Below are 72,089 nucleotides of genomic sequence, written 5' to 3'. Positions count from 1 at the left end.
TTTCCAGTGATGTAATTTGAGCCTACTCCACCTGGGAGGAGCTCTCTTTCTGGTTATTATTATCTACCAACTCAGTATATGAATTCTCCCTGTCAGTACCTTCAGGATAATATTAATTTAGGAAATCTGTTCCTGAAATTCTAGCATTTTATTAAACAACAGCTATTATATATCTTCTGAACACACAACACTGAAAGTTTTAAGTGATTGTGGATTTCTAGAGAATGGTAACCTTGCATTCATCAGCATCTTAAACCATGTTCCATGTGTGGTATAAAAAACAAATGTCACATTTTTGTCTTTTCAAACGAGGGGAACAATTTGGTACAACCTGAGCAGAAGATCATGGGTTTATCCTCTCAGTAAAGTACAATGCAAAGGTGCTTGCTAATTATATGGTGAAATTGAAGTCTGTCAAAAAACTCGAGTCTATCCTAGGCCCATAAACTTTTTCATTCAGTCAGCTTGAAGTCACACCTCTTTACATCAGTTTTACCAATTCATAGTGATTTATATTTATGAGTAACTATGCATAATACATCAGTTCAGAAAATTCTGCTGATGGTAAAATAGCAAGAATTTAGCCCCTTATAGGCATCTAGTTTTTATTTGATGACTGTAATGCGCTACAATCACCTTGAACCACTACCTACAACAACACCATGGCTAAATTTAGTTATTTGATCTAATGGTTATTTATCTATCCCTATAACATGAGTAATATATTTTTGGAATCTTTCTGAGGCAGATTTCCTTTAAGATATATAGCTGGTGGTGCTGTTTTGTGAAAGGGAGAGTCCAACATGAGAAAGCAACAATAGAATCAGGTGTAATATATTTGGGAATTTATCTAATTATATGTTTTCTCAAGTCAACAGAGGATGAAGGAGTAAGTCATTGCTGTTAAGATGCAAGTGTGGCATATCAGTTACCCACTTTACAGGCAACTTTGTCAGGGAAGCAGAAGACAGGTTCACATGTTCTCTCTTCCATTCCTCCACCTCTATCCTCCTTGCTCTGTGCTAGTTACAACTAACAGAATGGGTATTTTCCCTATATCTGGCATGGCATTACAAATACATGACCCCATCCATAAACATGCAGATAAAAAGGAAAGAGTGCATTTTCATGAAAAGCCTCTCCATGTAAACCGCTTCCTTTTCTTTGACTTGCCACTGAGCGCCTCCAGCACTGATTAATCTGATTACTCACAGCAGTTTGACATTACATTTTCAGTGGAACACTTCTCTCATCATTGAGAGCAAGACTTGCCCCTGTGTAACAAGGAGACAACCTGAATGGCACAACCTTGTTCTTGTGAGGATGGACTGAGCCCCATTCTGATTACCTGCTTGAATTTTTGGAGCTGGCAACCAGAACTTAAAGGAAAAAGAGGCAAAAATAGACACCTTTCTACTAAAAAAAAAAAAATCACAATTTTTCTATACTCATATCAACATCAGATCAAAGCATCTTCCAGTATGATTAGAGTAAAAAATGCATACCCATCACATGTTGTTCCATTTTCCTTTCAAGGTAGACAATAGTATTCAAATTACACTTCATTGGTTTTTTATTTACTTCCCAGGGAAGCTATTTCAGCCATTTCTGTGAAGGAAACCTGGGGAAAATACACTGTGTTGCTGCGCTGGAATATTAAGGTGATGGGTTTTTTGGTTGACATTTGCCCCACACTTCTGAAGGAGACATCTCAACTTTGGAAAAGGAGTGCAGCTAACAATAGTCAACCAGTTGCTTCCCTAGCTGACATCTCTTCTTCCTCCAAACCTCTGTATGCAATTAGATCCCTTCTCCTTAGATACTGGACTAGTTTGAATTTTGCCTTCTAGCCACTGGCACATTTTATTATGGCTGATGTACATCTGCCATGCAGCAGGACTGTGACCTATGCTCAAGCTGAACCTCTCAGCCTGACAATAAGTCAGGCTGAGACTGATGCCCATTTACTATTAGCTGCATGTGTCTGAATTAAAACCATTATCTGCTAAGTGCTGCTTTCCTGAGCAGCTCTTTCACATTTGTTACAACTGTGTTTATCACCACACTGTATTTCTGCAGAGAACTTCTGGATCTTTATCTCTCCTCAGCTGACATCTAGCATTGCTAGAGATGACTTGAAACTATAGTATGGATGGAAAAAGCTTAATAGAAGCAAAGCCTCACAGTGAAGTGACATATTTCAATAAAACAGTATCTGTAGCAGTTTTCCATAATTACAAAATTGCTTTATCATGCCAATTTTATTTTTACTTGCAGGCTATCTTTTGTAAGTATATTATTTTGTAAGTATATAAGGATATATTAACACTTTATATGTGTGTTGAACTTAATTCAAATACTGAAACATACAGCTCCTTATCTGGCAAATTACCAAGTATAATGGGTAATGCTTCCAAAATTTTCTCAGAGATTCAAGTTTTTAATAATATCATGTTGACAAGAATAACCTAAAATAGATCCTTTCCCAATTTTAGATGTAGTGTGAGAACTGAAGAAAAAATTCTCATCTATGTGTCAATGTTAGTAAACCTTCCTCTCAGCTAATACTTCAAACTTTCTTGCGTTGAAGTCCAATTAGAGTTCTGATTGCCTTCAAAAAGTCTGGACCCCCCCAAAAATAAGATATATATCCAGCCTAGATCTCCTCAGTTCCTAATGGGAATACATTAATTTGCCCAGTATGATTTCTGTCTGTACCTTTCTTTATGAACTGTTAAATAAATTCTGAACATTATTAACAACTAAACAGGTTCTTGGGGGGTTGAAAGCTTGGTTTATCATCTTCCTTTCAAATGTTGTGTATTAGATACACAACATAAATAGAGAAACAAATAATAGAAAAGAAAAACCTTTTTTATTAAGCAATATGGGGGAAGGCCTACTTGTTATTTGCACACCTGAAAATTCCCCTTTCACATGGCTTCCCATTATAATGTGATGATGGACATAAGAACTTGTATTTTAAAAAATCAGGATTATTAGATGTGACTTTTTTTTTTGTATAGAAATCCTGATTCATCTTCTGCCTTTCACTTCCTCAGATTGTCTCTTCTGAGTAATGGATATTTTTCAGAGCCTTTATTATCATGGCTGCAGGGGAATCACCATTATATTTGTTTGCAATATGAGATAAATAATAAATTCTGGGTTTCAGACATATTATTCCAAAACAAAATTGTAATTTCCTCCCTTTTTTTCAGTCAGTGTCTTTCAACAGCATGCAAGTGAGGTGATCTGCTCTGTTATGATGAAGCACTGTCCTTACCTGCCCCTGCTCCTCTGTCCTCATCCTCTGTATTTGAGAGGCATTTCAGCCTCTGTAACTTCCAGAATCACCTTAAATCACCCAAATTTTTCATTCTGTTTCTAAGAAACACGCAGGCCATCAGTTAATCTATTATTTAAACATTTAAAACTACAAGATTTTTAACAGTGGAACAGCTTCACCTGAGGGCAAAGTTTCAAGCTTAAGGTATTTTCCTTTCAGATAGTGACATGTCTTTCTTACAAAGGCACAGGAAAAAAAAAATTAAAAAAGAAAAAGGAAAGAAGAAAAATAAAGATCTTGTTTGGCTAGAGTCCCAGAAAAAAGATTTGGCGATACATGACTCATTCCCATTGCAACAGAAGCTCTGAATGCTGTAAGTGCTGAAAGTACAAATACTTGAATTATACACAACCTGAAGAACCACTCAAAATGGAAGCAGGGAAATTTTGGCTTCCTGGGAAAGCTTATGGAGATAAAAATTGGTGCGTCATTGATTATGACAATTATGATCTTGAAAAGCTACATCAGCAAAAGAGGAGCTGTGGTAAGTCTTTAGAGTGTATGACTGATCCTGCAACACCAGACTGAATGGGCTGTAGCTCCACCTGAAATACAGTAATGTGATCAGTGCACCAGGTGCCATCAGAAACTGCTGAGGGGTAGTGGATTTTACTTTTGAGATATTTCAAAAATATTTAGTCAAAACAAGTTGACAAATTCTTGCTCTAGAGATACGCTTCCTAGAGAATATGATTTAATCTTTAAACTTCTTTAAATCCCAAAGACCATTTGTTACTTCTAAAGGAAAAGAAGTCTGAAAAACCCCAGTGTTCATCTTTTACAACAACCTTGCTGATCACATAACAGCTGAAACATTGAAGGTGAATTGGTTACTTCTGTTTTTTCCAACTTACTGTTTGCCTCCTTCTGGAAAGCATGGAAATAAGAATGAGGGTGAAGCATTTAAGATGCTTCAGTCCTTTGTAGATTACTTTTTAGCTATTAGTTTGAAAAATACTGCCCTAAAGGCTGAGACAGGTGCCAAAACCCTACAAAGGCTGGCATGAAAACCTGTCCTGTGCATTTTGTAGCTCATTTTCTGCTCTTAGCAGCAGTGGTGGCTGTGAGCAGGTATGGTCACCCTGCAGGAACCTTTCAGGGCTGGATTGACTCATCTCTCTGCTCGGCATGACTGCTGGTGCTCGATATGTTGGAGCAACTCACCTCCAGGTGCTAACAAGAGCCCCCAGCAAATAAAGAAAGAAAAAAATGGTGAGAACGTTTCTGACAAAACTGCTGTCCATATTTGTGCTGTATTATTAGACAATTAATGCTTTTGTGTGGGAAATATTTGCACATGTACATTTCACCACCTAGTAGTGTTACTGGAGAAATTAGGATAACCTTCTGTAGAATCTTGCTGTTGAAGATCATAAATTAATCAGATTTTTGCCTTCAGTGAAAAAAAGAAATTAAAAACCAAAACCTTGCTGTCAAAGAGTCTATAGGCAAAGCCAAAAAGCTTACACTGTTTTGAGCTGAAGAAGAGTTTGGCAACTGTTCAAAATGCAAAATATTTTAAATTCCCACCCAAAATAAAAATCCCATGGTTATCTATGCAATACGTATTTAACTCCTTGACAAGAAGGTGGTGTGCATTTAGCTGAATGCACAGTGACTGTAGCCCCCATTTCAGCCTTTTAATCTTAATTACCTCCATGGGGTCAAACATGCATCCGGCTCCACAGACTGCAGATGATTCCAAATGACTTCAGGTCAAGCTTCATGTCAATAAGCCTGAATATACAAGGCTTCTTTGGAGTAATTTAAAAGAACATATAGAAGGAGTTAGAGAGTGACAAATCTGAATCTTTCAGCAAAGATTAAGCCTTCTTACAGAAAAGGTGAGAAACAGAAGAGTTTGGATAAGCTGCCCTGAATCCCTGTGACATGTGTTACTGAATGCTGTTTGAGGGTGATTTACTGCAGGCTTATTAAAACACTTCAGAGTGTTTGCATTTTTATTGACTACTTTGTTTTAATGTACAGTAATTTCTACCATGTTCTAATCTCTCAACTTCATCATATATTTGCGAGCACTCTCTGCTCAAGTGGCTCCATTATGGAGCTGAAGTTTTGTTGACAGGCCCTTGAAATTCTTTTCATTATCAAATTCCCATCAAACATTCCTTACATTCACAACAGTTAATATAACCGACACATTGAACCTAATTTTCCTTCAACCCAATGTAGAAATAAAAAAAATCTACTTGTGCAAATGGCACAGATCTTTCTGCTTCAGATTGTGACACTACCTCATTTTGCCACAAAAGAAAAAATAAAATGTGATTGTGGCATGCAGCATGTTCAGAGTTTGGCAGGCATGTTTAGTAGTGGGCATCAGAGTACCGCAAAAATCATTTTTAAACTCAAGAGGAAGAGCTCCTACATTTTTCATGATATTTAACATGGCTCAAAGTCCAGCCTTACTGGCAGCATTGCATCCCACTGCCCACTTGAGCAGTCAGCTCTCCAGACAGCCCAGTAAGAGGAAGCCCTTTCACCACTCCACAATTTTCCCCCACCAGAAGAAAGCTAAGTGAGCAATGGCAAGCAGCTGAGAGGAACGGGAGAGAAGAAACTGGTCACTTCCCAGCTGTCCTCCCAGTCAGTGGTGCTGGTTATTTCAGCTACACTGGCACAGACAGCCAGCAAAGCTCCCAGGGTAAGACAGCTGGTTCACTGTCTGTGCTCTGACACTGTCTCACCACTGAATTTTCTCCTGGCCCCACACCCCTTTGCCATCACCCAAGCAGCACCTGCTGCAACAGAGGTGAGATAAAGTGACACAGGCTTGTGTCTGAGCTGGCATCCAGCAGAAGGATGGCACAGAGCCCCAGAATGTGTGTTCCCAGTCATGGGAAAGCCTGGACACAGCTTGTGCCATTGCTAGTGCTGCTCCTGTTAGCTCCATTCACTCAGCAGAGCCGGCTTGGCCTGAGCAGATGTTCTATGTACAAATGCTGGATGCACCTCGGAAACAATCTCTGGATATTTATGATGTGGCCATCACTACCATACCATGAGTAGTCATAAAATTGTGCAGAATTTGAAGAACTGCTAATGCAAAAGTGAGAAATAGTTTGATTTTTCCTGATTTTTCAATAAGGTATTATTCCAGGGAACAACAATGTGCATAATAGGAATTCCATTGCAGTAATTTTTAACAGGGAAAGGAGACCATAATCTGACAATGGAAGACTTTATAAAGGGTTGTATGGCATTTTTCACACTCAAAATCTTCATAAATTTCTTGAGTTCAGAAAGAGAATTCTATTATTTCACTGGAGTTTAATGTGATAAAGTTAAAAAAACTGCAGTGCAAAAAGCTTTTATTCAGCACACTGTCCTGGATAAAAAGCTATTGTAACTCTCATCCTTTAAATATTGGGCAAAAATTGTTAATTCTGGTCATGTTTTTAATGTGACAAATTGGAAATGCCAAGAGGAGGTGTCACTTACTCTGGAGAATAGTTTCTGGAAAGTAAAGGAATTCAAATGGAAAATGCTTGGGAGACCTGCAAACAGCCATGCCATGTGGCTCTGTCTCTCAAGCTCTTCCACCCACACACACTTTCGATGCACATAATTGCATTTTCCAAAGGACTAGTGATTTTCAGCCCTCAATTTCAAACGCATGCCAATGGGGTTTTGCTTTTAGGTATAAGTGGATTTTTTTGTTTTGAAGCAGGGAAGTCATGGAGTTTTATGTTTCTGCATGTAACAGATTTTGCCATAAGGCCAAACACTTAGCAAATGTGGGGTTTACTAATCTGGAAGAGAAGTCTGTCAGTCTTTAACTATGCAGTTATATCTAGTGGGGCTCCTGATGGACCACTGTCACTGTAATATCTCAGTGCACCTAATCAGAAATAACTTAATATTTCTCATGGCCTAATTCTTCCTTTCCTGTTACTGAGAAGAATATATATTCTGTTATAGGAAGGTGGGTTCTTAAAATTTTTAATTAGTGTCAGTAAGAGAGAAGAATATTACAAAAATGTCCTTTGTTTAATCACTTCTATTTTCAATGACATTTTCTATGACAATTTGTAGGTTAGATCTATATACTCAATAAGAATCTATAGAACAGAGCAGCCCCAGGATAAATCATTTTCCATACACATGCTTCCTTCCTGCTGATCCACAAAACACTTGCCAATAGCTTTAAAGTCAGAGAAATCAAATACCAAGAAAATTATTGTAGAATTATATGTAGTTAAAAGGCTCTTCTTTTTAAAAATGTTATTTCTGTATGCATGAGCCTCCACTAAGTTTTTCCTAAATGATTTTCATTAGGGACCTTCAAGGTTATAGGACCACCTGGTTTTTACTTTTAGTCAAAGCTCCAAAAAGACATTTGTGCTTTAGTGCAGATGTAGCTTTTGCCATTCAATTGGGATAAAAAGCTGGGATAGATATGGTACACCAAGTCACAGAGAAGCCCAAAGAATAGCCTGGAAGGTCTGCAGCACACTTACTATACCCTCACCAGGTATCCATGAACACCCAGTGGAAAACTTGGCTTTTTACCATGTCCCCAAGGTGTAAACAGCACATTTAAAACATGCATCTTTTTATAAGTTATGTATGGCATACTATTCTCAATTCTATGCCAGACTAAATCTTAGAATGACAAAGGCTTAACCTCACCCTTCCCTTACCAAAAACTTTATAGCCCCTCATTAGGAAATATATTAGGAAGTGTATTTATGGAAACTGAGTTTGTCAGACAATTCCACATTATCTTCAATATTCTAATAAGTTCAGGTTCCATACTTCCCTTCCCATGAAGTGCAATAAGCTTCACTGAGATAAATAGCTGTTTTTATGAAATGGATTCTGTTCATTACACCCTATAAGTGTAAATACACAGACTAGAGTTAAATTTTATTCTGAATTATTTAATTCCAAATCCTAAATGCCTACATGCAAACAATATTCAAAATATATGCTACAGATATTTAGCTGCTGAAAATCACTACAATAGTCAAATTATCAAATTAGGAGCAAGAGATTGCCATGGCAACAGGACACTTTAGGTAAGTTAATGCTGGCTGCCTCTCAGCAGAACTCATTAGCCTTGATGGACTTCTTGGCTAACAGAGTTACACAGCAGCTGGTACCCAGGATAATTTGTTTAGAGCTGGTTTGGGTAACTGCACCAAACATACTCTTTCAATGTAAACTTATCATACAGGGAACATATCAACTCAATTTAGAAGGAAAACTCCATGGCTCATGCATTCAAACTGTCAGATTATCCCATTAGAAGAGATAATTTCTCTTTCATTGAGAAAGGCTTAAAGTTCTTCAAAGACAAAAAGAATATTTTAAAATCAGTTTGTACTATAAGTTCTGGAGAGGTTTTGGATGATGCCATTATTGGACTTTTTATTTTCCACTGCTATACATCTTTTATAGTAAGTCATGCAAAGTGGATGTAATATGTTACAACTCTTACATGGAAAGATTTGATTTTACTTGCTGAAGATGACTGGCAGGGAGGCAGGGAGAAAAATACAGGGATATGTAACCCTCTCAGTGGTCTAAATTATACTTGGGATGACATTCAGAAATCTTAGAGATTGAGAATATTAGCTAGAGCTGGGCAGAACACATTTCTCATGTAGCTCTACTGGCTCTGCTCCCATAAATCCATGTCCTGTCAGCATTAAGCATTTCTGCAGGAGATGAATATTTGTTCTGGTTATGTATTTAGGAGAAAAAGGCACTCTTAGGATGATAGCAGGCAGTCACAGTTGTGTTGATTGCATATACAGTAGGATCAAGATTTCTGAAACCAAGCAATTAGAGGCTTAATATTATCCCCTGCATTTCTTCCAGATAGGATGGTTTTGCAAATTTCAGCCAAATAAAAGGCTGTAGAAAGGCAATGTTGTGTGTAAGAATGAATATCAGGGTCTTGGTCCTCAAGCTCAGATAAGACTCTTATGAACTAAGTTATCCCAATTATATCTTTAATACTGGGCTGGGCTAGACTGGCCCACACTCTAAAATATAGTATGTTAAAGCTTCTCCTGATTTATGCCTGCCTCTGCTGATCTCCAAGGATCCTGGAGGTAGCATTCTTCCAGACAGGTCTCTTTTTCAAGACCAGGTCAAGAAAGGGTGAGAGAAGGCAAGGACCAAATGGAAATATTGAGCAATGTCTAGCAGATAAAAACCACAATGCAATAATTATCATGTTCAATTTCTGTATGGGAGATGTGGTTTTTTTCTCTCATCCCTTTTCCCTTCTTTAGTCTTTCTTGTTAGTGTGAAGTTTATAGGCAAGTATGGAAAGCAATACAGAATAAACACAGGGCACAGTAGCATGAAGTCTAGATGATGGCCTGTATCGAGCAGTGCTAGTTACATCCCAAGGGACAATATTGAATCCAATCCTACTTATCATCTTCATTAAGGATCTGGATGGTGAAGCAGCATGGGGAATGAGTGCACTCAGCAAGTCAACTGATTACCTAAAACTCAGAGGGGTGGCTGATCCACCAGAAGGTTGTGCTGCTATGCAGGGTGACCTCAATCTCCACGAGAAATGAGCTGACAGGAACCTCAGGAAGTTCAACCAGGGGAAGAGCAAATTCCTGCCCCTGGGCAGGAACAACCCCCATGCTGGGCAAGGCCCACCTGCAAAGCAGCTTGGCAGAAAAGGACCTGGGATATCCTGGTGGAGACCAAGAACAACATGAGCAATGAGCATTGTTGCAATATAGGCTAATGGTGTCCAGGGCATCATTAGGCAAAATAAAGGGATGTGATCCTTCCCTTCTACTCATCACAGGTGAGGCCACACCTGGAGTGCCGTGAAGGATCCAAAACATAGAGAGCAGAAAGTCTTTGAAAGGAGAGAAACCAAATATTCACTATGTTTAGGTCAGTAGGATTATCTTGAATCTTCCTACCCATTAAGCTCCCTTCTCAAAACTATCCCTTTCTGCAAAAGCTATGAGGATTAAAAAACTTCATTCATTCCCTTTTAGAGCCTGCAAACAAAGCACTTTAGTAAGAATTAAGAGAGCTGGTTTCTTTTTCATATACTGCTGTATTGCATGACCTTGAAAGACTAGATTGGTATACTTCCTTGTTCACCTAAATTACAGAAATAACACTCCTGACTGTATTTTAGTGGGGATTTACTGATAAAAATACTGTTTGGACTCTGTCCTTACATGTATTCCAAAACAAGACACTTTACTGGCACAATGTACGTATGTCATGTATAACAGTCTTACTGCTTGAACCAACCATGTCCTGGTTTTTAGTTACCCCACACAACTGGATGTGAAAACATCTGAAGCACGCATGGACATAATTGTGGGGGTCGTTCCTGCCCCTCTAGAGTGGAGGCAGACAGTGAAGAGTAGTGATGAACATGGTCATGAAGCCTTATTGTGCTACTACAAATTTGGGGAAGAGAATGAGTTTGACTGCTGTGATCTGTGTGAGATGCCTTTTAGATATCTGAAATAGAATTTTGACCTGACTCATTACTGTAGTGTGTAATTGTAGTGTCCTGCAATTGCTGCTGGTGCCCTGTATCACAGTTACTTGGCTGCAAACAGCTCTCTGTTTACACTTAGTCAGGCAATAATGTCTGCTGTAGCTGCAAAAGACAATTTCTGGTCATGTAATAGGGAAGTTGCTGTAAGATTGCTATCTCCCTTTCTCTTCTTCTCTGGAAACACCTTGGCTGTCTCCAGCACCATTTATCAAACTTTTTCCATGAGCCTCGTTCATAATTTCAGAGCAAAGCAGGTTTTTGAAATGCTTCTTAGATATCTGTCTTTGCAACTGCTACATTGTGCCTCTTCACCATATGAGAAATTAACTCTTTTCCTTGAGTGGAGCATGTAGAACTTTCCCTCTCACAGCACCTTCTGTTTCACTCTCCCATACATGCTAACTTTCCAGCCTGACAATAGCAAAGCAGAGAAAAATCATTATTCAGCATCTCCAAATCTCTAGATGTAAGAAGAGCACTCCTGTGAACTTGGTGCACTGTATGGATGAATCTGACCCATGCTTCTTAAACCATAAGCCATCTGTTCCTGAGCCATCTGGATTTGCTTTGATTCCTGATGGGCAGATAGCGCTGCTGAAAGGAAGCATGTGTTAAAACAGAGAAAAATAAATGTCACCAGTGTGGAACTTTAAACAGAGAGATTAAATCTAAGACACTGGAGACTGCAAAGTGGCTCATTTTTCTGGGCAATGAAGAATTTCTATAATTTTTCAGACACAGGTGTTTTCACAATTAAAAAAAAAAAAAAACGAAGCACCTCACACAAAGTGTTCCCCTTAACAATTTCCAATAGCAGCCATTTTTCAGCACAACAGTATGACCATCCATCTCTACTACAGCAAAAACTGACATGGCAAGCATACATCAGTGCCCCTCTGACCTTTTACCATGTCACTAATAAGGAAGTGAATTGATGTCGGTCTTTCTGTGAATTTAATGTTTTTTCCCCACCATTCATTCAGTAAAAACAGGCTTGATTTTTATCCTACAGGAATCTACACGTTAGTTAATCCAGCCCCAAACAGCACCCAAACCTCAAAACCTCTGAGAGTTGTGACCTTTTTAATATGAAGACAGTGTCTGTAAGACAAGTGCATCTTTAAACAGAGTCTCCCTGAGTGGTTATTTTAGAGGCTGTAAGACCCAAATTGTGCTTTGCCACCAGGACACTGCAGCAAATTGCAAGAGATACTCAGGGTTATTTCACAGTAGACTTTGATTCAATAACAAAGCAGAACTTACCCAGCATTGTCTATATATAAAAAAAAAAAGTTGTATTTGCATCTGGATACACCCAATAAATTATATTATGCAGACAGCATCCCAAGCAATGGCAAGAAAAATGGCTGCAAACTTCACACCTGTAACCTGCACATAGTCAGATCCTTGTCCCTCATATCCAGACACTGCAGCTCAATGCTTCTTTGAAATATCTCAGTGTCCCTTTGACAAGGAGTGCCTCGTGAGCCATGTGTGATAAACAGCTAACTGGGTGCAAAGAGAAGCTGGTACAGCTTTAAAGTGGGAACCTTGTGTTTTTCAAACAGACACTTCTGTTTCATAAATCCTACATCTGGAATTACAGAAATAGTTAAAAGGTAGGAACTGGATTGTAAACCAAGGATCTACTAAGTTGCAGTGTCCTGGTTTGGCTTTCCCAGAATCTGTCCTTGTCCTCATGCCATGTAATGTTTTTATTGATGACTCAGTATGAAAGTGTTACTGATAAAGCTTGTGGGTGTACAGATACCAGAGGAATTTCAAATGAAGCAGGGAATACATCATGTACAAGAAGCTGGTAAAAAAAAGGTGAAGGCAAAATCTGTGCAATTTAAAACGGTTTCATGCCAAAACAGGACAAGAAGCCAGATGTCATCCTTACAGAAGAGCAAACTTAGTCTTAGAAAATGATAATTCTGAAATCAATTTGCAAACCATAGTGGATAATCTGTTGAATATGAGCTACAGCAAAATGTTGTAGCCAAAAGGGATAACAGACTGGGGAAATTCATTTTATCATCTGCAAAATTGGCACTAGGATACAGTCCAGTGACAGTATCCACATTTTGACAAGGAATCAGACTAGAACCATGAGAAATATAAAGGGATTGGAAAAAAAAAATCCTAAAATGAATTACTCAAAGACTTGAATTGATTAAGCTTAACAATAAAAGGTTAAGACCTGAGCTGAATTCATTCAAAGCATCTATAAGGGAAATCAAGTCAATGATGGAGGGATATCCAACCAGCAGACAAAGATCTGGAAAGATACTACAGCTGAAAGCTGAGATTCCAGTCACTCAGGCAAAAATACCAGATCCATATTATTCACACCTTTACTCCAGTTGGGGTAGCTTTTTTCAAAAGATGCAGTCAAAATCACCCAGTGAAGTCCCCACACCCTTCCTCTAAGTGAGGTCAGAGCTGATCACGGTGCTCCTCTCTGGCAATAGATTACAACTGGTACAGGAAAAATTAAGCATCTTATGAAAAATATGCCAAGTTCTCACCTATTCCACTGGAAGAGCAAACTGCCAATGAGCAGATGGAATATGATTTGTACATTACAGTGGGGTTTATCTTTCCTATCTTAATTGGCAGAAGATAGCCTAACATAGTTGGCTCCTCCAGTTTTCTCTATTGTCACTGGAAAAAAAGATAAGTTTCCTCAGAAGACTACTCAACCCTTCTGTCTCTTTCCTTGATTATAGAGTAAGCATAGACAACCAGATAACTAATTTTAAACAGATTAATTCAAGGGGAAAAATAGTCCCACCATACAGGCAAATGAACAATCAGTCATATGTGAATGATTGTTATTTCCTGGTAAATTTAATTTTACAAATCTGCATTACATGAAATCATTCATAAAGGTCAAATCATTCATTAACCACAAATTTACAAATCATTCATAAAAGCCTAGTAACTGAATAAATTATAAAAATATTTTCAATGGACCAAGAATCTGGGGGCTGGACTAAATGGTCTCCCAAGGTCTCGTCCAACCATAACAATTCAATGACTCTGTGACCACTTGCCACTAAATGTGCAATTTTTTAATACTTTCTTTACTGTAGCTTAATGTTATCAACCCTGCTGAAGAAAAAGCAGCATTTAAAGATGCTCTTAGACCAGTTCAATCACAAGAAGAATAGCAATGTTTATTGTTACAGCAACAATCTTTGTTTGTGTCCTGTAACGTCATCTATATAAATAGTTTTACAATCTTTCAGCCTGTGGTCAAGCCTTTGAGTAAGATAAAGTGGCAAAGTTTTTTTTTTAGCAATTTTTGACAAATTACTGAAATCACTACTATTTCATGCGAGATGATGAATACAGTTATAAGACAGCTAATAAATAGAGTTTCAAGTGCATATTCATTTTAAGTGCTTATAAAATTATATTTTAAACAAAAATGCTTTCTCAAATCAAAAATCCATTAAATGTGGTTAATTCAGTATATGTTTTCAGTAGGGTATTTCCATGTATTTTCATTTTCAGAAGTGCTGAATCAAGGCCAAAGCCCCAAATCTGAAGAAATTTTGACTCAGACCTGAATACTGAATTACATTTATAGAACATGAATTAAATGGTCATGGGCAAGAAGCCAGACTTGCAGGAGTTTCAGCTGCAAAGCAGAGGCTAATAGGAGTTATCAGCTATAATACATGTCATTAATAGTGCAGGAGCTATTTTGAGCCATATAAAAGCTGACACAGAGCCAGATCTGCCCTTGTCTTTACTGATACTGCTGTTCTCAATAGCTGCTGCCCCCATGGTATCCTATAAAAATAGTCTGTAAATCTCTGCTTTAAACTACTTAGGCTGCATTTGTTACAAGCAGACTGAGCGTGGTAACTAAATGCTCTCCTTCATGGACAAGTAAGCCTAGTCCAGAAGTGGTCATTGATCAGGGATACCCCAACTGCACTGGAATGCTCCCTGATGCTCAGAGCCCCAAAAGGCCACTAAAACAAATGAGGATTGCTGAAGCACCCCACAAGACATTTCCATGCTCCACAGGTTTTCTTCCGCAGGAAAGGTCATCAAGGAGCTCCATCTGATGATTTTCCTTCTGACTTGCACCAGCGAAGCAATTCAAATCAGCCATAAGGTAGCATTTGGCACCTTTGACAGAGTTCAAATCTGAACCCCAGTTACATTGCCCAGGTTCATTTCTACCTTTAAAATCGTGTTCTAGTTAAATGAGCCTTTTCTACAAACTTGAGAAGGGAAGTGTAATTTAAAAGAGTTGAAAGTATTATTTTAAGGTTGATTAATTGAGTAGGCACCATGCTGAACACCACTTCCAGAGGCAAGGGATGCACTGTGTTACCAAATGATTATTTAATGACTCATAATCCCTGTGCATGAGATGTCACTCCTGAGGAATTAGTTTTAAATGGGGTAGTGGTGTCTACCCAAGATGTGGAGCTGGATGTCAAATCACTGTAATAGCTACATTTTTGCATCAGCCAACATCAAATTTCAGCAGCTTGTGGCTGGAATCACTAATGCATATACCCACTGCTGGAATGATTCATGACTGCAGAGTAAGAAAAATTATTTACAAAAAGCTTTTGGTGCCAAATGGTATACTTCAATATCTTAAACTTTGAACCAAAATATTTATACTCCTGCTTTTGAATATCCAATTCAATTTAGTGCTTGCCAATTGGTTGGCAAGCTGCCCCCCTGTAATTGTTATCCAGCTGCTACCTACATGCAAAACACGTGCAGCATCTCACAGCAGAATATTGTTCACAGATTTAGAAAAAACATGAACAAATGGAAGAGATCCAGAGACAGAAAATTTTGTATGCCTGATTTGCAGGCATTTCACTTCATCTGTCTTCTTTTCTGTAAAAAACCACTTCATGCAAACTTTTATAGAAATAAAAGAAATTACCAAAAAAAATGAATAGAAGTGTTTCTTCTAAGAGAAGCAGCTATTGAATTTTTTGTTGATATTTAATACATAAGAATTGTGGGACATTAATAATGGCTCCATATGGTCTTTATAAAATACAGTACATTTTCCTGATTTAGAAACATACTTGAGAATAAATAAATGGATGTTCTGGGTCAGATCAAAAGCCCAGGTAGACCCAGCAACATCTTTCTGACAGATGCTGAGTTCTCAACAAATGTGCTCGACTGAACCTAACCATGGGTTTAAAGTAAATACTGCTAAACAGAGAGGGTGTGAGTGACTGAATTAGAGCCTGCTTCTGAGATTATAAATATGCAGCGTATCATTTTACTGCCATGGAAAGACAAAATAATACTGATTAATACAGAGGAGTTTCAGAATCTGCCCTGTATAGATTTAGTAATCTTGATACTAATCTTGATTTACTAATTTAGTAATCTTGATACTAATCTTAATTTACTAATCTTGATTTAGTAATCTTGATAATCTTTTCTTTGTCAATAGACAAAGAAAAGAGCCTCAAAAATACATTCATTGGTCTCCTAATTTCATCCCACAGTTTCTTTAAGTAAAATATTGTATATGCCTCTTTCATGTGGAACATTGCCATGGCAAGGGGCTTTCGCTGTCTCCTTTTTAATTGGATTTATCATTTGTACTGTAAATGTTAATGGCTGTGTTATTGCATTAGCATTCATACAGGCAGGTGGAGAGCTGCCCAAAGCCATAAACAATCCAAATGGGAGCTTCCTGAGCACTGGTGAGCTCTGCCTTTCTCCTGATGGTGTACACCGTGGAGGAGAGCAGTGGCTTTCATCCCAGAATTTGGGTCAAACATGGATGTGTGCCACATTTGAGCACCTGGAAAAGTAGCAGGATCTTTAAAAATGCTGATCTGCCTTAATTCCTGCTGACTTCACCAATGACTGAAGAAATTGGTTGAAACAGAACTAACAAGACATGAGACCACAGGCACACGCTGCAGCACATTCAGATAAATGGAGGAGATCAGACAGCTCTTTTACAGCTGCTAATTGGAGAGGTCATTTTGAATAAATGTGTGATGTGTTCATCACTAAGCATTTAATGAACTATGTGCGAGGCAGATTTTAAGCGGTTTGTAACAAACTGCTTTAAAGGCATATTCTCAGTTGTTCAGATTAAAGAACCAAATACAAAGGAGGTATTTAGGCAGAATGATGTGCAGTATCTTCACTCATTCTTTCAGGATATCAAATCCAGGAGGAGTGCATCATGAAGAAACAAACTGGACATCTAAGTATATTCCAGCAAGTGGGAAATAAATAGCTAAAAATTAAAATTAAACCATGATTCAGACCCAAATCCAAACAGGAAGTCTATAAAAAATCTTTCCATCTCTTGGTAGAGGATAGATGTTTGCATGCAGATGTGACATACTCATGTGAGAGTCTGTGAACAGCTGAACACAATGGTGTGAGCTGAAGTGCTTTAGATGCCCATTTCAGGAGACTTCCAAAAGTTATGGGGAGTCCCTTCCTGCTGGGTAGTGACCTACTGGTGGAACCTCTTACCTGGTATACATGAGACAGAGGTCCAGCTGGTCTTTGGTTAAGGGTGTTCAAATGCACAGCTCCTGTAGAGTAAATCCAGACAGAAAGCAACTTTGAAAGCTTCTTTCAAGATGTGCATCCAAGAATACAAGATTCATCAGATCAGGAGAACAAGAGTGAGTCTAACTCCTTAGCTGATTGTATAATGAGCAGCAAGGACCATAACCCACACCTCCCACTCCCTGGGTGGTCATGCTCTGAAATTAGCAGGCCTAAATTCCACCTTAATTGTTCAGAAATGTTTTGTTTGTTTTTTTTCCTAACCTCACCCTATGCTCCCATACACCCAGCCAGAAATCAGGAGTACAAATTGCACTGTTTGGGAAAGTAGGGATAAATAAAAATGAAAGAAAAGCAGAAAGACTCCATTAAGCATATTTAACCTGCTTTTAGTGGTTTTGCCATACAAATTTGCTAAAAGAAAATAGCAATCCTCAGTATATTGAAATGATTTCTTAGTGAATCAACTCTGCTGTATGTGTAGCATTCTGAATTCTTCAGTGCAGTTCAATGTCTGACACTGACATGAAAGAGGATCATCTTTTTCTTGATAGATGTTAGTCAGTTGGAGTCTGCATCCTGGCCATTCATATAGGGTACAGCTCTCTAACTCATTGAATTAGAAAGAGAGACAACCTACCACTCACCATTAGACAAAGAATCCAGTTGGCACCATTATCCCAAATACCCAGCATGTGTTTTGTTGTTTCCTAACCACTCACAAAAAGAAGTCTCAGAATAAAAGCTTAGCTGACCAACAAGCAGGTTTCACAGCTGACACCTGAATATCAACTAAATGCCTTAAAAGCAAAGTATTACAAATGTAGCCCTTCCTTTAACCCTTTAGATTTGTACTGTGAAAGATGGGCCTCATAATAACAAGTGGCTCTTTATTGGTAAACTTGTTTGTGCTTTCAGGATGATGACATGAACATTCATTTAACTGGAAGGAGCTAAAGGGAAAAATTAGACTGCATTAATAATAATAATAATAATAATAATAATAATAATAATAATAATAATAATAACATCAACAGCAACAACAGTAATTTACAACTGGATTGTGCATAGTGTTTTCCATCCATAAATCACAAAGGCATTAGACATTATTAAAGCCATTTTCGAGATGAAACAAAGAAGAGAGATGACTTGCCTGAGGTGACCAAACAAGTTATAGCATTCAGTCACTTTTGCTGACATCTTACACGAGCATCTGTGATATGTGCCTTGCATAGCAGCATGTGAGTCACTAAATGATCTCTATTCAATCTCTGAACATTCTGTGGGCATAAAATCCTGGAAAGAGGCAACAGGTACCCAGGGAACTGATGTCTGGGTGAGAGAAAATGGAGACAGAAAATAAACAGGGATATTTTTTATTCATCAGCAGGCACTACAACATGGAGGAAGAGAAGAACAGCTGAGAATCTAAGCATAAATTTTCCAGGATGAGAAAAGAGGAAAAAGGAGAAAAAGGCTAGAAAAGAGTATAAGCCCCCACAGATTTCAAAAGAAATGGAAAGGCAAAGAGCAACAGTGAGAAAAATGGAAGAACTTTCTTTGTGAGAAAAAGCAGGACCATTAACATTAGCAGGAGTAGAGCCATTCACAGGCACAAAGATGAAAGGAACCTGTTGGAAAATCTTTGTCAGCTACAGCTTCAAGAAGTCACCTGGGAGCCATCCCAGAGCTGTTCTAACATACTGACAAGCCCTGTCCTGCTCCACAGCACAGCCCCTCAGGGTTCAGCAGTGCCTGGGTTTGCTCTGACGTTTGCTGATGGGGGTAATCACAAGGGAGCAAAGGCACTCAGTGGGATTCCCAGTCCAAAGATGGCTGGGAGGACTTTTCGAAAGGTAGGTGGTGCTGGAAACATATTCCTTCATGGGGAAGTGGAAATATCCAGCTTCTATTTTACTTGCCAGTTAAAGAGCTGAGAAAGTAAGTGGCATGTTGCCCACAGACCTAGGAATGCACCTCTTAAACTGACAAAGGATTCAAAAACTACGGACAAGGTTAAAATCTCTCCCAAGCAGGAGGAAGTTGTAATTCCCAAGGAGGATGCTTGTGGATGAGTAGAATGAAATTGACTTCTCTTGGCTGACTTGTCTTTTGAGTGATAAACTGCTTAAAGGTTTCACCTGTGAATGTCTGGCAGAGGTCAGCAACAGCAGCAACACACATTACTCTGATTAAGATAGCAGTACATTGTTCAAATTTCAGTAACTCCAAAATGGCTGAAGTTTAAAAAACTAAAACTCTCCTATACTCATGCATTTCCAACAGAAAATTTTTCCAGGCTTCTTCAGAATAGTAAATAAACGAACCTGAGCTATAGACAACAGTAAAACACTATTTGGTGAATACCAAGCATGACATTTTTGTGAAGTGACAGTGCTACCTGTGTGGCTCTGAGAGCATGGAAGAGAATAAAGCAACTGACAGAAATATTCACAGTGATTTTGTCAAATGCCTTCATAAGAAAATTCTAGGCACATACATGCACTTCAAACAGCGTGACACTTCTAATACTTCCTTTTTGTTTCTGTGTACTTTTGTTCCTCACAATTTTTTCTTAAATAACATGAAAATTCAATGTCAAAATTTTCTGAAGTTCAAGAGTGAGACTGCTCTAAATATTAAAAAGTTAGAGCATTTGACTCATCCCCATAAGCATATGTGCACATGAATCCAAAAAACTCAAAAGCCTTTGAGAAGGTTTCATTTTACATCCAATGAGTCACTGGGAGTTTAAGATTTTAATCTACATGAATGTGATTCTGAAGCTGAGACTTACTAAAAATGCAGAATTTCATTGCTCCCATGGAAGTCAATGAAAGTTTTATCAGTAATAAATAATAGTATTTACGTACATGTTAAAACATGGGATAAAAACTATGGTTGGAAGTACCTGCCAGATACTTTCATGAAGCTGTCAATCACAAAGGAATTATAATCTAAGTACTTCTTGGAACAGAAAAAATGAAAGGTCATAAATAATTCATCCTTAGCATCCTACATACTATTTTGAGTACTTGAGAGAGCATTTCACCAAAAATGTATACCAGGGCATGAACTAAATGCTTTGCAATCCTAATAGAAAAAAAAATTAAATAGAACTGTCCCTATTGCAATTTGGGCCATTCTATTTATAAGAATTCCTGTCTGTGAAGAAGCTCAAAATGACAGTCTTGTCTGATTTTGGATCAGTCTGGAAAAATCTTTTCTTCATTGTAATCACCTTATTTCAAAGTTGGATCTGTTCCAGAAAGTTCTCAACAGACAAATTTGGGAGTCTGTGTTCATCCCAAAAGTGAGGATCCAAACACTGTCCCCAGACATTGCCAGCATTCTAAAGACAACTTCTGCTGCTTCATTCAGTCCTGTTCATTCAGTAGATTATTTAGGACACAGGTTCCTATTTCAGGTATTTCTCATATATTCATTGGCCTTTTCTTGTTTCTGGGACTGAATACAAGAATCACATCATTCTTAAGGACAAAAATTACTTATTGATGTGTACTGTCCTTGGTGGCAGGCAAGAAATCTTAGAATTACACGAGAAAGTTAAGCAGAGGATATTTTTCTTATTTTCAGTCTTCCAAGGCGGTCTGATCAACCCTCTGATTTTAATTTGGCTCAAAATGTGTTTTGAAATTTCCTGAAGTCACTTATAGCAGAGGCAGTGCACAAGTGGAAGCACTAAGTCTTATCTCAACAGATGGATTGGTATAGAAGTGATCTCTGTAGTCTTGTGATGTTGACTGTCAAATCAACAGATAGGAACATCTCTTATTGCCTGCACTGTGAATTCCTCACATTGAAAGGAGTACTTTAGCAGGATTTGTCTCTAATTTGCTTAACTAAGAAGAGATTTCTCCAGATTGGTTGATATTCATCAACTACCTTGCCATGGGCAGTAACTGTTTCCTTAGGGTTTCTCCTGCCAGATCACATGGGAGATCTGAGTAATTGACACACAAATCTGCTGTGGGCTGCTTACATTCTGTGCGTACTTAATCTGAGGATTCATTGCTATCTGTCATTATTTTTCAACTACTAGCTTATTTAGTGCCACCATTTTTCAAGGAAACATTAGCATAATAAAATATTACTTCACACATTGAGGATAATTGTCCTCTATCTATTAGCTCATTCTTCACCTTGTTCCAGTGTTGTTTCTTCAGGTTGTTTTGCTGTAATGCTCACTAGCATCAATCAAACAGCAGTCATCTGCAAAACTTCTCACAGTCCCTGAAATGATTTAGAACCACTCAGTTGCTCACAATAGCATCCTTTACATGTGCTGCTCTGTCATCCTTTTCTTGTCACCCTCACCACTCACAGCTTCTGCTAATTAGAATGCAAGTCTGTTATTTCTTTATGTGCCTGTACCTCACCCAGCATCACAAGATATCGAACTTCATGGTGCTTTGCCACACAAGTGGATTGTTGACAAGGCAAGCCAGTGTTGAAAATAAACCTGCCCTATATATATTTATAAACACCGGTCATTTCGTGTCAATGCGCTGTAATCCATCCCAAGGGATCTACTAACAAGAACCTCAGTTACCTTTGCCTTCAGGGGTGGGTTCTACCATTTAATTGAAGGATTACTCTGAAAAGTGCTGAGCAGATTTTCCTACAGGGACAACAGCCAGAGCTCTGGACAAAGGAGAACTGATTTCCAGTCAAAGCTGGAGTCTCTGGCTGAAGATCATGGCAACACAGGGTATGTCTGGTCTCGACTGCTCCCCACTGCTATAATTTTTCTCTTTTCAGTATGACCTGGACACATCAGACCTTTTAAAAGGTTTTGTGTTGTAACCTAGACCTGTTGGAAGATTTTCTCCATGAGGAAGTCAAGCTGATTCTTGGGGAAGGTAAATGGGGAGAAAAACATTAACCTTTTCCGGGTTAATGACCAGTTTGGTATTGAACCTCCTGAGAATTGTTGTTTCTCCCATGCACTGCCCAGAGTAAATCAAACTATCTTCTCCTAAACCCATCAAATAGGCTGGGGCATTACAGGATCCCTTGGATATGGAGGACTGATTGGTATGGTACAAAGCTGTTGCTGAGTTTTCTGGCATGACCTGGATCTGTTGCAAGATTTTCTCTGGGAGAAGTCAAGACAGGCCTCAGAGAGGGGACTGGGGACAAAGACACTGACCCCCAGAGGGTGACTGAAGGGTGTTGCAGCTGAGGGAGAGTTGATGGGGGCTCTCCCCTCATGAAGAAACTGAAATGATAATTTTTCTCCTCCCACTACAGCCTTCCCTCATAAAAATTGGCATGACCCATAAGCAGAAGTGGATGAAATTAGAATTGTGACAAGAGAATGTAAACTGAAATCTGGCAAAGAAAAGGCAGTTTGTCCCATTTTGGGTGCTGCCCATAAAAGACTGCAAAAAGAGCCACTGGCTACAAAAATCTGAGATTGAATATACAAATAAATACTTATCATTCACTCTTATCTGCCCCAGAGGATCTATTAACAGAAACCTGAGGTACCCTCATCTACAGGGCCAAGTTTTAATACCTGATTTGTGGTAAATTTGCATGGAGAAAGGCTGATGTATGGCAAAGACTCAAGGCCACAATCCTGGAAAGAACAAGCACACACAGATTATTTATTTCATGAAAGTATGCAATATAAACATGGTACAACTGCCTTCTGTGTGTTTCTCTCTCTCTCTCTCTCTCTCTCTCTGTGTGTGTGTGTGTGTGTAACTTTTAGCTATCTCCCTAATGTGACAGCAAGTGAATGTGTATGTTTATGATAGTAAATGAATGTACATGTTTTGCCACTGAAGACATTCTCTATATGTGCCTTGCTCTCTCCCCTAAGTCTGATTCATATCCTTTTTCAGCTGAAATGGTCATCTCAGGAAAGTGTACAGATGGACTTGAACAAGTGTAACATGGCATGAACTGGTTTCTTGGACAGATAAATTGGATGGCACCTACACTGTAGTTCTAGAAGAAACACAAACGACTTTTCCCCCTCAAATGCCTCTGAAAAAGAATACTTTGATGTTTAGCAAGAAAGCTACACTGACTGGAAACACATGAGATATTTGTACCAGCCTCTAAAGAAAGACAAAATGCTTTTCCTTTGCTGGCTTAATAAAAAATAAAACACCTCAAGTAAAACTAAAGTTATAAATACAAATAACTCCACATTAATCCAAATCACTGGAAATCAGTTCCAAGCAAAAAATGTGGGAGAAATAGCATCTAAATCTCAGATTATACTGCAGGCTTAGACACAGAAGTAGAACAACTCATCTTTTTTTTCCACTAAGTGTGATCTTCAACTGTTTTAGGAACTAAGGACTATGACTAAGCCCATGAAGCTCACAGCCAACCCGTTCACCACTATTTTGCTTGTAAATAATTTTTCATCAAACAAAATTGAATCTCTCTACACTTAATCAATTTACTTAATTTCATTAATGTTGCTTGTCTAATAATTTATAATAAAGTAAGTAACAAGGCATTGAGGAATGTGTAAGTAATAAATTAAAAATGCAAACCCTTGTAGATCACCTGACTGTTAAATTAAGGTATTCTCATCACTAGAACATATAAAAAGTACACCAAGTTAAAGGATGTTCTAGTTTTATCTCTTACCCATGTAATGTAGATAAATCCTTTGACTTTTCTTTCTATCATTCTAATAACTGTCCTTTACATATGACATTGTACTATTGGCTTATACCACTGAGAAATATCCCATTGTATATTATCTGTATGTATATTATTTGAATAAGCTTCCTTTGTAACTACAAATTCCTCATGTTATTTTAGTTGACAAGCATCAACACCCAGTAAAGGAGAGAAAGCAAAAGTGCTTCCCTCATGGATGTTCCAATTCAACCATTCAGGACTAAATCCTTAAATCTGATTAAAATTTAAAAGAAAATATGTACGTATTTTAATCCTGTTTTCCCCACCTTGGTTATATTTCCTTTATTGATTGTTTGAGATGAGTGATAAGTGAAATCTTGGATGTCCTCAATTAACTAGAAGTTTTGCTAATGATACAGTGGATCCAACCCAGTATCTTTTCATTAATGTGGACAGCATCAAAAGTGTTGTAAGCAAAATGAACAAATTTTTATACTGGATTGCATTAAAACAATTTTTTCTTTATTTTCTATTTTAGCATTCAATGGATATGAATGCCTAGTTATTGTTGTTATAGCTAAAAATGATCTGCATTTGCTGTGTTAGTAATAACACTTATATTTTAGACCCTGTTGACAAAAAATAGAACAAAGTGAGTTTTTAAAGGCATATAATTAAAAACCGATTCTCTTTCAAGACAGAGAGATAAAGAGAAAAGTGGTGGCATCATGGCAGGGAAATGGGAAGAAGGCCTCATTCACATAAGCTGTCATATGAACAGATCAGAATAAAACTGTGGAGGCAATTTCCCTTAAAATGAAAGCTGAGTAGAGTGTAACTATCTTAGGAAATTAAGATATACCATGGTTGCTTTTGTACAGACACAGGAAAGCATTTGGCTTCTTCCTAGAACTGCAGGCGGCCTTCAGAAACTCCTTCAGACATACAGGGTTTGTATATGCTGTGTAATGCCTCCCAAAGTACCTCGGTGGATAACTCCTTTTATTTCCTCTGCTTTTCTCCTGCCCCAGAAGTCATCCAGGTATGTCCAAGAGCAGTAGAAGGAGCTTTAGAATCATTATAGATATTTTTGGCCCTCTAGCAACCCTCCCACTGTGCACCCGAGCTTCCTGCTCCTTGAGCAGCTGCTGTTCACCACCCTGTTCCTCAAGTACAGGTGGTGGGTCACAGTTGTGCCTCTGCTTTGCCCTCCCAAGTAACACAGCCTGTCTCTTGAAAAACCTCATGGAGGAATACAGCTCTTTCATTAACGGAATCATAGAAGGTTAAGGTTGGAAGGGACCTTAAAGATCATCTCATCCCAGCCCCCTGTGACGGGCAGGGACACCTCTCACTAGATCAGGTTGCTTGAGGCCTTATATAACATGGCCTGGAAACATTCCCACATTTGGGGCATCCACAACATCCCTAGACAACCTGTTCCAGTATCTCACCATCTTTATAGTAAAGAATTTCGTCCTAATACCTAACCTAAATTTTCCCTCTTCCAGTTTGTACCCATAACTCCCTGTCCCATCACTAAAGTTCCTGATGAAAGGTCCCCCTTCAGCATCCCTGTAGGCCCCCTTCAGATACTGGAAGGTTGCTATGGGGTCTCCACATAACCCTCTCTTCTCCTGGCTGAGCAGCCCAAAATTTCTCAGCCTGTCTTCATAGGAAAGGTACTCTACTCCCCTTATCAACTTTGTGGCCCTCCTCTGGACTTGCCCCAGCAGTTCCATGTCCTTCTTACGTTGGGGGCACCCGAATTGTACACAATGCTCCAGGTGAGGTTTCACAAGAGCAGAGTAAAGAGGAAAAATCACCTTCTTCATCCCGCCGCCCACATTCCTTTTCATGAAGCCCAGGATTTATTTGCTTTTTGGGCTGAGAACATACACTGCCAGCTCATGTTGAGTTTTTCATCAACCATCACCCTTGAGTCTTTCTCTGCAGGGCTGCTCTCAGTCACTTCTTCACTCAGCCCTTAGGTGTACCTGGGATTGCTGCAACCCAGATGTAGGACCTTGCAGTTTACTTCATTGAACATCATGAGGTTTGCATGGGTCCACCTCTCAAGCCTGCCCAGGTCCCTCTGGATGGCATCCCTTCCCTCCAGAGCGCTGGCTGCACCACACAGCTTGGTGTCGTCAGCCAACTCGCTGAGGGTGCACTCAATCCCACTGCCCATGTCACCAACAAAAACAGCATCAGCCCCAGTGAGACCCCTAAGGGAAACTACTCATCACTGGTTCTATTACACATCCACCTGTGGGAGGCTCATCCAGTTATCAGGATGAAATCATGCACCATCCTCACACAGATCCATGAAAGCCCTTTTGCAGAATCATAATTTTGGAGATGTCAACCTCAACAGCCATATCTGGGCAACGTATCTTCTGCAAGAAGAGCAGAAGGCCAACAGAAGAACCCTGAGAGCCAAGGCAAGGACAGAAAAACTAAAGAATATTTGCAGCAGGAGCAAACACCTCAGGTACTTCTCTTGACAGATATTTTATGTGAAGGGTTATTGATGCAGAACAGTGCTTTGACTCCCTAGAGTCCCTAAAGATTAAGAGGCTAAAAGCCTCATGCAAATGAGAAATGTCTTTGTCAAGGAAGCAGACATCCTTCCTTAGCTAGGTAAAATTGAGCTGATTTGGTGATCAAAGGGAAGCAGTTCAATACTTGCTGACATATTTTTAAAAGATGCAGTTTACATAACACACAGTTATACCTGAGACACTGGGCATGTTTAACCCCTAGGTGCACTGAAAACGCAAAGAGATCCAATACCTTCTCTTCATTTGTGTTTATCTTAATATACTTCAGAAGTATTCAAAATTTTCTCATGCAGCTGAAAACATTCTGTAAAAGATCATGTCTTTCATCTATTTTTAAGATCATTTCTAGCCAGTCAAAATTCTCAGAAATGAAGTATCCTTAAATTCCAGGTTTGCAACAACCTCTGACTCTGTCTCTTAACACATCTACAATATGGGTAAGAAAGCTTTGCTAGCTTTTTGGTGCTGCTGATTTCCCTTCTATATTCTGTCTTAAAAGCACACACAAGTATGAACTTGCTCTGAAGGTTCTGCTAGAAAACATTTCCTTTACAACACAGCTGTCCTAGGTAGATCATTTCTTTCTGATTTCTGAATAGCTCTTCTTTGATGACAACCTTGGCCTTATTCAATACGGGCACATTGCTTGTTAGTTGGTTTGGTTGGTTGATTTTCATTATTTTCTACTCCAGAACTGTGGTGGCAAAAAATGTTTTGCCATTTGAGACCTATTATTTCCTTTGACTCCCAGTTTGAACACATTCACAAAGAATTTTGGTTTTTAATAGTGTCTTGGTTACTTACATATATCTCATCATTCACCACACTCCAGAGGAAATGGTTAGTGACCTTCTATGCCAATTAGACACCTACAAATCTATGGGCCCAGAGCAGATGCACCTGAGAGTAACAAGGGAGCTGGCAAAAGAGCTTGTCAAGCCACTTTCAATCATTTACGAGCAGTCCTGGTTAACCAGAGAACTCCCAGGTGACTGGAAACCAGCAGATGTGATGCCTGCCTACAAGAAGGGTTGGAAGGATGATCCCAGTAATTACAGGTCTGTCATCACCTCAGTAATGAGCAAGGTCATGGAGCAGATCATCCTGAGTATCATCAGCTGGCATGTGCAAGACAACCAGAGGATCAGGCCTAGACAACACAGGTTAACAAAAGCCAGGTCCTGCTTGACCTGGTCTCCTTCCATGACAAAGTGACCCAGTTGGTGGATGAGGGAAAATCTGTGTATGTTGTCTACACACACTTCAGTAAAGCCTTCGACACTTCAGTAAAGCGTCCTCCTGGAGCAACTGGCTGTTCATGGCTGGGATGGGTGCACTCCCACTGGGCCAAAACCTGGCTGGATGGCTGAACCCAGGGAATGGTGGTCAATTGAGCTTCATCCAGCTGGTGGCTGGTGAGTGGTCTTCCCCAGAGTTTGCTGTTTAATATTGATTTGGATGAGGTGATCAAGAGCACCCTCAGTAAGTTCACAGACAGCACCACGCTGGGTGAGTGCTGATCTGCTGGGGGGTAGGAAGGTTCTACAGTGGGATCTAGACAGACTGGCCTGATAGGCTGAGAACAAGTGCATGAGGCTCAACAATATAAAGTGCTGGGTCCTGCCCTTGCATCACAACAACCCCCTGCAGTGCTACGGGGTGGGGGAAGAGGGGCTTGAGAGCTTCTGTCAGAGACTGGACAGAGTAATCTGGTTTGAGACATCTTGGGCTGTTTGGAATGTGTGATAGGGAGTGGGTCAGACCTTGCTCTGGTTAGCTAGTGCCCTCAGTGCCATACCCCCCAGTCCCACAGTGTCTGTCAGTCATGACACACCAGAGGCAGCCCCCCAGTGTCACCTAACCCAGCCCCTAAGTGGCCAAGTGACTGAAGTCCCTCCTGGGAGGAAGGCCCAGAATAGGCCAAGGGTTTAAGAAGCCTGATCACAAGGCAAGCACATTGTCCTTTAACCCTACCTTCATCTTGGAGTTTTACATCACTGGAACCCAGGAGTTGTTAGCTACACATCTGATTTTCTGTATCTTTCCCATCCTTCTCTTTTTCTTCCTTTCTTCTTCCTGCAGGCTGTGAGTCTGCAGCTCAAGGATCATCGAGGGTTTAGGAATTTTATCTATAAGACTAGTGAGGAACTATTTAAAGTTAGTTCCCATTTGTAATGAAACAACCCACAAATGTTCCTGCTCCCAGGAATTTATAATTGCCTGTTATTGTCTGGAAATTGCTCAGATAATATGATGAATGGTGGCAACATGAAACCATGAGCAAATTTAGCAGAGCCAAAACACCAAGCTGCAAATAGAAGCATAAATCCCATCATTAAAGGAGTTTGTTCTTTGAAAATGTACCTTACCCACTGGTACATTTGATAAATAATTTAGAAGTAAGTTGATCAGTCTGCATTTGTCATCAGCTTTTGGAGAAATGGGTTGTCTTTCATCTATTGTTTAAAAGTAATCCACAACCTAGCAAACAACCCATATGCATATTGCTGCTGTTTGGATCACTAATCTAGCTGTGAACTATTACAAATACTCTCTCCATGGATAATGAAGAATAAATTTAGTCTTTGGATTCCTCAGATGAATATGAAAAGCAGTGTAGCTGTACTAATATTTACATCCACCTGGGTATGTGTTAAGGACATAAAATCTGCACTGCCACCACAGCATGGAAAACATCTGCTATTATGGAAATTTAAATAATAAATTAAAATATGCTTTGTTGTTAAATCTATACTAAATTTGCATCTTCTAATAATAACTTTTAAAATGCAAAAAGATGTTTTAGAAAGCAATACAAATTTAAGATGTTGCAGTAAAATATTAGGTGCCATTTCCTGGGCACCTTAAATCTTCATGCCTTAATGAAGATGCCTCATTGTCATGTCACAAAAGTGAATAGGATTCTCAGCCCACCAAGGTTTAGATAACAGCTGAGGATCTGTCTTCCTTACCCTCCTTTAAAATAATACAGAGTGGAGTCAGTTCTGTTTTAACTGCCTGTGATGATGATTAAGGAGGAGAAATACCAGCCTCAGATAAGCAGCCAGTCTGACATTATCTTCAGGCATCTCTGAAGTCCAGGCATTGAAACTTGCTCCAACTCCAGTGGCACCTCCATGCAATGCTCCCACTTAAACTGAGGTTCCTGGAAGAGAAGGCCCTGCAGCCTCATTGCATTGCATTAATGAAGTCCATGAGTTTAGGGAAAGCATAAAAACTACTGCTTGTTTGTTCCTAACCTCACTTTACCTTCAGCTGGTGCAAACTCACCCTGTTCAAATTCATTTGCCCAGTACTCACTGAGGGGACACAGCGCTGGGACAGTGCCACACGTCTCCACACATTTTTATATACACATGGAGGAGACAAATCCATCCTGCACAGAGATTTTGAGGAAGTCAACACCCAACAGAATGTCCCCAAGGTTTATCATCTCAGACCTACTGCAACTGGAATCTCTGCCTAACACAGAGAACTAGGTATTAAAAAAAGCCTGATGATTACTTTGATTTAGATTCTACTTGACACTTAACCACAACTCCCTGTACATAACATCATATAAACAAATTCTTCTCTCAGCAAAGTCCAGCAGGGGAGTATGTAATTAGATCTCAGCTGAAATTAAGATAAATAAGCCAGTCTGCTACCATTGATACACCATGGCCTCATGATTTAACTAATTCCATTTTCAAAAGAAGAAAACCCACAAAACCAAACCAACAAACAAACAAAATCCAACACCAACAAAAAAGTCCCACCATGCTATTTTGCAGTAAAATACACTTGAAAATAAACCCATGAAAACATCATCTTGTACTACACACACGAGCATAATATATTCTAGCTTATCTTTGACATAGACTTCATTTTCTACACTCAGGTGTTTTTATGTTTTAAATTATATCTCCCACTGGTGGAATTGTACATAATCCTGGAAGGAGAGATTTTCAAGTAGATATCAAGATATTATCTTCATATTTTTAGAATCCTCAACACCTCCATTCAGTATCCCCTGTGCTGCGTACCCAGGATCAAGCATACTCTGGTTTTGGTCATTTCTGCTGTAAGATAGCAGCCACCTTGCTATCCTTTACAACTGGCAGAGTCTGTACGCCATCAGATATCCTATGGCATGGTATTTGGCATGGTATTTGGCGTGGTATATGATGGTGACTGGGCCAGGCTTACAGGTCTCTCATGTAATAAGCAGGCCGTGCACTGCTGTCAGGAGATGCAGGGTCAGTCCTGCCTCACCCCAGCATCACAAACCTTTACATCACACTGTTCATTTTGGCTTAGCTTGCTATCCTTAGAAGGCTGCATGGGTTTGTATGTAGGAGAAAAGGAGAGAATGTACAGAAAATCTTGATGAATTTCCTTGCTATTTCTGGAAGGCAGCACTGTGAAACTGTGATCTTTCCCACGCAGAAATAGGTCCTGGCTCCCTTCTGGTAGCTTGAACATGTTTCAGCTGAAACCCTATGAAGAGTGGTTGCTATGAAGAACCACTAAATAATACCTAACTGGCCGTTTATAATTATGTTTATCAGAAATGTAACAAAAAGGGTATTTCATGCCACAGTATCTAACAAGATGGCTTGTGCAATATCAGCATGCTGGGTCCAGGCTCCCTGTCAAAGCTTTATTCAGATGTTACACTGTCTTGACTAATCATTCCTAATCCTATCATCAGCTACTATTGTGTCAAGATATGTCAGCCATAAAAATGAAGAGATATGTTAAGGAAATGATGTCTTGCAAGAAGAAATGCTGAATTTGGATTTAGTAGGAAGACAATGACTTATTCTTTGTTGAAGAACCATCTCACGCAACTGGTTCCAGTTCCCAAACACATTCTTAGTTTCTTACAGCTGCTCTCACAGGAACTTCTTTCCTTTTTAAGGTGTTTTACCTGAGATGCTTCACCAAAATTGTGCTTCAAGATTAAAAAAAAAAAAAACAAACCACCCAACAAACGTGAGGTCTGGGCACTGATTGTAAATGACCCACAAGATTGCATGTGAAATTGAACTCTTCTGGACTTATAATACATTGTATCAGAATAACCTTAGCTCAACTTGGCTTACAACTGACTAGCAGTGCAAGGACTGCCATGGTAGAGTGATTGCTTGCTATTGGTGTGGATTGTCATGGTACTCATAGATTCATCTATATCAGTTCTTAAAAGAGGGATGCTTTCAAATAATTGGTGCAAGCTGATTGTCATTTGTAAAAACAGGTCCCCCAGGAAACTGTGAGCAGTTTGTTTCCATTCTGCTTTGGACAGTTATTGCTGAAAACTACTAATTTGAAAGTATAGCTAAATAAAGACTAACAAAAGAATCCAGAGGGTGAAATTATGGAGCAAACCCTTCCAACCTTGCCAGAACCTGCATTACAATTACACCAAAAGAGAAAGGACTTTTCTATAAAAAAATCTATCACATGAAGAACTAGAATAGTGATGTTGATTTTGCTTGAAGATCTTGAATCTGTAAATATTGAGAATGATCAAACACCTATGTCAACCATACTGGTTGGAGAAGTAGGGACACCTGGGTTAATGATTAGTCTCGTAATATTTTTAATGAAACACTCCAAACCATCTTTTACTCCATTTTCACATGTTTCATTTATCAAAACAACTAAAAATTAGTCCAATTCTTCTATGATGCCTACACCCCATTGAAGAAAAAATGTTATGTGGCATTTTGCCTTTCCTACATTGCCTTTTTATCCATCAAGTGTTTTACCCATTAGGTGACTCATTCCACAAGACTAAAGAAAAGCATTGTCCAAGAAATCTTCTAAACTTCTGAGTATCTCTGTGCAAAAAGAAGCAGATGGTTATGTCCTAGCTGCCAGCTCTCCAGGACTGCAATAGGTGAATCACCTTCAATCCCAGAGTTGCTTAGGCACATTAATACGTGATCGTCTGTGCTACTAAATCTCATCTCTTGCGTTAGTCAGCATCGTGGTCTGACATCTCCAAACTGTGTGATTCTAGCTGGGATCCCAGCAGAAAATAACTTCTCATCAGATGCTTCATAATTCACAGGGTCATGAAGGAATATCAAAGGAAATGCAGAAAAGGTTTAGCCAGTTTGTTCTTTGGAATTGTTATTTTCTTATTCAAAACCAAAAGAGGACGACAAAAATGCAAAAAGTCCAACCTTTCAACTTCAAACCCCTGTTTTTCATTTCAGAGAGAACTTAGGCCCAGTCCTAGTTTTCACTGAACTAGTTCACATAAAGTTGGGACTGAGTAAACACATGAATTTCATTATGTAGGTATAGAGTATTTTAATCTAGAGGCAGATGATAGAATAAGGAATGGATCTCAGGTTGCTTAGAAAACATCAGAGTGGTTATTTAGAAACACTTATGTTGAAAAGTGGGACCAAGAGAAGGAAGATATTTATAACATATAAATATAAGAAAAATTGAAAAAAAAACCCCAACTGTTTGTTTGGTTTTTTTTCCTAATAGTAGGTCATGATTACTTAAATTCCCTTAATATGGCTTTTCTGACAGATTTAAGATGTTCTCTGACTTGAATTTTAAAAATTCACACAACAGCCTGGTGATATTCAGAGCTGCAACAAGAAAAACTTTGCAATATTTTCTAGAATATGCCCCTCTATATTTTCTCTCAGCTGCTTTATGTCTGAAAATTAATCACCAGCTTTAATTGTTGTCAAGCCCAGAACACACTACAAGATTGACGGAAGCCATGGAAGAAAATTCAGTTAGATATCCCATAATTTTTTCAAAGACAATTTGCTTACTGTAACTTGCTTGGACTCATGGAGTACTTTGGTAAAGATCTTAAATGCTACAGACTTTTTCTGCATGCATCACAAATCTGATTATCTCCTTCTCTGCCCTTTGAACACACATAGTTTCTCTTGCCAGTCCCAAGCATATGGAAATCATGAGTCAGCCCTAAGCCATTGAATTATAAGTTTGGACAGAACAAAGAAACTGCAGCATTTTAAAAGAAAAAGTAGAGATTCTTATCTTTTTTCTGAGATCTCTTTTATAATGTCTTATCTGGTTAACAACTAGATAAAACAAATGTTTTCCTTACCGTTTTGTGTCAGAATGATTTGGGGGAAAAAAATTATATAATGTTGAAAAAGCTGTGAAGAAGTAAGGATACTGAGACCTGCAAGACCCATAGGCTCACACCAACAGCTGTCAGATGGGGGAAGTACAAAAGGAAAAATTTATACTGTATCCCTGTCATTATATTGTTGAGCCTAAACGTTATCAAAAGGAACCTCCTTAATCACCCTGAAATGGGCTGCAGCACAGCTAAACGCAGAGAGGAATAAATAACAATAATAACAGCAGCAACAAAGCTAACCAGGCTGTAAAGCCCCGTAATTGGATTCATCAATCTGAATCTGTTAGGAGGTGAGCACTCGGGCTAATGCAGCTTGACCTGGAGTGATTGTTGATGCTGCACCAGCTATAAGACTCCTGCGGGCGAGCAGTGAGGGGGAAAATAAATAAATAAATCAATGAGGCTCTCGGGAGCACTGTAGGAATCACCCTTTCTGCCTGCCATAGTCATCATTCAGCCTGCAGCATCTCAGCTCTTGAGACAGCAATCTAATCTTTATACTGCAGCAAGCGGGAAAACAGCACCCCAGCTGCTGGAACAGGGAAAATACTTCACAGACAGCAGTCAGCTGATAATTGCTGATGTCAAACAAGCTTATTAAATGGGAAGATTTCATCCACTCACTCCACCCTCCCAGCAGCCCCACAGCAACGTGACAGCAGTCCCCAGCAGTGATCTGAGACACTGCAGTTCAGTGCCAGCCCGAGGCTCCAACCTGAGGAGCACCAGCAGCACTGCCCCCTCAGCAGCCTCTGCTGCCACCCTGCTTCCTGAGAGACATCACCAGCAGTAATAAAGTTTGCCTTTGGAAAGGTTGGCACTGTGTGAGCCCTTGTTCTGCAGAGCACTTTCTACAGAGCAATTATATCCTGCTCTATTTGCCTTTATGTTGTTCTTACCTGAATTAATTTTAGGGGATAGAATAAACCTCATTTCTGTTAAATGAACCATCAGGGCATAACCTTTCTGCAAGTTATACTGCTCTTTAATAGCACCACCTGACACAAATGAGCACACCAATCTCTACAAATAACAACAAAAATAACAATAATCACAGCATTTGGATGGCTTTATTAACATCGTTATCTAGCAGCTTGTACAATATTCATGCTGCATTTTTGACACTCTGTGTCTCAACAGTGCAAGGTCTCCTTCTGGTTGGCCAACAGCCTGTCAGTTTGGGTGATCATTGAAACATGACACTGAAACATCATCCATGTGAAATCACAAGAAGGTGAAAATTAGTCCAGCTCTCAACATTTCTCAGCTTTAGACCTGTTTCTTCATGTTAGGCTCAAGTATCTTTCAAAGGCCTAGGCTTGGACCACCCCTGAGACCAACTGTGTACAGGTCTCTGAGCACCTCTGGATGATTTTGCTCACTTTCTTACAGCCTTAATACTGGAAAGTAAACCCCAGTTTCTGTCCAATTGAGGACAGTGTGGTCTGAACAGCGTATATGTCCTGAAATTTCCAATAAAACTTTTGTAATATGTAGGTTATAGAGCAGGATCTAGAGAGAAGCTGACTTTGTAAACATTTTGCTACAATCCCATTAATGCCCCTAGCTTGTGAAGACAGATTTCAACCTAGTACAAGATCAGAAAAATGTAAAATCCCATTTTCCTTCTCATCCCTCAATAGACTACTGAAATCTACTTAATATTTCTTTAAAATCTGATCAGAATATGTTTTATAGATCAGAATAAACTTTCCAAGCCTTGGGACTAATTAATTTTACTCATATTTCCATGGCAAAGCCACCACAAATGCTTAAGAATTTTGCAACAGTTAATTGCAGAAGCATCTCCAGAGAACATAAAGGACACTTTTTCACCCATTTCATGTCTCAACACCAAATGCAAAGTAAGTTTTTAGTCTTTACTAAGAGTACTAAATGGCATTTCCAAATACTGATACATTCATAGTGAGTTCCACAATACTTTGGTTGCATATGATTGTTTCCTATGCTCAGATTTGATCTATCACCCTCATATATATCTATATCCATATCCTACACAATCCTCATAAAGTTACTTCCAGAGTCAACTTTTTTTTTTTAATGCAACTTTCCATCACCTCATTAAAATACTATACTAATTTACATTAATTTGTACACCAACATTGAGTTGAGGGGTTTTTAAACTCTCACTTGGAAAGCTCTCAAATGTTAGTGCATTGAAATTCTCAGTTACCTCCAGGATAGTGTTTTTGTTAATCAGCTCCTGCTACTCAGTTTTGCTTTTGCCTTTGTTTATACTCGGAAATTCTTAATACATCAAACTCTAGCCCAAGTATCTTAAACTCCAGAGACAGAGACAATACAAAATGCAAATCATTCATGACTTTGGGAATCATGCAAAAAATGCATCTGACGAATACAAGAAAAAGAGAGAAGATAGGAAGTATAAAGCACGTTCTGAAAGCAGCCTTCTTCTCATTAGCAAGGTACCAAATATTCACCTTCCTCTCAGAGAATAATAATTTTAAAGTATCAGAGACAAAGGCTACACACTATTTTTATGTTATATACATCATTTATAATAACGGTATTGTTTAAAAGAAGAGACAGAAAATGCCAAAACCACTCAACCATTACCACTGCCAACTCAACCTTGACATAATTGTAAGAGGCCTCAGACTCAAAATTTTCTCCAACTTAGGTCTTTAATCTACAGTGAACAACTCCTGCAGAACTAGTATCTGCTGCTGAATCAATCAACACTGCAGTAAACAGGATGACAAACACAACTCCAGGTCATCAGTGTCAACCTTCAGAAAGTTCTTAGGAAATATTTTACTTTAACACTAAGCTACAGTTTCTGACTTGGGCTGCATTCATCTCAGGCACACTGATATGCTAGATAGTCTCAGCAAAAAAAGAGGTACCTGCAGATGTTTCTCCACAGATATAACTCAGATGAAAATGCTGCCTGCAGAATCTTTACACTAAATTGACTGGAAATATGATGTGCCTTTAGACATGAGCAGTCTGCCAGTATGCCAAGGGTGATGTGATCTCAAACTGTTGTAACAGTGGAGGTCATTTTGACACATAGGGAGAAGACCTCTTCTTAGGCTCCATGGAGATATTTTGACATACAAATAACTTTAAAAGAAGAGTATTCTTTACACTGTAAGTTGGTCTATTTGCTTTTATAAGTGAACTCTCAGAGGGCCTGATTTTAGGAATGCTCATTCCTAAATTAAAATTCCAAAAATTAAAAGCAGATGGCATGCAGTCAGTTTTGTTTTGTAACACTTCTGTGTATACATAAAAAGTTGTTTACTTTATTTTCTAAACATCTTTAGGAATTTCACAGGCAGAGATTTCTGACCTCTTGGTCTACAACAAGTATAACAATATCTCATAATTATCCTAAGTTTATCCCACAACCCTGGGTTTCAGTACATGAAGAGGCAAAGAAGAAAGCAGGAGACTTTTTCTCTGCAGACATTCATAAAACATGCCATGAGGTCTCTGTGTTAAGGAGATGCTCTGAGCAAATACTTCCAAAAAAAAGGAGACTCCTAAGATCATGGTTTCCTACAAAAATTGGTGACTAACAGGCTCTGAAATAGTGCCTTAGTTTTGTACAGGCCCAATTCTTCCAAGCAATCCTATATCCTGCTATGCTACACCACTCAAAAGGATGGATTGCAACTGGACCATAAGTTTGCATGTCTCTGTTCTAAGTGCAGCTGTCAGACCTGTGTGTTAAGTGTGAAATGTATCTGGCAGTGGCAACTAGTACATGCAAAGGTGAGTTTGTAAAGGACCACCAAGTCAGCTAGAGGTCTGAGCAGGAGCTGTGTAGATCATCCCCTAAAGTGAGCTCCCCAAACAGATTTTTAACCATTATCAACCCAAAACCACTGTCTCAGAGTGCAAATGAAGGTTTACAATCCAGTCTCTCCCTCTGTGTGGTATCTCTGCTGATAGGACTGGTTCCAGCAAACCCAAGGACTCTCTGAAGTGCCCCAAGTACCGCACAGTCCCTTGACCCCCAGCAGACTTAATTTCTGTTCTTTCTGAGATCTGACTATTCATTATATCTCTCCACTGTGCTGGTCTCCCCACAGAAGCCCAGCCCTGGGCTCTGGTCCCCTTGGCTGCCAGCCCTGTTCTTCCCTTCCCTGACCAGCCCCCATGTCCCTCTCACTGCTTTCCCGGTGGTTCTGTAGAAAGCTAATTATTTTTAATCATTAAAAATTAGCATGAAAAAGTATGAAGAAATAAATCGAGTGCATGGGGTATCAAAAATCCATATTCCACACAGAATCACACACAGAGAATATATTTTCCCTTCAAAGGAATCCAGGAATGATAAGGAAAACATGTCTGGTTTCAATCAGACATTCACTCTTAATTTAGAGCCCATAGATCCACCAGAAAACAGTTGGGGGTAGCAGATCAAAAAGAGAAAACTACTCGCCAAAGATTACTAATGCCTGATGACAAGATGATGTTATCATGGTTTTCTCCATCACAGAATGCCCTATAAACTCGCTCTGTTCTTCTGTGAGCAACAGTCAAGCTCAGTGTCCTTATCTCACCACACAGAGCAGTTAGAAAAAACATATTCCTGTATTAAAGCCATCACTTGGGGTTGGTATAAGATACAGTAAGTTATAGAAATCAGTTAGATTTTTCTACCAAATAATACGAGTCATTTAAATATTTCCATCCAATTACCCTGTCTTACTTAGGAAGCCTCTTGTTAAACATGTAACAGCTGTAATTGCTCAGGAGGTATGAGCAGACTCACCTTTCTTCCTTTTCCTTCTTTTCCCCCCACTTTTTTGTCACAATACCCTTGAGCTCATTTAAAGGAAAATGAAATTATGGGTATTATTTAGAACAATAAGAACTTTACACTGAGCTATTCATCACAAAAAAAAAAAATTGGATGTTTGAATTTATTTGTCTGACATTTACATGTGCCATGTCTCCCCTGCTAACCACTGTCAATCTATTATTTATGGAAACAAGCAACCAGAAATAGATGTACATGGTTTCAGACAAATCTACTGGCCTGTGAAAACACTCATTTCCTCCTTCATTCTGTTTAGAGACTCTCCACTTTTGAAAAATAGATGATTATTTCATTGAATAGCACCTAATGATGTAAAATTATGATATTCCAAAGGCTAGGAAATTAATATTTTTGCTTTAATACAAATAGAGCGCTAATGTTGATATCAAACCACTATATTTCATGCAAAGCATCAGTATTTCTTCTTGGAGTTGTCAGCCTTTCTAAGAATATCATAATGCTTAAGTGACACCAATTTTCAATTAACCTTTTTATTTATTTATATATTTATTTTTGCAACCTAGAAAATGCTTCCGAGGGCTTCTGAATTTCCTTGGCTCTCAGAAGAGTTGAGAGAACAGTTTTCAACAAGCAGCTCTTCCATGCATTCCCACTTCTATTTTAATTGCAGATATACCTGTATGTGAAGTGTGTGGTTTCTTCCCACACATGCAGCTAACATGAGCTCCTGATTATTCAACAATGCTTCTACAAACCATATCTACCTGATGGGAGCTGTCTGTGAGATTACTCCAGTTTGGGCCACAAATGAAGTAAGGCTGGGTCCACCATCCCCTGTTTGTGGTACACAACTTCGTAGCCCGGAGCTCAGCTTAGGCAAGACGCATCCTGTTCCCAAGCAGGATTGTGCAGATCTGTTCTGTCCCACTCAGGCATGAAGCAAACAGGGCAGAGAGTCTGAGATATGAAGTCAGAGCTTCGAGACCTGACTCCTAAGACCAACCAATTCTGACCCAAAATGTGTCATCTTATGCTTAACTGTGTCAGGGCCATGAGAGGAAACATGGAAAAATAGAGCCTTAGGTTTAGACAAGAATGTGAGAGCACCTTCCAAGTTCTTTTCCCTTCTGGCCACAGATGAAACAACCAAGGTGAGGAAAAAGAACTCTATGAAAAACTTTCTAGGCCCTCCATTAGCACTGGCCTAGAATTAATTTCTGAGCCTTTCAGCTATCTCTTAAAAAAAAGAGAGGGAAGTCTGGCTTTCCTTCTCTGCAGCCAGGAAGCTAAACCTAACAGAAAGAAACCAACAAACCAATACAAGCCGTAAGAACACAAGCAAGCTGAACCAGACCCCGTCCACTCTGCCCCGATAAGAGCCTGTGCAAAATGCTTCAGCAAGAAGTAGAAGAACAGACAAGTTTCCTCCTTGTCCTTGTCCCAGCTCAGGGTGCAGGTATAAGGCAGATTGAGCCAATATAAACACAAACACCACCGCAACAATATGGTCCTGCTCACCCCTTCATCAAGGCATGGGCACGGACCAGTAAAAGGAGACAACAGAACAGAAACCCTACAACTGAGAGACTAATGGTGCTATATTTCAGAGACCTGAAACAGCCTCAGGTGTATACTAATGCCAGTACAAGAAGGTCATGGGCCAGGAGAAAAGGACATCTGGCTTGGAAGGGGCAGGACCACAGCAGTGCCAGTCAATGAAGTGACACTGCTGTGGCACTGTGGCCACAATTTTCAGCTGACATATCGCCATATACTGGTTTTGCAATCATTATTTGGACCTACACCCATTTTTAGCCCCCACTAATAGCAGTAAGGCCTAACATTAATTCTGCCCTGAATGAAAAGGCCCATGTCTGAAATCTGCTGCCCCATGATAGCTTTCTTCTCAACCCTCTTCCTTGCTACCTGAACCATATCAGGGATCACTCCTTGTATAGGATCTGCTCTATATAGCAACAATCCTTACCATGTTATATAAATAACACGTAGTGTATATGTATGTTAAAGGAGAGATCTATAGTGTGTTTATAAATATATAACCTTTTTTAGAAATGCAAGGAATTATGCTCAGATCTCCACAAATGTACTCGTGATATTGATGAACTGTGCTTATTCACATTATCATAAAAGGCAAAATAGTAAATACCACCTTTTTTTCCCCCTAATATCTTTCTTAATGTTCTGTCTGCTTTTTTTGAGTAGTGCTGAGCACTGAATCAATGTTTTTAGAGAACAATCCCCCGTGACTCTGGACTCTCTGTCTCACATGGTAATGTGCTGCTGATCTCACTGTGGGTGTATAGACACAATAGGTTTTCCTCAGTGCTTTACTTCTATTTGTAGACACAGAATAGGAACTTCATGTTATGGTGTCATCTTTATATTCAAATACAGATATAAGTATACATATATGTATATTATACAGGCACACACACTTCAATTATACCATTTATAACTATTTATTGGTATATTTAGCAGTGAATACCTCAGCAGAGATGCCTAAGGAATTCCATTACCTTCCTCCCTTGTGAAATAAGACTCTTTATCCCTACTTTACATTTCCTACCTTTTAAACAGTTATTAACATGCAGAGGACCTTCTCCCCATCCCACCTCAACCTAATTTCTCTCAGAGAATTCAGCAAAGGACCTTGTAATAAAGTTTTTTTTTGGCACAATATCAACTGGATCACTTTTTTCAGTGTATTCATTGACGATCAAAAAATCAAATAGATTTGAAAAATACTAATCTCTTCACAAAAGCTGTGTCAGTTCTCCCTTCTTATACTGTTCTCACTGTTTTGCCTATTACTCCTAGGAAGTCTTCTACCAGCTCACACAACACCAAATTTATAGATTGTCTGAATTCCCTATCCTACTTTAATCCTTTTTAAAAGTTACATTTATATTTGCCATTTCACTCTCATCTAGTACCACTACTGATTTAATCAATCGAGTCCACAGCATAGCTGAAGGGCTTTCATTTTCATATTTATGTTCCCTCAGGGATCCCAAATAAATAGCACCTGGCTCTGGTAATTTGTCTGCATTCACTCTATCTATGTCTTCTAAACCTTATTCTTTTGACACTTCTGTTTCAGAAAATTCTGTTTCAAACTCTGATCCCTGTAATACAAAGCCCTCTGGTTTCAATGTCTTCTTGGTGGTGACGTTCAGTGAAAAGAATTGGTTTAATTTTTCTGCATTTTTACCCTGTGAGAATTGCTATTAAACAATGATCATCTGTTGGCCCCACAGTCTTACTGGCAGGCTTTCTAATATGCTTGACAAATAACTAGATTTTTAATTATTATGTCTTTAGAAAATTGTTGCCCAAAGTATTTTTTCCTACCTTCTTAATTTTGCATTTAACTTAGGTTCTTTTTCCATTTGAATGTGATGTTCATTTTAGCCTCTTAACTCCTAGTAATCCCCCTTCCTCTGATGTCTAACTTTGAAGACTTCTTTGGAGTTCTCTTCCAAGTTTTCTTTTTCCATAAATAGAATACATTTTTTCTGACATTCCAGTATATCATATTTAAGCAATCACATGTTATGCCACTTTTTTTTTCTTTTGGCAGCTCCTTTTTGAAGTAGTTTCTTGATTTTTATGTAGTTCTGCATTATTGCAGGGAAAGGGCTAAATCTGAGCCTATCGTGATAATTATTGTGCTGCAGTTATTCAACAGTAATGTTCAGACTCAGTCCCAGATCAGGATAATTCAGGACTTGGTTCAGCTGACATTGTTCCAATGACTGCTTTAAGAAGCAGGCCTTTTCAGGGCCTAAAAGCTATTCTCTGCAGAACATATCCTGACATTCCCTCCTGGAGCTACACAGGTGAATCTTTCCTGTCAGTGTGATCTCTGCCATTCCCATGAAGATGTCTTTGTCGCTGTCAAAAACTCAAGCAACATTCAGAGGATAATTTCAGACTGTAGAGACTTTAGCTTAATTCTCAATGGACATAATTTGTTTACTTTACTTGACTATAAATAGTCTGGAGCCAGGACTAAAACCTGCATCTTCCAACCTTTTTCCTTTAATCAGCATGTTTCTGCTCACATTCATTTCTGTCCCAAACAATCTGACTTTTAAGGTCAGGATGCAGATTGATAATCAGCAGTAGGAATTTCGTGTTCAGCTGAAGGGATTCTCTGCCATCAAGTGAGATCCCAGAAGAGAGCTTTACCAGTCTTGTGGCTACTCCCTCAGCAATGCCCTGGAAGCATTCTGTGTCAAGAGAATCCTTGCAAAACAGGGAAGCAGGCCACACTTTAAGAGTATGAACTTCAGTTGCAGTGCTGGTTGGAGGTCCTGGTCCTCCAGGGTGACGGAGCATTGTGGTCAGACATCTGACATGATGCTTAACAGTGTAAAGCCTAATCCTTTCCTTTGTCCATAGCACAGCAAGGAAGAGTCTAACCTCACCCTGTGCTTCCTTTCTGCCTCACCCTCTCTGCTGTGTCTGCCACGGGCTCCTGGACAGAAAGGAAGGAAAGGGAGAGGAAGGCAGGAAGGCAGGAAGGCAGGAAGGCAGGAAGGAAGGAAGGAAGGAAGTGTCGGAAGGAAGGAAGGAAGTGTCGGAAGGAAGGAAGGAAGGAAGGAAGTGTCGGAAGGAAGTGTCGGAAGGAAGGAAGGAAGTGTCGGAAGGAAGGAAGTGTCGGAAGGAAGTGTCGGAAGGAAGTGTCGGAAGGAAGGAAGTGTCGGAAGGAAGGAAGGAAGTGTCGGAAGGAAGTGTCGGAAGGAAGAAGTGTCGGAAGGAAGGAAGGAAGTGTCGGAAGGAAGGAAGTGTCAGAAGGAAGGAAGTGTCGGAAGGAAGTGTCGGAAGGAAGTGTCGGAAGGAAGGAAGGAAGTGTCGGAAGGAAGGAAGGAAGTGTCGGAAGGAAGGAAGTGTCGGAAGGAAGTGTCGGAAGGAAGTGTCGGAAGGAAGGAAGTGTCGGAAGGAAGGAAGGAAGTGTCGGAAGGAAGTGTCGGAAGGAAGGAAGTGTCGGAAGGAAGGAAGGAAGTGTCGGAAGGAAGGAAGTGTCAGAAGGAAGGAAGTGTCGGAAGGAAGTGTCGGAAGGAAGTGTCGGAAGGAAGTGTCGGAAGGAAGGAAGGAAGGAAGGAAGGAAGAAGTGTCGGAAGGAAGGAAGTGTCGGAAGGAAGGAAGGAAGTGTCGGAAGGAAGGAAGGAAGGAAGTGTCGGAAGGAAGTGTCGGAAGGAAGGAAGGAAGGAAGGAAGTGTCGGAAGGAAGGAAGTGTCGGAAGGAAGGAAGGAAGGAAGGAAGGAAGGAAGGAAGGAAGGAAGGAAGGAAGGAAGGAAGGAAGGAAGGAAGGAAGGAAGGAAGGAAGGAAGGAAGGAAGGAAGGAAGGAAGGAAGGAAGGAAGGAAGGAAGGAAGGAAGGAAGGAAGGAAGGAAGGAAGGAAGTGTCGGAAGGAAGGAAGTTTCGGAAGGAAGTGTCGGAAGGAAGTGTCGGAAGGAAGAAGGAAGTGTCGGAAGGAAGGAAGTGTCGGAAGGAAGGAAGGAAGGAAGGAAGTGTCGGAAGGAAGGAAGGAAGTGTCGGAAGGAAGGAAGGAAGGAAGGAAAGGAAGGAAGGAAGGAAGGAAGGAAGAAGGACGGAAGGAAGGAAGGAAGGAAGGAAGGAAGGAAGGAAGGAAGGAAGGAAGGAAGGATAGGAAGGAAGGAAGGAAGGAAGTGTCGGAAGGAAGTGTCGGAAGGAAGTGTCGGAAGGAAGGAAGGAAGTGTCGGAAGGAAGGAAGTGTCGGAAGGAAGGAAGGAAGGAAGTGTCGGAAGGAAGGAAGGAAGGAAGGAAGGAAGGAAGGAAGTGTCGGAAGGAAGGAAGGAAGGAAGTGTCGGAAGGAAGTGTCGGAAGGAAGGAAGTGTCGGAAGGAAGTGTCGGAAGGAAGGAAGTGTCGGAAGGAAGTGTCGGAAGGAAGTGTCGGAAGGAAGGAAGGAAGGAAGGAAGGAAGGAAGGAAGGAAGGAAGGAAGGAAGGAAGGAAGGAAGGAAGGAAGGAAGGAAGGAAGGAAGGAAGGAAGGAAGGAAGGAAGGAAGGAAGGAAGGAAGGAAGGAAGGAAGGAAGGAAGGAAGGAAGGAAGGAAGGAAGGAAGGAAGGAAGGAAGGAAGGAAGGAAGGAAGGAAGGAAGGAAGGAAGGAAGGAAGGAAGGAAGGAAGGAAGGAAGGAAGGAAGGAAGGAAGGAAGGAAGGAAGGAAGGAAGGAAGGAAGGAAGGAAGGAAGGAATTTGCTTTTTTCAGACATTAGAGGAAGCAGAAAGGGAAGAGTCTGTCTTCACTGCAAGAGTTAGCTTGCAACTAAGTTTCACTGCAGGACAGCACACAGAGAGCTGAGCCCATGAAAGGCATTACCACTGGCTGCATCTGGCACAAAGATTTCTAAAGGGGATTGCACACAACTTTATCTGCTGCAATAAGCTGAGCCACAATTTTTTCTTTTCCAGGAAGGAACCAAGAAAGAAATTGACTGTCTTACTGTATCGCGAAGAAGGAAATTACAGCAAACCAACACATGACTTGCTGCACCAACACAGATGCAGTCCACATCTACACAATCTAATCAGCTACACTAGCTCAAGACAAGATCAGTTTGGGTGATTCAGATTAATACTTCCATCCAGAAGTACTAGCACATATTAAAGTAAGGCATTTTCCTTTTGTACAGAATTTGAGTTATAAACAGAGCTAACACCGCAGAGAAAATAAGCCCTGGGCCATTTTCCTATGGAACAATGAAAAACATGAAAAACAACTTCAAATAATAGTTATTTTATTCTAAAACTTCAAATAATAGTTATTTTATTCTAGCACCTGCATAGCCATGCTATGTAGCAAATGTTGCTGATTAATTAATGAAGTCCATCTGATGATGCCTCCCTGTGAAGAGCGTACAATCTATATTTCAAATTACTTTTGAAAATTTAATCATCAGAAAGTAGAATTTGCTCATTAGTTAGTAATATTATATTAAGTTCCTCTGTCTGTCCCCAAATCAAATAGATAAAGCCTAATTAATAAAAGGCATGCCACAGAATATGTTTAGTCCCACTGGTGGCATAAAATGTAGCAAGGGAAGCTATAAATCCTGGATGTTAAATGTGCAGCAATGTGTTAATGGAGCACTGGAATAGACTGCCCAGTGAGGCTATGGAGTCTCTCGCTGGAGATGTTTAAGAACTTTCTGGACACAATCCTGTGCCATGTGCTCTGGGATGACCCTGCTTGAGCAGGGAGGCTGGACCACATGACCTTCAAACCTTACCCATTCTCTGATTCTACGGCACCTCTTCACTAGCACAGATATCTTATAAAAAATCAGAAATTATTTCAAAATATACAGTCTAAATACGCATCTTCCTCATCCTGGCTCCAACATGAAATTTCTCTGTGATGGATTTTTTCTACAGCAGTACAGCACTCAAGCCTTTAAAAGCTTTTAAAGAGATATTTCTGTTCTCACCCTATACTAGTTAGGATTAATTTTATTGGTAATAGAAAAATCTCAGGAAAAGTACAATATATTTAGCTGGAATCATCACTCTAACGTAGCAGTCGCTATCTACCTGGCAAATGTGCATTCTCAGGAATAGGTAGTGGTATTTAGCCACAACTGCAATAAGCATCAAAGTCACAGCGTCCCACAGGAGGGAACAGAGGCGCTCCTCTCTCTCACCTGGAGGTGATGCCGGCGTCCTTGACTTTCAATGGAGAAGGAAATCAAGCCTGCCCTATCCAAATGGCCATGGGCAAACAGGGCACTGCCTCCTCAGTGACTTGCTCCTAGGAGGCACAGCCTTTGCAGCCCTGAATTAAGGACTGTCCCATCACAGAATGTTGGAGATTTTGCTCTGCTCTGCCTCTTGAAGCCGAATCGGGATTCAAGTTAATGATGGTGAATTAAAATCTGTAAAGGTGTTCAATCAATGTCATAAAAGACACTGATATATATTTGCTTAAAATTCCTCAACATAATTCCAGTGAGTAGCACAAAAAGAACATTACTTCTGATAGTTCTACTTCTGTATTGCATATACTTATATATTTGAAAGAACCCTATTTAATTTCACTTTGCAGCAATTCACATTTGGCAACCTTTCAGGGCAGCATAATAAATTCCAATCCCCATAGGAATTATATTCAAATCCTAATAGGAGCGAAGAGCATTTGAGAGTAGTTACAGTACATAAACCAGAAAATCAAAAGACAATTTTTCTTCAGTGTTTTATTTTGTTATTTGAATACTGATGGCTATAGAATGTAAGGAGGCTACAGGTACATGTGCTGAGCTTATTTACTTCACAGACCAATATCATACATGTTAGTGTAAAGACAACAATTCTTACATTTTCCTTTTTGTATTCATTCCATGTCTCACTCCTCTTCACAAAACACAGCATCTACATTTCTTCATTCGCACTCTTTACATTCTGTCAGCCACTCTTTCATTTCTGTCAGCCATACCTCTCACTGACAGTGGAATACCTTTCCTTCCCAGCCACAGTATGGGATTTTTAATCAAAACAGATTCTCATTTTCATTCTTCTCCCCTGACACTAAACACATTTGCCTAAATTTGCATACTAAAATCAATGTCACAGTCAATCATTAGGAGTTTATGGAACTCATAATAGTTGACATGGGTATTTTTTTGTCTCTTGACTGCTGTGTAACATGAATGATCTTATAAACTTCCCATTTGCTCCTCATAGCATATCCACTTCCTGCAGAGCAATTTAAGACATTGCATTCCAAGAAAACAGGCTCCCAAAAGATTGATTTCTAAAGGAAGACAGAATGTGCAACCCAAACACATCTACAGGAGTAGGTGGATGTCAGTCAAGCCATGACAGAGTTCTCCCTGACTCCCACACATTCCTCTGTCTTTGCATTCCAAGGTCAAAGGCAGCTGCTTGCTGACTAGTCTCCCAGAGTTCAGTAATGAGTACTCATTTCTGATTCTCCATAATGATAATTTTTAACAAACAGGTTTCTCCCCCACCACTTGGCTCTGAATGTCAAAATAAATTCACTGAACCCAGCAGGAATATGATCAAGTCCAGAAGAAGTTTTAAATTCGGAGGTCTGAAAAATCTTCAGCCACATGCGTACTTCACTAGTGCTCCTTCATTAAAATTTCTCCTTTTGGAAATGCACATTGATTTTGAAACACCTCTATTTTGGCCAGATCTGTTAGCATTATCTCCCATTTTCTTGTGAAAATTCATGTCTGATGTTCTTTATTCTTCATCATCAAATATTTGTCATTTTTTAATTTGCATGAACTTCTGTACTTACATCAAAATTTATTTCTAAAATCTTTTAAAATAAAAAATGTTAACACTCAAAATTATGAGCGAGTCACCAATTTTGACCTCTTTCAGCGACTGGCCTTATATACTGTCAGATAAGGAGCACACAGCTTCAATCTCATTCTCAGAACTGCCTACTCAAAAATATTTTCAAGATTCACTAACATTTTCTATTAAGGTGAATTGATTTAAAATACAGGATAGAGATGATATCTGCAGGTGTTAATTGGCCAACACTTCCATGTCTTTGGAACTGCTACTTACAATTCCTACATTTCCTAATGAACTGGTGCTTGCTAAACAAGTACCTTTTCTCTCGATACCCAGTGTTCAAAATAATTAATCCTCTATTTTGTTATTTTGCTGTTTAGATCTCAAATGCTGTCTCTTATTCACTTCCTAGTTGATTAACAGGGCTGATTCCAAGTAACGCTACCTATCTCCGATCAAACCTTTTGTTGTCCCTTCTTTGGCTGGTTCTCTGGGCTGGCAAATCTGTTATTTTTAAGCTGCCCTAATAACAAGACTGTTGCACACATCTCCCTGACTCCTTTCTGAATTCATCACTGTTAGAGGGCCAGATATAGAATGCATCAATGTGCAATACTCCAAATGCAAAGACTTTTTACTCACAAGACTGGGTTGCGTGAGAGCAAGTTCTGCTTGCCAGGATGAGTTCTGTGGCTTGACGTGATCCCCTGTAACTGCTGCTTCCAGCAAGTGAGATTTCCTCTGCTCATTTCTGTTGTAGCACAGTCTACTCCCCCTCTCTTGCCTGCCCATTAAAAACACAAAGGGAAAAAAGGGCTTTTACCAAAACAAAAAAGAAAAGAAAAAAAATAAATAAAATAAGCCACCTAACAGAAAAAAATAAGATCCATGTCTTTTAATAAAATTGCTTTCAAAAGCACTTAGCACAATCACCTCATCTTATCCAGCAGGGGCTATTGTCAGTGTTCATATTGTTACTGGTCTAATTTATATAGTAAATTTTACAGAGCAGAAATTTTTCTTCTTATTACCTATGTCTGCTATCCTGTGGGTTAGTTTGTGCTTGGCTTCTACAAACACCTTAAGAGAAGAGTATAAAAGCCTGTTCTGCTATCATGTATCTCCAAATTCTGCATGAAGGGCTTTGTTTTGGGGTTTTCTTGGCATAGTACAAGATCCAAAGTAAAAGGAGAGACCTGGCCAGTTACCATATGTCTTTGGGGAATACTTGATGCCATGTAATGGGATATCACCATTTTGAGACTTTCTTCATGTAATCAGATGGCTTTGTGAGGCATCAGCCATAATGATGCCACCACAAGAGCTGACAGAGGCAGTGTTCAGCCCCACAAAAACTAAACTTTTTTTCAGCATTTTTAAATTGTCAGTGATCACAGAGATATTATATTTATACAATGCTTTTGTAAAAATAAGAACTGAATAAAAAATACAGACGAGATTTAAAATAACAAATCAAAAAGAAGATAAACTGTTTTACCTCACATGCAGCAAGGGCCACATGCTCAGCAGTGGGAGTTACCTAATTTCTTCCACTGTAACAGTGCTGACTGTTGTGCCGGGGATTTGCTGTGAGCAGGCAGGCTCATAAGGGTTTTATCAAGCAGCTGTGGGATCCTGCTTGACTGCACAGAGGACACAGATATCGAAGATTCCAAAAAGTTCTTAAATCCCAGTTTCCCCAAACTGACTGCAAGAATCACCTCGCCTATCTCAGAGGTCACAACTCCATCTCCCTGTGGCATGCTGAGAGCTTGCCTTGACATCATTCCTGCTGGCCTCATAATTTTGATGTGCACCTAATTCTCTATGAGCCTGGAAGGTAAGAAATACAGGAAAACAACTTTATATAACTTCCCTTTCAATTCTATGTGAAAGTGTCAAGAATTTGTCTTACAATGAAAACTTGTGCAAATAGCATGAGGGAGAAGATTAGGCTTTCTTTTTTCTTTTCTTTTCTTCCTTTTTTTTTTTTTTTTAATCCTTTTGGTTATTTCTAAGGTAAATAAATCAATATTTCTCATGGTACTGAAAATACTTTTTCAGTCAGTTCTATTTTTAAATTCTTAGATAACTTCAAAGATGGGGGTTTATCTCCTTAGGGCAGTAATTTGCTTATGAAAACTACCTGAAATCAAGAGAATCCACCCAACCAGCCACTTCTCTGACCCTGGCAAATTAATGTATCAGAACACATGAAAGTAGAAAACATAGCAGAGCAATACTTTTTTCCTCCTAGCTCTGTGCTTGCTGAAGCACTTGAAGTAAAACATCTATTAATCTTTAAAAACATTGAATTTAATTACCCTGACTAATGTTAGCTTGTACCAAATGTTACAGATATGTTTTCCTTCATAAAGTACAAAATGTTCTTCTAATTTTAAATTTGTGTAACTAAATTCCAGTCCTCTGAGCAATTTTCTACCTAATTTTGACTGTCAATTGGCAGAAAAGCAGCTTCTCTGCAGTGATCCAATCATCTAGTTCACTTCTTCACCCAAACAAATTTATGAAATGCAGTAGTTCGATTTTCTTTTTGAAAGTCCACCAGAGTAAGTTGTAGGTTTCCATGAGATCACTACACTTTTTATTGGAAACTCCACAAATATTCTCTTGCACCAACAATCTGGGATCTGACTTGCTTTATGTTGTCAAGTGATCCAGATTTGCTGGGGAATGGCTGCAGAACACAATATTTGTACTCTGACAAGGTGGTGCAGGCAGCTTCAGCTCTCAGGCAGGATAACAGGTTGTAAAAGCTGAAAATAAATCGACATTGGTCCTGCATTGCCTGCAGCAGATGTCCAGAAAGCCAGACTGGCTGCTGCTTCTGCAGTAAGGATTCAGTGGTAAACACTGAGTGAAAACTGGACCTGAAGAGGTACTTTTTGCAAAGACATAATCATTCAGAAACAACAGTTCCCATTCTGACCCTTCCTATTCTTCTGCTAGCCGATGCAAAATGAAGCCAGTCTCACTGGAATTCTCCTCTTCCCTCAAGTCCCCTTTGCATACAGGTGCAAATTAGGCTGGACTGCAAGCAAAAACAACAGCTCTTTCCTGCCAGAAGGAGAACAAAATGTTTTCTACTGTTTAAGCTCTCGACCAAAAAAGAAAAAACAAGCATACACATACACATACACCTCTAACATTTTAATATTATTGTTGTTAAGAACGTAAGAAAACGAAAATTCAAACACAGCAGTTACAAAGTACAGGCGGGAAAAGGATAAAACAAAAATATAAATGTTTGCTCAGCTAAGCACAAATATGTGATTCATTCAACTTTTTTTGAAGGAGATATAGGCACAGTGGAAGGGATGAAGATTATTTTTGTTTTGTATAATCTTGGCCCTATGGTACCAAGTCCAGCTGGGATTCTGAGGCTGTCCTACAGAGGGCCGACACATTTTCTCCTCAAAGAACATGAAAGTCCTTTTAATCCAGTCATGAGATATGGAATGCAAAATGTTAATGAAGTCCCTGGTTTATTAAACTTATCTTTGATCCAGTCTGAGTTACAATTATTCTGTAAAAACAAACCACAAAACCAAAACAAAATCAAATATTGCTGTTAGCTTACTCTCCATACTGAGAAATGATCCCTACGACTCATTACAAAGCAAATCCCCATTGCCAAGTGCATTGGTTTGGTGCAGCCTGGTTTTAGGTAGCGGGGGCCACAAAGATGGCTCCTGTGAGGAGCTGCTGGAAGCTGCCACCATGGCTGGCAGAGCCAAACCCGGATGGCTCTGAAGATGGATGTGCTGCTGGCCAAAGCTGGGCCACTGCGAGAGGCTGGTAATGCCTCATTGATGACATATTTAAGAACAAAGTCAAAACGAAGTCAGAAGTTTTTACTTCTAGTCAGAGAAGAGGAGGAGGTGAGAATGTGTGAGAGAAACAACATGGAGGAGGAGGAGCTGCTCCAGGCACAGAGCCGAGATTCCTCTGCAGGCCGTGGTGAGACCATGGTGAGGCAGCTGTGCCCCTGCAGCCCCTGGGGATCCACGGGGGATGCAGAGATCCACCCACAGCCCCTGGGGATCCACGGGGGATGCAGAGATCCACCCATGGCCCCTGGGGATCCACAGGAGATGCAGAGATCCGCCCACAGCCCCTGGGGATCCACGGGGGATGCAGAGATCCACCCATGGCCCCTGGAGATCCACGGGAAATGCAGAGATCCACCCACAGCCCCTGGGCATCCACGAGGGATGCAGAGATCCACCCACGGCCCCTGGGGATTCACAGGGAATGCAGAGATCCACCCACAGCCCCTGGGGATCCATGGGGGATGCAGAGATCCACCCACAACCCATGGATCCATGGGGGATGCAGAGATCCACCCATGGCCCCTGGGGATCCATGGGGGATGCAGAGATCCACCCACAACCCATGGATCCATGGGGGATGCAGAGATCCACCAACAACCCATGGATCCATGGGGGAGGCAGAGATCCACCCACAGCCCCTGGGGATCCATGAGGATGCAGAGATCCACCCACAGCCTATGGGGATCCATGGGGGATGCAGAGATCCACCCACAGCCCCTGGGGATCCACGGGGATGCAAAGATCCACCCACAGCCCCTGGGGATCCATGGGGGATGCAGAGATCCACCCACAGCCCCTGGGGATCCACAGGGAATGCAGAGATCCACCCACAGCCCGTGGGGGAGGTGCCCAGGCCGGAGCGGGTGGGTGCCTGGAGGAGGCTGTGATCCAGTGGGAGGCCCAGGGGGAGAGGAGCCCTGCTCCCCGGCTGGAGCAGCCAGTCCTTGGAGGGCTGTCCCCCGTGGGAAGAGCCCAGGTCAGAGCAGTTTTGGGAGCACTGTCAGCATCTGGACAAGAAAACAGTATATAGGCCAGAAGTCTTCAGTCTGGAAGAACAAAATCAAAGAAGGATGAAATAAAGGTCTACAAAATCAAAATTGAGAAACTAGGAGCATCAAATGTTCAGAGATCAAAGAAAAACGAGGTAGCTTTCTGAACGATATGTGTTTTAACTTCAGAACTCATTGTGCCTCGGTATTGTGTACAGGAAAGTTTACAAAATTAAATAAAATTTTAGACATGTTTTCTGATGAAAAAAATACACAAAAGATTACTAGGCATGAAAAGACACTCTATCTCAAGAGGTGCCTAAGCCATGGGTATCTGGAAGTTCAGCAGACATACTCAGGGGAAACATGCTGGGATTTTTTCTTTCTCTGTTTTTTATTGGTTGCTGTTAATGAGTACTTGCCTAGGTGGACCTCATGACTGAATCCCTCAAATTACTTCACACACTTTATGCTTCAAAAAACGTAACACTTACCTTCCTGCCTCTTGTTCAGATCTTATTGTCTCATCTTGTATTTTCTACAAGCTTTATCACTGTATAACTGTCAAAATACTGGATTAACATCATTTCCACATTATATTGATTAAAAAAATGCATGGTCAGTATTATGTTTTATGAAAAGGAGGACCTAGTTGCAGAACTCAATAACTAGCTTTTAAAATTTAAATCTGCTGGTGGAACAAGTAAAATCCCAGGATTTCTAAAAATACCCTTAGCTTTTTTGATGGATTAGCAACTGAAGGATTTTTACATGAAGAAAAAAGTTTCAGGGACTAATTACTAGTTTACAGGAAAGAGAGAGGATCTAAGCACCAACCACAGCTAAGATAAGCGACAGGCAGACAAGAGTCAGAAATGCTACACTATTACCACAGCCACCGCAAGGATTTTGGGGGGCATGAGCACATTGCTCCAGCACACAGCAAGAAACTACATCCAAAAAACAACTTCACATCCCTTGCTCATTGAGCAAGGCCTGTCAGATACATGGCAGTGTCACAGGAAAACACTGCACGACAGCAAGTCAACTGCGTGGGTATGATAACATGTAATTAGTGTATTTTTGCAACACCCAGGGTCCCTGAGCAGTTCAGTATTCAAGTAGATGACCAAAGTTGGGCTTGGAGAAGAAAATGTGATGTTATGTATCTGGTTTTCATGTAGGAAAATGTCATACATCAGTCATACTTCATAAGACACATGGCAATGCTTTCACTGGCTGCTACTCAGGGTCCTTTCAAACTGGAGGATGAAGCCCCTGCCTAACATGTAGTTTTGTAGAGCCACACCCATACACACATGAGCACAATGTTCCCTCAGTGCAATGCCTCTGGCAAGATACTGACAAGATACTGTGATGGAAAGTCTGATTGCAGCCTGATGAAATAACAGAGGGGGAAAATAATGTTTAACAAAACTTCTGACCCTACACAGACACTTGTTAGCTCATGACAATCCAGTCATCTTCTGGAAGTATTAGAGGGAGGAAAAAAAAAGGGTAAAAACTTAAACTAACTAGAAGACTGAAGTAATGGCAGAATTAGAGAAAAGCTGAAATCTAGCACTTACTAAAGCTAGAAGACTGAATAATAACAACATAAATATGGGAATATATGAAAAATTAAGAGAAAATTGGGCATTAAAAATATTCAACACAAGAGAAGAATGAAGATGATCCATCACTCTTTCTTGACCCAAAAGATAACACAAAATTAATCTTAAAATATTTAGATTCTCACTGTTACAGCTTCACTTTTTTCACATTTATATGGAAATATTTCAGTATATATATTTCAGTATATATATTTCAGTATATATATTTCAGTATAAAGATGTGGTTAAATAACCACACTAACTTGCTTCCCATTAGCATTTCTCACTGTTGCCATCAATCAGTTGCAGATGATCCATTACTAGCTTCTGAGATGAAATGCAGTCTCAGTACTGCCAGGCACACACCATACTATGGGATATTCATTAGACCTTAAAATGTACATTACAAAAGCCCAGCACAATTTTCAGAAGAAACTATCAGTCTCTAATGCATGAAAGGACCCAGTCAGTAACTTCAGACTTACATTTTGATGTAAGCATTTTCTGCCTCTACGGGGAGTTCCCTTTTATTTAGATAATTTTGCTCAGAGCCTTTTGCAGACTGCCTAAACCTTGCTGAGATTTTACTTCCTATCAGCTGCCACAAGCTAGCCAAAATCTTTTTTCCCTCTGGTAAAAATGAGGTTGGGGAGTCTCACTGACATTTTTCATCAAGACCCTGATGGTAAGCAAATGTGCCATAAGGGGTCCCTGGGTTTCATGTCATGGCTTTTCCCACACCTCTGGCATTCTTAGGCTGCCACCAGGCTGCAGGACCAGAGCGAGCCTTGCCTGAGCTCACTCGTGTGTGAGAAGGATGCTCCTGGCACTGCGCTTAGGGACCCCTGGCGTGTGTGCATGCACAGCCACACACATCTCACACACACAGGCAGGGTAAGAGCCAACAGCAGCACACACCCAGCTTGCAGGAAATGTGTGTGGAATGGCCTTTGCAGACAGGAGCATAAGCTGAACACAACTGACAACCGGTTTATTCAATTATTGAATTAACTAAATAAAAACTAGCCTACATTGTGATATGGATTACCCCAGAGACAATAACCTAAAAACATTAATGACATCTTGTTGTTAGCCAACCCATCTGACCTCTCTCCCACTTTCTGTAAAAATTTCTTTTGTCCTCTAGTTTAGGCCTCAAAATACAGGCTTCATCACAAAAATGTGTTTCTTATTTTTCAAACAAAAGACTGGAATCTGAAAGAAAAACCCAAGAAAGCTTTTAAAGAATTCAGAAGCATTCTGTAGTGCTGTCTTTATTTTTAAAGTGGCTACACGGAACAAAAATAATATGCTTTAAATTACTGCATGAATGAAAGAAGTTTCTCACAAAAATAAATAGCAGCTGCAATACTTTTGGCTTTTAATGTCGGGGAAATCAGAAGCTTTGGATTTCTAAAGAAATCAACCTCTCTGTTCCTTATTGGGCACAATAATACAAAATTATGCCCAAAATTATGTTACAGAACCAATTTAAAATGAGAGCTCACTGTAATTTATTAATACAATCTGACAAGAAGTTATACGTAGTTATACAGTGTCCCAAACAAAGAGAAGTTGGTTATAGTATGGCCACACTCCTTTTCTCATTGGAACATCCCATGAGAGGTAAGATGGCAGCAGGGCCTTGTAAAACTACTCAATTAGTTTAGTCGCCAAGAGACAATTCTTTGGAAGAGGAGTTGCTGGTGGTCAGTTGAAGTGGTCATGAAGGTGCTTTGCATCATTGGGCAGGTCATTGTAGAGGGTGTATTGAGCAAACCCAGCCCCCAAAGGCTAACAGGGTTTTTAATTGCTACCAGATATTAAGCTGCTCTGGGCTAACTGTGCCCCTTTCCTGTCCAGGTGTGACTTCACCAGATCAGCTGAGAGGGCTCTGGCCCCCTCCTACAACACTGTTTAGAGGGCAGGATGCAAAGGCTGTCATTGTCCATAGCTGCCACCCTTCCTCCCCACCACAGCTGGCCACACTCACCCTTGTCCCCTACCCCCAGCTGCTGCCATTAATGCAATTTAAATTATTGCTACCAATTGCTGTTTAAGTCTAAAATCCAAGGGTGAAGTCTAATGCAAGCAAGAATGAACAATCTTACAATCTACTGTAGCAAATAATGAATCCCTGAACCAATTTTTCTACTTTGTGGGATCGGGGTGGGGGGAGGTGTTGTTGAACATACCAAAGTATCTATGTTCCCATTTCTTCTGTAGGAAAGAATTTGAGTAGCATGCCATGGAACAGGCAGGGAACTTGAGGTATGTCATGCAAATTTATGCAGAGCTGACTTAAAAGAATAGAAGCAGATTTTCTATATATATGCATGCCAATTACACCATATGATTCCATTTTTATTTCCTCTTCTGTGTCACCCTCCCTTCAGTTTCCTGCTTATCATTTCACACAAGCACATATGGGGGACCACACCTTCCACTTGCACAAACCAAACAAAACAAACCAGCTATTTTTAAGAATCCATCAGCAACTATTCATTCAAAGCTGTTCAAAACTCATCTGGGGTTGCTAGGTGACAAACTATGGTGACACCTCTTTCCTTATTTGCAAAAGAATTTAGCAAGAAGAGTAAGAGACATAACTGATTTAAGCACTGTCCACCCAAACTGTGTCAAGCCTGCAGGAACTTGGGCTGTTGACTTGCTCATACTTCTGTGGAACTTTATCCTCCCCAGCTGCAGGGAAGTACAAGTGTCAATTAGACAGAAGCTCCATCACACTCCTGAAAATGTTTTTTCATTATCCTGATTTGGAGTCTAAATATTTGGTTGTAAGTGACACTGCTTAAATGAGACATGTCAGTTTATAACTTGTCTGTTGCAAATGCTTTTTCTTTTTTTTTTTCTCTTTTGTCAAATTCATTGTTGTTGCCAATACCTTGATCGTGAAAATATGAATGGATGTGAATGACTTTAAGACTGGTAACTTGCAGGAAGGCAGCAGTGCTGTTTGTCACAGATCTCTATGTAAAACAGTCCTACCATTGCTGGAGATACCTCTTAAAAGAGTGCATTGCTACACAACAGATATTACTGGACATTCAGCCACCTTAAACTTTGTGATAAAGTCCTGCATATTCCCCAGCCTCATGGTATCGACACAGCTTGGTGTTTAATATCCTCAAATATCTTGATAGCTAGAAAATGATCGGAGGTGTTTTACTAGGCTTTTATGAGATTTACTTCCAAGGCTGAAGGGTGCTACTACAAAAACACAGATGGTCTGAGGATGGCTCACTTAATAAGTAAAAAGGACAGGCAAGATCATGAGCGCAGGGTAATGGAATTGTACAGCAGAGCAGTCATCATTCATCCAAAACTCCCACTGCACTCAGTGTAGAGTGAAATCACACAGTGAAGTGCTCAGCATTGACGTGGTCACCTGAGCCTGTCACCTTTCCTTTTTCACAGTGACATGTGCACCAAGATGTTATAGAAGGTGCAGTGCTATATTCACGTACCTTTCTTCTAGGCCTGTGTGGTGCTAAATCCTTACTGAAAAACCAAAGAACCAAAGAACAGTTCATGGTAGTGTACGCAGACAAACTGGGTTCACTCACACCACAGATATTTGCTACTGGGATAAAAAGAGCTTGAAAAAGGACAAGCCACATACTGCCCAAGTCACTGCTTTGCATGTCAGGACCCTACAAACCTCACATAAAGCCAAAGACAGATTTGACTGCGGGCTAGATGTTGTAGGTACACCAGACAGGAGGGGAGAAAGGGACAACAGATGGTTTTGCTCTCTCTGGACTGCAAGCAATGGTTGCCTCGAATTCTAGTGTTAACTGGCGTCTTAAGGACAGGGGGAGGGGAGGGGAGGGGAGGGGAGGGGAGGGGAGGGGAGGGGAGGGGAGGGGAGGGGAGGGGAGGGGAGGGGAGGGGATGTTGGCCTCCATCTCATTCACTAAGGAGGAATAACTGTATCAACACCGGCTTGTAATTAAGTGTGCACCCGAGGGGTACATCTAGAAGCATTCTTCAAGTGTGGGTATTGCAAAGTGACTCATCAGAAACAACATAAAAAATTAAAATCTGAATAATGATCACCCTTTTCTCTCACCTCACTGCCTTCCTAAAAGTAGGTTTTTAAAACCTTGTAAATATAGTTATTCTAAGGATCGTGCTTCCAGTCCTTCCACCCACTCCATGCAGATTTACTTGAGGTCTTTTGCAAGCTCTGGTTAAATAAATATATGCATAAAATTATTCACCTTCTTCCCTGCTCTGCTTCTCTTATCTGCAGATTTCTCTGACAGCACTCCTTCATTTCTTTGTTGAAGTCATGTCATCCTGCATTCCCAACCAGATTGTTTGAGTCTTCTAAAATTAAACTGTGTTAAGTTAGGTTTGTCATGGTTTCATTTGGTTTGGTTTTCTTTTCAGAAACCTCCCAGATTCCATGTCTCCTAATAGAGAATATTGCTGGTCTCATTCCACAGCCTGGCTGAATCAGAAAACTCACGAGCAAGCAAGATGTCAAAATTCTCAGCCTGAAAGAAAAACAGCAGCACCAACCATTGATTTTCAGGTGCCACATCTTCCTGCTCACTGACATATTCTGATTAAAGGCTTTCGAGTATAAACCCAGAATGACTTCATTGGCTCTGGCAGAATAACTTCAAATTTACACTGCTGAAATCAAGATCTCAGTCCAGCTCTCATTTTGTAGAAGACAGCTCAAGCTATAACTTTGCCTAGATAGGATCAGAATGTATGAGCACAAAACCAAAAAACAAACAAGAATAACCCCAGGAAGTAAAACACTTTGGAGCCTGTATCCACTCTTTGCAGTTGTATTTCACAGCATCAGGGATGAATTCGTCCCTTTTTGTTGGCTGCAGTAACTCCTGGTGTTATTTTACATCGCTGTATTTCTTTTTTTGTTTTCGCTCATGCCAACAAGACCATGAGTAGGCGTCATATAAGATAAATCTCACTAATTTTAAAAAAGAAAAGCTAGTGAACAGGAGGTGATAAATGCTGTGCTGCCTACTCAGGTTCTGTCACATAAGATGTCACTTCTTTATTTTAATTATATTTTCTGCCAACTCACAAAAGCCAGCAATTTCTACTGCATGTGCTACCTTTTGCTATGAAATTATTCTGCATCGCCAATTGCAAAAAAATCAACTTGTTTCTGTCCCAATTTTTTTCCATATTCATTTTATGGCTGCTTCCTGATGTTCTATAGAAATTGTCTCTTCAGGAAATGTTAAAACATAAATAACAGCTTGTTCATTGCAAAATGACTCAGACTGCACACAGAATTCTTTTTTCAAGAATACACATAGGGAGCTTAAAAGATGACCTGCATTTTAGGTGCAGTTTTGCTGCTGCATGCTCACAGCTAGCTAGTTTTGATAAAAAATTCTACTTGATTAAACAAATTGAAAGCTAAAGAGCCGTGGTATCTAGAAAGTGCTAACAGTAAATCCTTATCTGTTTGCATGGCAGTTAAGAATTCTTGTCGTCCTATAAGGTGAATTAAATTCAGCTTCAAGCAACACCGGCGGCTTGATTGACTGCTGACATGGGCAGATGCTTTGAGCAGAAGGGCCACCCCTCACAGACCGGGGCTGAGCCACGCCTGCAGCTGAAACAGCAGCACACCTACATGGACCACAGGCACAGGGATGAAATCCCACATTTCACCAAAATCAAATTCACTTTACAAATGGCAATAGTTACAAACAAACCAAAACCCACTAGTTAAACTAGATGAAACCAAAGCCTGAGGAGAGTGAACCAAGACTCAAGTGTAAGGATTAAGTCCTGGAGGAGTTGTTAACACAAGGTTCACACCAGATTTAGTGCTTCTGTGAGTGAAGGAGGTGGAACTGTGGCTTTGACTAATTTTATTTAAAGTAACACATCTTAAGGATTATTTTCAGTAACAGAGAGAGAGGCAATGAAGGAAATTGTTTATTATTATTATTATTATTATTATTATTATTATTATTATTATTATTATTATTATTATTATTATTATTATTATTATTATTATTCTAAACTGGAAATCAAAAGCTGGAATATGAGAATGGATTTTAGGACAGAACCTAATCTAGCCAGGAGTAGAAAAAGAAAGAACAGCACAGGAAGGTCAGATAGCTTAATCACACACTTGGGGGGCCATCAGATAGCTGAATTATGCTGCAGACAACTTCAGATCCAAGCTTGGGTAGTTCAACTAAATCAAAACTTGTCAGATCCCAGCCTGAATGCAAAACTACATTTCTGAAGTAATCAGTGTTGTGATTGTTGTACTACAACTGTCCAGCCAGATTGGCAGTACTCTGGTCATGTATCAACCTTTAACAAAGGAAGAACATAACTGCCTTTTCATTTGACCATTTATATTTCATTAATCACAGTGTCCTTATTATGCAGAAAATTAGATTGAATTAGAAATTAATATAAAACTGAATTACATCTCAAGTAAAAATATAGATTCCCTAACGGTTTATCCTTGTCAAACCAGCAATTCAATGATCTCTTCTCTGTGACGGGCCTTCTAGGGACCCTTTGCTCAAGGATAAATGAAATTCTCCACCCTTTAAGTGCCTGGAGCACTTCTTTGTAGAAATACTGATCGATTTAAACTCCAGCTCTGCATAGCAAGGAAGCTGAGGATCTTCAAAACCATAACCTTATTTGGTTTCCTGGATCCATCTCCACTGCTAGATCTAGCAGAGCACTACTTGTACACTTGCACAGGCAAGTATAACTTAGGCAAAAATTGCTAAGAAACGTCAGCATTTTTTTTCTTGACACGTCAAGTCTCTGTATGGGGAGTGGTGGGGAAGCATCTGCTTTACTTGACTATAAAGCCAGTCCCTTCTCCTTCCTTTAGGAAAAAAAATGTAATGTGTAATAGAACATCAGTTACCTCACATGATTCTTTAATTAATGTTTGATTAAATTTAGAACAGACATTTTTATGTCTGTCTTTACATTTGTACATTTTGAATTTATCAATAAATCACTCATATTATCTACGTGAAATCCATATTTATTTACAGTACAGCATGTAAGCCTTAGGCAATATTTTTCACAAATCATTTGTGTTTCTCTGAATAAAGCTTCCTTTTACTATGTATTTATGCAAAGTTTTTTCTAAGTATAAATAAATCTTCCTGGCCTGTAAGTTCTGTGTTTGTGTGAGACAAACATTGGGCCTATGCATAACTGTGAGCCATTTTGCAGATATGTCTCCTCACCAGAGGGGATCTGGTTTCTTTGTCCCCAAAGAATCTTGCATTTGGGAAGATACAGAGCCCTTACTTTCCCCATCTCTGTTTGGATTTGGAGGCTCTTTCTCCCCTCTTTGGCTCCTTGTGTGGCAAGCAGGATCTTGCTAGAGGAATTTTCCTGACTTTACACTCAGGAGTCTTGGGCTCACAGCTCTACACTACAGTGAACAAGATGGTGATGGGTTAATGGTTGCAAATTATGACCTTAGAGGTCTTTTTCCACCCTAACGAATCATATGATTCTATTATTCTTCATTGTAAATGGCCTTCATGCAGTTCACAGTGCCACAATATTCTGCATTCTCTGTGTATCACATGGAATACTCTGTATGCACATCTTACCCAGCACGCAACCCTCCACTTCTGGCTCTCTGTAGGGGTTCCTCCTGAAGCAATACCAGGGATGACAGGTTTGCCATCAGGGAGCTTTGAGTACCCTTCATCACTTTAAGAGGTTTATACACACTTTAACTGTACATAACTCTCATCTGCAGTAAGTGCTTGTTGAATGAACATGTCAGCATTGCACGCAGTGTGAATATAATATTTATTTGGGGATCTATAGAAGCTTCAGGAAGTCACTGTGAAGTTGAATCATATTTACTTTTACGTCCCAGGAAACCACCACAATGCTTGGAATGAACTAAGAGTTCCAAGGTGTGGGAGCCTGCACTCAGTTGTGAAACTCCCCTCTCCCTGCAGGGAAGGTCTGATAAGGCACTATTGGCTTAACTGTGCTGATGGGAGAGGCAGCTGAGGAGGCACCATAAACCATCAGGGACCCCTGAAGCACCCCCAGACCCATTCCTGAAGCCTTCCACCAGAAGACTGCATGTTGCAAAGGTGTTGCAGCAGATCCAGGGCCTTTTGCAAAAGACAGTGTAAAACTTCCCCCACACACAGGGGAGGTACGTGGGTGTTCCCACCCAGCCTGAGTGTATTTTAACCCATCAGACTTTGTGTTTTGGGGGCTTCTTGGGGGTGGGTCAAGACCATCACTTCAACCAGCAGCAACAATCAAATCTTGTTGCAGATCTATGGGTGGTGATTATGTATCTTTCAACTCTTATCCTCTTTCTTTCTTTTCTTTATACATTTTCTCAAGAAATATTTTGATGCTTTCATATTGATATATTATTATAGATAATAATAACCAAAATGCCTACATACCTGCTTTCCATTGCAGCCAAACTGCTCTAAAATAGACCCTACATAAATACATATATATATATATATATATATATATATATATATATATATAAGTCTTCATGGGAGAAAATCCTTTTATATAGAAGTATTAATTTCTTTTTACCTTGAAAAGCCTGACTCTAGGAAACAGCTCTCCTGCAAGTCAGATCCTGGTTGCATAGCTGCTCTCAGGAGTCCAGCTTGGTAGCTCAGGCACTTTCTGCCTCATGTAATGCACAAGAGTGACAGCCCAGTAGGCTACAGAGAACCAAAATAGCTCCTCCTTCAATCAAATGAAATTACTACAATCATAGAATATGTTCAAAGGGCAGGTTGGTCAGAAAAGGGGAAAATATGGAAAATTTAAATCCTGGAGCAACCACACCCTTCCTCTCCAATAACAAAACCACCAAACTTGAAAGAACCAAAGGAAAGATCTGACCCAGCACCCAAAATAAAAAGTCATTGCTGCCAGGTATGTAACTATATGCATCCCATAACCAGATCTTATCCCAAGCAGAGCTGTGATGAGACTGATGATCTCATGATTCACTTTTTGCAAAATCCATCTAGCATAGATGGAGTAGAAGTTCATGTCTGGCTCACCAGTAGTCAGGAAGGCCACTACAAGCTGTAAAATGTGCACCTTGGTAATTGAGACTTGAAGCTGGCATATTATCCTAGCTCCTGCTGTTCAACAGTCCTGTGTTAATGAGGACTCTAATTGGATGAGTGAAAAAAATTCTCACATCAAATATTCCCCTGCCTTTGAGTAGCAGGACTGTTGTCCCTTGTCAGTGCTACCTGCCTATCTTGTTAGTCTGAACTAAAATTAGAGGAGCCAATGGAAGCAGGGCTCTGCTGAACTGTTGCATTTTCAGGGCAGAATAGAAGAGACAGTAAAGTGCCTAGCACAAGAACGGCTCTGAAGCCAGCACTGCCATATGGCAGAAAATTGTGTTGGGGGGTTTGGTTTTTTTTTTTTTTTTTGCATATTGAATAAGAAAAATTAAATCAAAATGTTAACATTGCACTAGAAAGATGTAAATTCATAATCAGCCCATTCAATTTCAAAGAAATTGGCCCATTTTTTTGATACAGAAATATTTTTGTGATTTCATTTGCTGTGTTCTGTAGAATAAATCTTTTTACCACACAACTCTTTAAATGAGTTTGCAGCAATGTAGCAATATTGAGAGAGAACAAGAATATTGAATAAGAACGTTGAATATGTTGATATTCTAATTGGTATTCATTACAGAAATGAGTCATTCTCAGTGATGTGGCAACTGCTGCTTGGTTTACTTATTAACAGGTGGTACAGCAGCCAGTGAAATACAAGTCTGAAACTCATAATTCATGGCTGGCAATTTTCTATTAACTTTTCTTGTATTTGTATTGATAAAAAATACAAGTATAATTCAAAAAAATGCAGCAGGTAAGGTGTTTTAATTTTAGTTGAAATTACCAAGGCAATCAACACACTTCAGTGAACACTCTGAGTGTACTAGCGTCTCTTTTTTTCAACAGAAATTATGTACAATTTATTACATGTTGTATCTATCTTAGATAATGTCAAATATCCTGTTTAAAGTATAAGGAATAATGGATTTACTCAAATCCCACAGAATTTCCCTAGAACTTAGTGTTATAATATAAAACCCTCTGTCTGTAGCAGGATAGCTCAAAAAGATACTACCTGCCAATAAGTTAAATACTTACCCTTTTTGAAGATAATGAGCAGGACTTGAACTGTTTATTGGGCCAGAATTCACAGCTGTTCTGGAAGACCTAGATGGGGGAAAAACCTCATATGACTAGGAAAGTAAATAGATATTTGGACATATATTCCTACCAGATTTGGGTATGAATATCAACATCAATAAAGTCAAGAAAGACTTACTTGAGCATCCTTCACATTGTTCACCACTCCACTGCTCTCATCCCTCTGTCTGTTCTTTCTACTTTCTTGTCTATTTAACATCATTATAAATGTGGACTTGTAGCACATACCTACCTGTAAGTTTTTTCCAAGACTGCTTCTTGTGTTTCTTTCTACTTCTCATTTACCTATCTGCTTTTAAATTCTCATACTGATAAAAGTTAAACAGACTCAAAATTACTATCTGTGGTCAGATTCTCTTTGATGTAATTTCATTTCCCAGCCCAACTGAAAATACATTTTTTAATAAAAATACGGATAGAATATTGTTCAAAAGAAGTCACTGTGAGTGCAATTTTTTTCTGTAGCATTTTTATGAGCCAACTACTAGTGTAGAGGTGGGTTTGGAGTTTGTTAAGTTATCTAAATATAAGGAAACAACGGGATACTTCCACTGAATTTGCTGGTAGCTAGGAGATTATCACTAAAAGTGGTCCAAGTCTTATTTCAAGTCTTTTTCAATGCAATTTAGACCTAAGTCTTCTTCAAATAATCCATCTAGGATTTTTCAGTTTCTTTTTTCTCTGCCATTTCTAAAGATTCTTTAGCAAGAAAATTTTAAAAAATAAGTTTTTTTTTCTTTTTTTTCTTTTTTTTTTTATGATGACAATCTTCCTTTAGAAAGAAACATCTGTCAGTAGTTTTCAAGTGCAGTTGGGACTTGGAAACAATGGTCCTATGGCTGCTCCTTCCTGCTGCTCGCTGAGTGACTTTACACAAGTCTCAGCATGTCTCTGTTACCTTAGCTACCCCTTTTTGTCCTCCCCTGCTAAACTGTGCTGTCACTGTGGCTAGGACTGTGACACACAATCCATTTCTATGGTCCCTCACACAATGAGAACCGGATCACAGCTGGGGTCTGGAGACACAACGTGGCAACACAAATAACAAAAGAGACCTTGAGTACAGGGGAGGAGCAGCGGGGCAAACTGCCCTCCCTTTCTTGGACAACTTGTTATCATTTCCTACAAGGAATACAATAGAAATTGGCCTAAAGAAGTGTCAGAATATCTTTATCTCAATTCCAACCAGTACTTTCTAAGCACAGGTCTCTGCCTGATCAACTAAGAAATTTCTGGCTTCACCTGCAATGAGTTCACTGAGAGAAAATTAAGGAAGATCAAGCTCTGAATTTGCATGAAAAAAAGCATTTCCCTCAGACCACTATTCCTCCTATGACACGGAAGATTATCTGAAAACCAGCCCTTAGGGATGTTTTTTGGACATTTTAGTGATTGGGCTCAATTACCTCTGAGGTCTTTTCAAACCATAGCAATTCTAAGATTATACATTAATATTTCACCCACCTTGCCAAAGTCACTTGACAGTGTCAATACAAGCTGGAACAGAGCTATTGACAAATGTTAGTGGGGCCCCCTGCATGGGATTTCAGCTGTCCAAGTGATCCCAAGAAGAGTAGCATGATGTACAAAAATATGCATGCATTGAGTTGGCAGCAAGGCAGAAGGAACCTGAAGTCATGAAGACATCATCAGAAGCAGCAAGGGAGAAACTTCCCATGATTACTGTTTTTTAGAAAATATAAGATAATATTATGTACCTGTAGATCATGTGAAACCTTACAAGATACAGGTCTCTCTGAGTATATTTGTTGGGGTGCATGAGACAGAGAGTATTTTGGACCTTATTAGCATAAGAGATTTGATAGACAAAATGCCTTGGCAAAAGCAAACGGAACTTTGGAAATTAGATCTAGATAGCAAGAAGACTTTATTAGACAGGTTTACTGGAAAGAGAAAATCCTATTAAACTCTGCAAGCAAGAGATCTTACTATATGCATAAGTTTGTGTATGTGATTTTAAGCTAATCATTGTAGTACACATCACTAGTCTCCCTAAAATAGCATATAAGCACTTGTATCCCACAATAAAATCGGATTCTGATCACCGAGGCTCCCTGTCTCTCTCTACCACTGACATATATCTGTATATCTGAACAGACACTTCTAGCTCACAGCATGCCTGAAATATCATGAATGCAAAGCTTTTTCCTTCTGACTTTTATTTAAATTACTGTTCAAACTCACTGGAAGATGTTCAGTTTACACAGATTTCAATATCAATTTCAACTGAAGTGAGAGGACTGATGTGACCAGTAGAACCCACAGGTATAACACCACTGATAATAAGCCCTTCTATATTATTTCAGTTGTCTTTTGACACATTTAGCTAATTTATGTACTGACTTTCACATATGTGAAGCAAGTGAAGCCTCTGTTACAATTCTTGTGCTCCAGTAGATTTAAAAAAAAAAAAAGTTTAAGATCTTTGTAATGAAACAGATTTGGAAATAATTGTTTTCCCTTGTCACTCTTTCCATTATTAGAAATGCTCCAAGTCCCTTTTTTTTTCTGCAAGTGAGTCACCTAAGCCATTTCTAAGTGCTGTAAAGTATCAGGAGAACAGCACCACCACAACAGACGCGCAACAAAAAACAGTTAACCAGCTTTTCTGATGTGAATCCAAGATCCATGTGCAGTGAAGTACATGTGCTTCAACATTTCTATTTCTGCACAAAACTATAGCAGTTTTGCACCCACGAGTATTTTAGCTTCATGAATCACAGGAGGCTTACTTTTACAATTATAGATTCACATGTGAATGCATTTTCCACCAAAACCAGAAACTATTTTGTTATAATTTGACTGCATAAACCACAATAATATTTTTCTGAGCTAAAAGTAAAGGCTTTTCTCAGCAATCCACCGTTATCTTTCAAACTTTCCTGCATTATACACAGGTATATGGTATAAAGTAAGTGTTTAAGAGCATGCAACAGTGCATCAGTGTTTCACACATCAGTGTTTCTCTGCAAATATAAAGAGATAAATATTTGCTTAAGAAACTCATACTATAGCTTTCCTAGCTGAAAGAATCCTAAGAAAAAGGATTTTAAAAAATCCTTAAAGCTAAGAAAATATAAATGAGTTTGCCTAGAGATAAGGCTTCTAATTTTATTGGTCATATATATGGAAAAACAGCCCAGCAGCCCTGATAGGCACTAAATTTCAGGCCTTGCTTGTGACGCAGTGAACACAAGCAACTTCATTTCACACCTTTAGGTAATTGCGGTGCACTTCAAATATTTTTAAAACACTTCCATATGCATAACTGTTGGTAAACATATTTTTATTGAGAGGTCCCCCTTAAATTGAAAAGTAACAGCAACTTGTTTTCATTTAATTGACAGTAAGATATCAGTGGCTTTAGATATACAATGGAAGCTCTCCAATAATAAGACCTTTTAAAATAAGCTTTAGCAATCTGGAAAGAACAAGCTGAATCTGTCAGCGTGTAAGCCTGTAGTGCTCCAACTGTATGCTGTCCTATCTTAATATTCAGCTAGAATTCAGATTGCAAAGAAGGGATGTACATCCCATCTGTGAAAGAAAAAGCCTTCCAGAGACCTGGGCTTTCTTCTTTTCGCCATGGTGGAAGGGAAAAGACTCCTCTATGTGTCCTGGGCCTTGCATGCAGCCCAGCAGAGGTATTGCTGCCTGCATTCCTTCATGAGAAGGTGTGGGGGTTGGAAGACCATTTCCTCCTGAGGCCATGTACACCATGTCCTCCCCACAGGGATGCTTCTCTGCACATGGATACATATGCTCTCTCCAGGGTACTTCTCTCTCTCCCTGAACATGGTGCTTAAATAAGCAAAGCTAACTTTGAGAGCTCCCTTTAAAGAAAACAAACATACACTTTTTGGATGATGGAGCACATAATTTTAATGGTTTTTCAGATGGGAGAATGTATTTCAGTTTATCAACTCCAAAGAATGGAGCTTCCACCTATTGCACATTTCTTTCCCTCACTGCCCAAATTAAATGCACACCCATTACCACAAAGGAGGGAAGAGGCACGTGAGAGATAGACACCAAACAGTACCTGCTCCTCCAAGAGATGGTTCTGACTCTTTGTCAGCCAAGGAATCCTTTTCTCTCACAAGGCTTGGAGATGTTTCCTGCCCACAATACTATTGCACCTTGGAGCAAAGCCACCAAGGACATCAGTTTCTCTTTCTCTGGCCACCTCCTCCCCACAACCCTCCTGCCAAGGTTTCCAGGAGGAACAAGGACCCAGCCCACCCAGTCAGGCTGCTGATCTGGACAGGATAAGCCCCAGCACTACTCATGTCATGCCAGCACTGACCCCATTGACCCAGTGACGGAGAAGGAAGACTTGCACACCCTATGATGATCAACAAGTCTCAAACTTTATTGATAGGCACGCATATTTATATTGGTGTTAATGAGGCTAATACATATTGCAAAAGGCGAGCTCATTATTGGTTAGTTACTTATCAGCCAACTACACGAACTTCTACATTATTGTAGTAATACTGTTGCAATTTCTGCTTTTCTTCATATTTCTAGCTAAAGATCTTCCTCCTTATCCTGCTGTTGCACCAAGGGCACAGTGTCCTTGCCTTATACGGAAACTGACTGCTGACTCCTATACTTGTCTCCTTCTCACTTAACCAACGGTATTATGTCTATATGGCCTCCCTCAGCTAGCCAACTATCCACAAAACTCTGCACAACCCAGCACTGCCTGCTGCTCTCCTCTGAGCCATGGTGGGCTCCCTTTTTCAACACAACTTGGGTTTAAGGTTATCTGTTCTAAGCTGGCCAGTGAACCCAAACTGTATAAGCTACAAACCAGTTAGAACATCTGGTTTGACTCCCAGGGACTAGCTATAAGGTGTGACAACTACTGAGTTTTATGCACAATATGTAAAACCACAAGAATTATACCTTACAACCTAAAAAGAGGTACTGGAAGAGACGTAAAAGGGAACAGATATATCCATAGGTAGCCACCACAGAATATTCTAATTTTGCATTTTTGGCAGTTTAAAAAATTTGGCAGTTCCTTGCTGGAATCAGAATAAACTAATTCAAATGTAACAAGAACAATGACAGGAAGTTGATATATTGGATTCTCTGGTTTGGAAATGCAATCTTAGAGTGTGTCACCTAAAATATCTCTCATGAATTTGAGTAACTATGCAACAAACAGCTAAAAAACTAAGCCGAACTTAGTCACCAAGCCACATCTTTTCAGCAGCCAAGAAAAGGCTTCTCTAAATTAGTCTTTTGTGTATATTTCAATGAAAGTTAGACACCCACTTGCCAGTATGTGTGCAAGAGGAGGTGACAGCAGCAAAGGTAACATTAAATCAGTAATATTGTGACCCTTCATAAACCTTATGTGTTCTGTCATTTTAATACCAGGTGGAATAGGACTGCTCCAGGCTCTGGATGAATAGTCCTGGAAGTCCTGCAGGTAACAGAATGAAGAAGAACTACCAGGTACACGGACTTTAGTCAAGTCATTCAAAGACATTCACCCAGGCGGCCCCTAAAATCATTCTATTTTCTTCTTTCTTTGAAAATGGGAAGACTTATAGGACATGTTTTCACAATAATGTTCAGTCTTAAGCTGGTGATGAATTGACTTTACTCAGGTACAATACCCTAATGTGATTCCTTCCTAAAATGCTAACATCAGAAGGAGGGGTTAGAAAGCAGAATCAGCAATATGATTTTGGGTGAGCACACGTAAATGCAGCTTTGAAAAACTTGTTTCAAAAACAATTTGAAAAACAGCTTTATAACCCTAGAGCAATATTGCACACACACAAGCATTGCTTTTAACTCCATCTGTCACTACTTACTGTCTCACACACTGCTAGTGCTGTCCAATACCTTGTATCTGAAATAAACTGGTATTTTTCCACTTCAAGAAAGATGCTAAGAAAGGGAACTCCATTTTTACACCGTGTTGTTATAGAAACAAACTTTTCTAACAGTGCTCCTTCCACACTCCAGATCCCACTACTGTTCCAAACAATAGAATAAAAATGATAATAAAACCCCAAGAAGTTTACTGTTCAACAGCCACCTCATTATCAGGTGTTTTGTTTTAATCATTCCCATCAGACTGTGAGGAGAAAGCACTAAGCACTGGAGTTGTAAAATATCCCTGAATTGTTTCTCTACCAGTAACAAAAGGTTTGCTATTGATCCAATTTTTTTATGGATTGCTAATTTACAGGCTGGTTTAATAGAAAGAGCAGAATGTAACCACAGTGGTGACAGGACCTTGTTTATCCATGATTGGACTGCTGCAATCTTGAGTGGTGTATTATGGTGTTATTTAGGTTATCTTAAGTGACAATTACTCTGCCTAGAAATATGGAACAGGGACCCCAGCACATTAACAATCCTTTCTCTCAGAGGTCATAAAGGTAATCTACAATCTGATGAGAACTCTGTACTAAAGCATGTGATGGTCAAATCTGGGAGGCTGCTTTAATAACTTCAAATGCCAGAAAGGAAAGGAAAGAGCCTGGCAACAAAGCAAGATGGGGAAATGACTTGTGGCATGAGGACAGTAAAGACGGGAAAACAGGAACTGTAGTCTGAACAGATCTTTAAAACAGGAACTGTAGTCTGAACAGATCTTTAGCAACAATATCAAGGAAACAGTCTCAGGGGCACACAAAAAAAGGAAGAACTGATATTGAAGACAGCAGAAACAGTGTAGCATGGAACACCATATAATTGTAAGACCTTCTAGACAAAGTCTTGTTCTCCTTCAAAGAAAAGTTAATTTTTTTCTGTTGCTCTGAACTTCTATATGTTATAATAGTGATTATTCCAATTCAAATCTCATTTCACCCACTCACTTATTCTCCTGATGCAGGATGAATCTATCAGATACAGAGAAAATGTGCTCAGTGAGGAAGCAGAACCAGGTCACCTCCACTACCAGGATGTCACACGACGATTCCTAATCATCAGTATTTTCCTGAACAGACATTTTATCTGAAGAACACATTCTTGTCATTATCTATGCAAGTGCTCATTGGCCTGGGAATAATAATGCAGATACAAAAAGAGTACATGTATTCCCACTAATTCATGACTTCACATTGCAGTATTAATTCTGCTTTTAGTAAAGAGGAAGCTCCTGAATCCTGAGCCTGAAAGGGAGGACTCTCATGTATGGTAAATAGTTATTTGCAGGAAACTCACATTTACTTACCAATATCATATAAATGTGCTTTCTTTCACTGTCCTATGTTGTTCTTTTCCATTAGAATCAAGGAAACACATAAGTAGAACATTTATTATACTCAAGGATCCGCAGTCAGTTTGCATCTTTAAGCTTACAGAAAAAAGTGTTTCATAGCATCTGGACAAAAAAAAAAAATTGAAATGCTTCTAAAAAGCCAAGATCTGCTGCTGTTCTACTACTGAATGTATTCATGCTCCTTAAAATAGGTATAACACTCAGTTTTGGTTGGTGTCCACATCTCCCAGTCACTAGATACT

The 72,089-nt window shown here is 39.7% G+C and overlaps 1 long non-coding RNA gene across 1 annotated transcript; it reads right to left on the bottom strand.

Annotated features, from left to right (window-relative positions):
• Positions 1 to 17,381: 17,381 nt before the first annotated feature.
• Positions 17,382 to 68,702, bottom strand: LOC119705661. Its single transcript, XR_005258286.1, has 4 exons — positions 68,635 to 68,702; positions 64,509 to 64,577; positions 48,502 to 48,643; positions 17,382 to 17,443 (listed from the first exon to the last, which is right to left on the bottom strand). It is a non-coding gene; the product is annotated as an uncharacterized LOC119705661 (long non-coding RNA).
• Between the last annotated feature and the right edge of the window lie 3,387 nt (positions 68,703 to 72,089).

Source organism: Motacilla alba, chromosome 1 (assembly GCF_015832195.1).
Source record: "Motacilla alba alba isolate MOTALB_02 chromosome 1, Motacilla_alba_V1.0_pri, whole genome shotgun sequence".
Classification (NCBI taxonomy): Eukaryota; Metazoa; Chordata; class Aves; order Passeriformes; family Motacillidae; genus Motacilla; species Motacilla alba.
Note: the sequence above shows the minus strand (reverse complement) of the source record. Positions and strands in the feature narration are given on the sequence as shown.